The 57,234-nt window shown below is 42.7% G+C and overlaps 1 protein-coding gene across 4 annotated transcripts; it reads right to left on the minus strand.

The window, feature by feature from the left end:
• Window positions 1-366: 366 nt before the first annotated feature.
• On the minus strand, window positions 367-49,217 carry PRPSAP2 (phosphoribosyl pyrophosphate synthetase associated protein 2). Of its 4 annotated transcripts, none has more exons than XM_038537079.1 (12): window positions 49,076-49,211; window positions 43,915-44,010; window positions 43,518-43,666; window positions 42,473-42,525; window positions 38,753-38,819; window positions 34,717-34,889; window positions 31,953-32,068; window positions 22,880-22,935; window positions 15,346-15,494; window positions 8,063-8,133; window positions 4,319-4,465; window positions 367-880 (listed from the first exon to the last, which is right to left on the minus strand). In XM_038537079.1, the coding sequence occupies exons 3-12, from the start codon at window positions 43,634-43,636 to the stop codon at window positions 722-724; spliced, it is 1,110 nt and encodes a 369-aa protein (XP_038393007.1). In that variant the 5' UTR covers window positions 43,637-43,666; window positions 43,915-44,010; window positions 49,076-49,211; the 3' UTR covers window positions 367-721. The 4 variants fall into 4 exon arrangements, with proteins under 4 accessions (XP_038393007.1, XP_038393008.1, XP_038393006.1 ...); XM_038537078.1 differs by lacking the exon at window positions 49,076-49,211 and adding an exon at window positions 49,012-49,064 and having other exon boundaries at window positions 722-880; XM_038537080.1 differs by lacking the exons at window positions 43,915-44,010; window positions 49,076-49,211 and adding an exon at window positions 41,670-41,749 and having other exon boundaries at window positions 43,518-43,595.
• Between the last annotated feature and the right edge of the window lie 8,017 nt (window positions 49,218-57,234).

Here is a 57,234-nt window from a genome sequence, read left to right on the forward strand (position 1 = left end):
TGTGCATCAGAAATGTGCAGGTCCTGGACAAACAGAACAGGAAACGTTACGTTCCTGAGAGGCTACTGAGTCACCATGACAAGCTGCAGAGGAGAAGACTCAACAAGCAGACGAACATTTCAACATCCACAGCCACGTATATTCAGCTTTCATTTTATTTTAGTTATAAAACAATTGCCAAAACACAAAGTTTAAAAAAACACACACAACGTAAGTTTTTATTCCTTCTTTTGTTGCAGAAAATAAATAATGGTTGTGTAATAATCATTCACATATGCTTGTCTATAAAAGCATTTCTAAAAACATCATTTGCTGGGATTCAACACTATAATCTTTTTTGGCTTTTCAATCATAGGTATTACACAGTATAGACCACTTGATTTCATTAACTTTTTTTAAGCACTTGGGCGTCAGCAAGTTTGGAAAAAGGCAGGGTCTGTGAGCTTAAAAATGTTATTCCAGGTTATTGTTGAAATAAACTACAAACCAGGTTGTTAATTCATTTAGGAAGAGAATATAGTTTTTCTTTTATAAAAATCGCCCCCAAAACTCACAAACACTTAAACCGACATAAAAAATTGGTCTATCTTTGTAGGAATTAACAAAAAGGAAGGAACAAAGCACAAACGGCCCCTGGGAAGTACATCACGTCAGGCGTGACCCCTCACAGTACTCTCTGCTTCCAGTTTGGCCCTCAGGAGTTTTAAGAAAAGAAAGCTGTTCAGTCATCTAAACCTATGTTTCTGAAGAGGTAGGACATGGACTCCCCATTGTGAATCCGACGGATGGCTTCTGAAAGGATCATGCTAATATCCACGGTTTTAATTTTGGGGCACTGGAGCTTCTGGATTTCATGTGGAATCGTATTGGTAACCACCACCTGCAAGTCAAGAAGAAAAAACACCAAGAACATCAGGAAAGCAGGAAGTTCCCTGGCTGGATATGAAAATCCCACATGTTCTCAAATCTCTGCAGTTCTACCTGGCAGGACAGTAAGTCTACTATCATCCCTTCAACGATGTTTTCAATCAATGTGAACACTACCTGTGTTTCTTTCTTTTTTAAAGATTTACTTTATCTGAGAGAGAAAGAGAGAGCGTGCGCACAGAGGGAAGAGGCAGGGGGAGGGGGGAGAGAGTCTTAAGCAGACTCTGCTGACTGTGGAGCCCGATTTGGGCTCGACCTCAGGACCCAAGCTGAAAGGCAAGAGCCAGATGCTTAACCGACTACACCACCCAGGTGTCCCCATTACTTGTGTCTCTAAGGTCAAGATCTGATATCCTGAGACCCACAAAGCCAGCTACAGGCAAAAAAGACAAAGAGTCAGAACTACTGGTGAGGATGTGGGGAAACTGGAACCCTCATACGCTGCTGGTGGGGGTGTAACATGGTTTGGTTACTTTGGGGAGCAGTCTGGAAGTTCCTCAAAAGATTAGACAGAATTGCCATAGGATCCAAGAGAAACGAAAACACATCTCTGTTCAGAAACTTGTACGTAAATGTTTATGACACCATTATTTACAAGAGTCAAAACGTGGAAACCACTCAAATCTCCATAACCTTATGAATGAAAAGACAAAATGTGGTATCTCCATTGGATGAAATACTCAACAAACAGGAATGAAGTACTGATACCCTGCTCTGGCACGGATGAACTTGCAAACCACACGCTAAGTGAAAGAAGCCAGACCCGAAAGGTCACAACATCATGTGATTTCATTTATATGAATTGCCCAGGGGCACCTGGGTGGCTCCATCAGAAAAGTGTCTGCCTTTGGCTCAGGTCATGATCTCAGGGTCCTAGGATTAAGCTTGACATTGGGCTCTGTGCTCAGCAGGGAGTCTGATTCTGTCAATCCTGCTCTCTCTGCTCCTCCTCATGCTAATGTTCTCGCTCTCAAATAAATAACTAAAAATCTTTTTAAAAAAATGCCCAGATTCAGTAAATCTATAGAGACAGGAAGAAGGTTACTAGATGCCTAAAGCTGAGTAAATAGAGAAGAAATATGGGGGGTGGCTGCTAATGAGAATTGGGGTTTCTTTCTGGGGAGATGAGAATGGGGGCTGCACAGTTTTGTGACTACACTAAAAACCAGCAAATATACTTTAAATAGGTGAACTGCATGATATGTAAATTGTATCTCAATAAAGTTGTTTTTTTTTTAAATTAAGATTTGATAAAAAAATCAAAGACAAGCAAGCACTTTTTTCAACAGCTACAAATGGAAAAAAAAAACCCTCAGCCTTCTTTAAAAAAAACAGGAGATGGGATGATTTTTAAATTATATTTATAATCTATACTCCCTATTTCTGAAATAAGCCTCAAAACCGCTCATAATAAAGACGCACACACACAATGAGATTGTTGAAATAGAGACGGTCAGGGATAATTCAGAACCAGCACCAGGAGCATGAAAAGCTACCTCATCTGATTCTTGCTGACTCCTCATTTTGAATCTGATATTCCTGGCAACTGAGGCAAAAAATGGAAACACAAGTAGTCATAAAAGTACCATCACTGGAACCAAACACAGACCAGTCTGCACCTCTCACACGGTAGTGCTGCTGTGCCTGCACACCCTGCATGGCGCTCCCTCGTGGGCCTCGGCCCCTCACCAGTTATCACCCTCACTGGGGAATAGATCCTCCAAATTTATTTGAACCACTTTTCGCCAGTACCAGTTTTACTGAGATAATTCATGTACCATCCCATCAGCCCTGTGAAGTGTACATTCACTGGTTTTCGCGACACTCACAGTTGGGTTTCTTATGTCTCCCCGAAACAAACCCTGCACCCCCTCGCTGTCAGTCCTCACCTCACCGTTCCCCAAAGGCCTGGTGACCACTAATCTACTGTCTCTAGGGATGCCTATTCTGGACATTTCATTCAACTCTTTTAACTAAAACAAAGAAAACCACCTCAAATCTTGGTTTATCAACCCCGAGCAGAGTCTACTGGCTCCTGCTCCAAAAGATGAGGATGGCAGCCTCTCTCTCCAGCTCCTGACTTATGGATTCCGTCGTCACTCTTGCACTGTTTATAATCTACTGTACGACCATGCTTTGTCTGGAAGTTTACACGAAAAACCTGAATTTCCCACCCCGTTCCTAACCTCGGAACCTGACTGAGCCACTAGCTACTGGCCTGACTCCCCCTTTCCGGGCATGGGTGCCAGAGGCCCCTCTCAGGACACAAGGGCGCCCATCTGCAGAGGCAGCCTCTCCCTCAAGACTCCCACACCTGACTCAGGTGTAGTTGTGTCCACTTCTGCTGCTCTTATGCCTCCTCTCCAAAGTCTGGTCTGCTCTAGGAGGCCTGGCCCCCACACTCCTCTGGCTTGCTCTTTCAAATGTGCCACATGCAGCACCCGTGGGAACCACGTGGTTGGATCGTGGCAGCTGAGGCCTGCCAGAGGCCTGAAGTCTTCTCAGTCTATGTGATATGTGAAGTCCGTGTTGGATTTGTCCTTTCATGTATTCTTGAGCCCTAGGGTGTCTGTCCAGCTGAGTAAGGAGGCTGGATCTGATCCAAGCCACACCAGACTGACCTCTGACTGTGCGGAGGCACCTAGAACCCATCAACACAGAGCCAGGCTCAGGAAGGTGTACTGCCAAAGAGTAAAAGTGTGGGATTCAGACAAGTAAAAGGAGTTTGACCAATGTAAGATTCATTTCCCAGGAATCTAAAGGGCAAAACACCTCCATTTCTTAAAAGAATAAAAATGCAATTTATGCAGTGAAAGCAAACAAGGAGACAAGCCAGGGGACCTCGGGGCGGGGGTGGGGGATGAACAAAGCAGGGGCAGTAAGCCAGGACAGCCTCGCTTCAGCCTCGTAGGAGCCACAGGTAGCCTGGGACAACGGCCCTGTTTGCCCTCCTCCCCCAATTTCATACCACAGGCGTCCATACCAGCAAGACAGCCGGGCTTTGGCAGCATGCAAGTTAAGGTCTGATCATAAATGCTCAGCCTACTAACTGTGTGACCTTAAGAAGTTACTTAACCTTTCCGATGCACGACTTGTCTCTCTAACAGGGATACCGACAGGGACCATGCAGGGCTGTGATGGGAGTTCAGGGGACGGAGTGGGGGGACTGTACACAGCACCACACACTGCATATTCCACTTATGAGTCAGTAAACTTATTAACTACTACTGTGGGCAGAAGAGCAAGGCTTTGGATCCATGAAATGCAAACACAACCCACATTGTGAATTCATTCTTAACCAGAGAATATCACCCTCGTCACCAACTCTCTATAACCAGGACCCGGAGGTACACAGGTGCCAGGGCATGCTGCCCAGAGTGCTGGCAGTTACCTCGTCGATGGCAGATTCTTCAATCAGCCGGGGAGCATCTGAGGACAACAAGCCGTGAGTGGCCATCACAAAGATCTTATACGCGCCCCTTTCCTTCAGGGTCTCAGCTGCAGCGAGGAAGCTGTCCACATCATCGATTATGTCATCCTGTCAAGTCACAGAGGGAGCATAGGGTATGTGAACACGGGCGCAAAGGTGGGTTTACACAACCAGGAAAAATAAAGGGTGTGGACATGTCTGGGTGGCATGGTGACCTGGCCGCCGTGCCCCCACTGCATTCCCTGTACACTTCTGGACCACACCCGAGGCTCTACATCATCCCTAGTGGGTCGGGAACTGCGCCCTCAGCTTGCAGGGGCTCTAGCGATGTTTGCTGAAGGGTTTTTGTTTTTTTGAAATGCAGAATAAAACTGGAGGTGCTTCACTCTAGCTAGCCCTTTCTTCCTTTCCTGTTGGTTTTCCTTATTTTCCATATTTTCTCCACTGGGCACAAGGGAAGTATGCTTTCTACGTATGTTTTTATAATGGGACAGACAGTAATAGTGTTTTAACAAAATACGCAGTCCATGGTTTCCTACCTATGCACCACAGGCTCCCAGTGTGATGGGGTAGAAAATATATAGAGGGGTCTCTGCCCCCAGTTTCTGGCACAAAGTCCCAAAAACCCTTGGAAATTCCTAAGTGATGAGAGCACCAGAAGCATCTTCTATTCTAAAGAGGTGACCCTCAGCAGGCTCCCGAATGGGGGCTGGTCACCAGAGAGACCATGCCATGAGAAGCCTGGGATTCCCAGCCGTCCATTCTCCAGAGAGTGGAGAGGGGCTGGAAATGGAGTTAATCCATCATGCCTATGTGATGAAACCTCTATAGCAATCTCAAAAGTATAGGGTTTGGAGAGCTTCCAGATTGGTGACTACACCCACACACTAGGAGGGTGAAGTACCCCAACTCCACAGGGCCAGAGTATCCTGTGCTCTGAACCCTCCCAGGTCTTATCCTATGTATCCCTTCATCGGTATCCTTTATGACATCCTTTAATAAACTGGCCAATATTAATGTTTCCCTGAGTTCTGTGAGCCACTTTAGCAAATTAATCCAATCTGATAAGGGGTCGGTCATAGGAGCCTCTAATTTGTGGCCAGATTGTACAGAAGCTTGGGCAACCCAGGGCTGTACTTGCAATACTTGCAAACGGCATTTGAAGTAGGGTGGGGGCAGATTTGTGGGGCTGACCCTTCACCCGTGGGGCTCTGACGCTAGCTCTGGTAGAAACCATCAGAACGGAGTTAAACTGGGGTGCCCAGGTGGCTCAGTTGGTTAAACACCTGCCTTCATCTCAGGTCATAATCTTGGGGGGTCCTGGGACCAAGCCCCGTGTTGGGCTCCCTGCTCAGCAGGGAGCCTGCTTCTCCTTCTCCCTCTGCCTTTCCCCCTGCTCCAACTTGTGCACTCTCTCTGAAATTTTTTAAAAAATCAAATAAATGAATGAATAAATAAATCATAGCTTTTCTGCCTTAAAAAAAAAATCCTATATTTGCAATCACAATGCAACCCACCAATTGTACTTTCGGACATCTATCCCACAGTAGAACTCCGTTCACACAAAAACTCATATACAAATGTTCATGGCAATTTTATTTCTAATAGCAGAAAAATGGCAACAATCCACATGTTAATGGGTAAGCCGTTCAATTGTGCTACTAACCTGCATGGAAAACTGCTCAGCCTGAAAGTATGTATTTAACATACCTTAGAACTTGAGTGGCTCTCCAAAGAAGCACGCTAAGTGAAAAATATCAATCTTAAAGGCTGCCTGACTGTTTACTCCACTTATATGACTTTCTTGAAGTAACTATTATACAGAGGACCAATGAGTCACTGCCACAAGTTAGGGGTCAGGGGCACAGGAGAGGGGTGTGACGATAAAGGAGTAGCATGAAGGAGCTCTGTGGTGATGGAGTAGCTGACCGTGGTGGTGGTTATAGAAAGCTCCATGTGTGATAAGACTGCACACGTCTATATGCACACAGGTCACACTGGTGCTATCGGAAGCAGCTGTGTGGGTCGTAGTGATCTGAATTTCCAGATTATGTTACTGCATCACAGTTAAGCAAAGAGGAGGAAGCTGGATAAAGAGAACAAGAGACTTCCCTATATAACTTGGGGGGGGGGGGGAGCTACTTCCCACCAATCAATAATTATTTCAAAATAAAAAGATTGTCTTTTTTTTAAGATTTATTTATTTATGATAGACAGAGAGAGAGAGAGAGAGAGAGAGAGAGGCAGAGACACAGGCAGAGGGAGAAGCAGGCTCCATGCCGGGAGCCCGATGTGGGACTCGATCCCAGAACTCCAGGATCACACCCTGAGCCAAAGGAAGGCACTGAACCGCTGAGCCACCCACGGATCCCTAGATTGTTTTTTTTTAAATGCAGTTAGAAAGGGAGCAAAAGCATTACTGAATTCACAGCATCTTGCTACTACAGATTTTGTTAACTGAGGAATAAATTAATGAGTATTTATTAAAAGGGTGATATCAGAGATTCCTTAATTCAGAAAAAACTTTATAATTCAGAAATTCATAAACAAAATTACAAGCATGGGGGAGCATGTGGGGCCCCCACTATGGAGTCTTGGTTAACTAGTGTGGCCACTCTGAGAACAGTTTGGCACCAGCCAGTAAAGCTAGAAATGTGTGTGCCTTCAGACGTAATGACCACACTCCCAGGCACCAAGAAAATCTTACATATGCACCAGAAAATAGGCGCAAGATTGTTCAGAGCAGGGCACCTGGGTGGCTCAGTCTGTTAAATATCTGCCTTTGGCTTAGCTCATGATCTCAGGGTCCTGGAATGGAGCCCCATGTTGGGTGTCCTACTCAGCAGGGAGTCTACTTCCCCCTCTCTCTATTCATGCGCACATACATTTCTCTCTCACAAAAATAAATAAAATCTTTACAAAATTATAAAATAAAAGATTATTCAGAGCAGTATTATTTGGAAATAGAGAAACTATATGTTCAATGCATGGAGAACAGTACGTTGTATCATGGCTGTTCCATGGAACAGAGCAGAGCAATAAGGAAAAATAATGTACAACCATGTTACTACATGGAGAAATCTCAAAACAGCATTGAACAAAAGTCACAAAGTACACAAAGACGTCATTATACAAACATCAAAAACATGCTAGACAGAACCACCTAGTGTTTGGGGTACATGTACTTATGGCAGACTGTCACAGCTAGTAAGGGCATGAACGATGACTTTCAGGCTGCTGACAACCTCTGAGTGGAGCAGAGAGAAGAGACACCAGGGAGAAGCCGAGGCTGCTTCAAGGGGACAGGACAACATTCTGTTTCCAAGCAGCAGGGTACCCACGTGTTCATCTTATCCTTCCTCTAACTATACAAGCATTAAACGTACTCCTACGGTACACTGGTTTTGTGAAGTGCAAGAGGATGTGCGTTTTAAACAGTTTTCATCAATTTTGTACCTTACTTCTATCCATCATAAAACAATTTTCTATGTTATGACAAACAGCTGCATAATATTTAGTTAACTAAGCAGTTAGTTAAAATTTCTTAATAAACTAATGGTAACAATTTTCAGTTTTGTGACCAAAGTAAACATTTAGCACAAGGTATCAACTTAAATGAGATTCACGTGGCCACACTGCTATCCCCACACAATTCACAAATAACACAAGAGAATAACAATGAATAATAATAAAAGGTCTACCTACCACAATGATGGCGATCCTTCCTCCCACGTCACCTACAACTGTGATTGGAGGCTTCTCTTTGGGAATCAGCACTGGTCAGAATAAAAGACACACACACAAGTTTCTAGATTAGAGCCTTTAGAAAGGAATGTCTCATGACAAAAAGTTCCAAGAAACTCAAAACAGATGGGAACCTCCGCAACCTGCAAGAGGGCAACCATGGAAAACTCACAGCTGACTTCATATTTAATGAAAGACTGAAAACTTTCCCCTAAGACTTGGAACAAGACAAGGATGCCTACTCTCACCATTGCTACTCGAGGTACTGGATGTACTAGCCTGGGCAATTAGGCAAGAAAAAAAATAAAACATATCCAAATTGGACAGAAGGAAGTAAACTATCTTTATTAGCAAATGACATGATTCTACATATAAAAAAATACCAAAGAATCCACATAGAACTACTAAAGCTAATATACTAATTCACCAAAGTTGCAAGGTAACACACAAAAATCAGCTGTTTCTACATACCAGCAACAAGCAATCTGAAGAACAAATGAAGAAAATTCCACTTGTAAAAGTACTGAAAAGACTAAAATACCTAAAAATAAATTTAACCAATAAAGTGAAAGACGTGTACGCTCAAACTTACAAAACACAGCTGAAAGAAACTAAAAACACAAACGGAAAGACACCCCATGGTGTTCATGGATCACAGCATTTATACTGTATAGATGGGAATGTGCTCCCAGAGTAAGCTAGAGATTCAATACAATCTTTATCAGAATTCCAACTGCTTTTCTGGAAGAAATGACCTGATTCTAAAATCCTAAAATATGGAAATATAAGGGACCCCGAATAGCCAGAACAATCTCTAAAAAAGAAAGAATAAAGGTACAGAACTTGGGCAGCCCGGGTGGCTCAGCGGTTTAGCACTGCCTTCAGCCCAGGGCTTGATCCTGGAGACCCAGGATCGAGTCCCACATCAGGCTCCCTGCATGGAGCCTGCTTCACTCTCTGCCTGTGTCTCTGCCTCTTTCTCTCTCTCTCTTTCTCTCTCACTCTGTGTCTCTCGTGAATAAATAAAATCTTAAAAAAGAAAAAAAAAAGTGCAGAGCTCACATTTCCCTATTTGAGAACTTATTACAAAGCTGTATGACTCAAATGTGGTAGCAGCATAAGGATGGAGATACAAAGATCAATGGAACAGAAATGAGTGTCCACAAATAAACCCAAACATCCATAGTCAATTGATTTTCCACCAGCTTTTTTTGAGTTGTCACTGATATACAACATTGTGTAAGTTTAAGGTGTAAAACATAATGATTTGAAACATGTACATACTGCAAAATGATTAGCACAGTAAAATTAGTTAACACGACCATTACCTTTACATGATTACGATTTTTTTTTGTATGTGACAAGAATCTTTAATATCTACTCTCTTAGTAACTTTCAGGTACGTAATACAGCATTATTAATTATAGTCACCATGCTAGTAGATCACCAGAAGTTGTTCATCTTACAACTGGAAGTTTGTACCCTGACCAACATCTCATTTCCTCTGCACCCCCAGGCCCTGGCAACTACCATTCTATTTTCTGTTTCTGAGTTCGACTTTTTCTTTAGATTCCACATATAAGTGCCATCACACAGTATTTGTCTTTCTCTGTCTGACTTATTTCACTAAGCACAATATCCTCAAAGTGCATCCATGTTGCCATAAATGGCAGTATTTCCTTTTTATGGCTGAATAATAGTTTTTTCATCCATTTTTTTATCCATTCAACCACTGAAGGACAACACTTAGAATTGATTTCTGACAAGGATGTCAAGGCCACTCATAAAGAAAGAACAGACTTTTCAACAAGCGGTGCTGGGAAAACTCGATATCCACACGTGAAAGAATGAAGCTGTACTTTTACCTCACACTATATCAAAAAATGAACTTGAAATGTATCAAAGATCTAAAAAATAAGAGCTAAAGGTATAAAACACTAGATAGAAAACATGAGAATAAATCTTCATTACCTTGGATTTGGCAAAGGATTCTTAGCTATGACACCAAAAGATAAGCAATAAACTAAAAACTGGATGGATTTCATCAAAATTAAAACCTTCTGTGCATCAAAGGACACTATCAAGAAAGTGAAGATGACCTACACAATGAGAGAAAATATATGTATTTTCTATTAAGAGTCAACTGTCTAGAATACACAAAGAACTCTTACAACTCAACAATAAAAGAACAAACAACCCAATTTAAAAATAAGCAAAAAATTTCAATAGACGTTCTCCAAAGAAGACACACAAATGGACAAGCATATGAAAAGATACATCATTAGCCATTAGGGAAACTCAGGTCAAAACTACAACGATGCAGCACTTCAACCCAGTAGGAAGATGATACTCAAAAAATCAGAAAATAAATGCTGGTAAGGATGTGGAGAAATCAAAACCTTTAACCTTTGCTGGCAGGAATGTAAAATGGTACAACTGCTGTGGGAAACAGTTCGGTAGCTCCTCAAAAAGTTAAACATAAATTGCCATATGATCCAGCAATTGTAATCCTAGGGATAGACCCTGGAGAAATGAAATCCTATGTCTGGAAGAAACTTGCAAATGAACATAACAGCCTTATAGCCAAAGGTAGAAGCATCTCCAGTGTCCATCAGTGCACGAAGGGATAAACACACTGTGGCATATCCATACACAATGGAGTATTATTCAGCCATCAAAAGGAATGGAGTCCTGGTCCATACAAAGACATGAATGAACAGCAAAGACATCGTACTCAGTGAAAGAAACTAGACAGAAAAGGTCACAGACTGTAGGATTCCATGTATATGAAATGTCTAGAACAGGCAAATTCATAGGAACAGAAAGTAAATTAGTGGGGGGAGGGAGCGTGGGGAGTGATTATTTAATAGGTAAGGGTGTTTCTCTGGGGTGATGAAATGTTTGAAACTAGGAAGATACGGTGGTTGTACAGCACCGCACATGTACTCAATGCCTTTAAAACAGCTGATTCTGTGTTGTGTACAATTTTTAAAGAAAGATCAGTGTCACTAAAGAAAAAAAGTAGGAGTGCTTTAGATCAGGGATTCTCAACCTGGGCACCACTGACATTTTGGGTCAGATAATGCTTTGCGGTGGGAACTGTCCTATGTGTTATGGGATGTTTATAGCATCATTGGCCTCTTCCCACTAGGTGACAGTAACAGGCCCCTCAATTTCAACCACCAAAAATGTATGCAGACACGTCCAACTGTGCTCAAGGGACAAACTCCATGCCACCCTCTCCCTGCAGCGGATAACCAATGCTGTGGATTAAAAGAGGCTAAAGACAGGTCAAGAGAATGCAATGTGATCCTAGGTGGCAGAGGTGGGGGAGTGGGGACGGCAGAAATGTAAAACCAAACAAAGCAAGGTAAATCCCAAAACTGAAGTCGTTTTTTTAAATTTTCCACACTTGCTTTCCCAGGCACCTGACCAACACCAGCAAAAGATACAACGTGGTGTAGCCTTTAGGGAATCAACCTGACAAAAAGCCGTATGAACAGGCTTACCTCTGGACTCATAAGTCTCACTCTTAGAATCCTATCATGAATAAGCCCAGGTATAGACAAAGTGTTTACCCACATAGGTGCACTGCAACATTATATATAAAGACAAAGAACAGGCGAAAACATTGGGGTGCTTGGATGGCTCAGTTGAGTGAGCATCCAATTCTTGGTTTCAGCTCAGGTCATGATCTCAGAATTCTAAGATCAAGCCCTGTGTGGGGCTCTGTGCTCAACACAGAGTCTGCTGGAGATTCTCTCCCTCCTCCTCTGCTCCTCCCCCTCATCCCCACTCTCTCTAAAATAAAATCTTAAAAAAAGAAAAAAAAATAGGCAAAAACAAATACCTGCTAAACCCTCGTTGGGCTTAGGTTTAAGTCACATCCATAGGGATCCCTGGATGGCTCAGCGGTTTAGCGCCTGCCTTCGGCCCAAGGCATGAACCTGGAGACCCAGGATCGAGTCCCACATTGGGCTCCCTGCATGGAGTCTGCTTCTCCCTCTGCCTCTGTCTCTGCCTCTCTCTCTCTCTGTCTTTCATGAATAAATAAATAAAATCTTAAAAAAAAAAAAGTCACATCCCTAAGATGGGATATTCAACAGCCATTAAAAATGTTCTTTCTACAAGTTTCCAATCACCTGGGAGAAGGTGTGCTATGGAGCAACATATGCATTCTGTACCGTATGCACTGCAGCCCCATAACCCAAGGAAGGAAACCATGAAAAGAGGCTGACCAAAAGATGAAAGTGCTGTGTCTCTGGATTTCACACTGATGGCTTCCTTTATGCACTATGATGTTTTAAAAATTTATTTTTTCATATTCTGGAAGAGTATTTTCTTTTTTAGTTGGCATTTTTCGTGTCTAAAAAACACGAAAATACAAACTAATTTTTTTTCTTTTTTTTTATTTTTAATTTTTTAAATCTAATGCTAAATATCAAAATCTTTGGATGTCATCACAATCTCAAAACATAGGTGTGAGATGCCATAGGAATAATGCTTTCTTTTGCTTTCATGTATCTATTTGCTACTAACTTAAACAAGTATTATCCATAGAGCATCAGGCTATGGAATGTACAAAAATGTTCAACATATAGGATCTGTGAAATTACAATTCTGGCCAAGCCCCCCAAAATCCTCTATAGTGTCCACTACTTTACACTAGTTGAGTCAAAATGTAAACACAGAAATGTTATAATTAAAATCGTGAATGAAACTAACTGAAACAGGGTCACCTGGGTGGCTCAGTGGTTGAGCATCTGCCTTCAGCTCAGGTCGTGATCCCAGGGTCCTGAGTTCGAGTCCCACACTGGGCTCCCTGCAGGGAGCCTGCTTCTTCCTCTGCCTATGTCTCTGCCTCTCTCTTTGTGTCTCTCATGAACAAATAAATAAAGTTTTAAAAAAAATAAAATTAAATTAACTATCACAGTGGGAGAGGGCCATCTCCTAAGATGGAATGGGAGAACACAGGTTTTCCCATCCAATGAGCCCACTGCTAGATTCCCAGGGCAGTGATGTACATTAAGCCACAAATGGAAGCCACAGATGTAATTTTAAATTTTCTAGGAGCCACGTAACAAAAGTACAAAGAAATAGGTGAAGCTAATTTTAATAATACATTTTACTGAATCCAGTATCTCAAAAATACCATTTCAACATAGACTCAATAAAAAATTAATAAAGATCTTTCACATTATGGTTTTCACATTGAGAGTTCCTGAGAGTTTCACATTCCCGGCATGTCCCATCTCCCACTCACCCCATTCCAGGGAGTGGACGGCCACCGGGTTGGACAGTACTGCCAAGCCCAGCACAGCCCTACATCAAAGCCCTCCCACGGTGCATTTCTGTAATTTCAATAGCCTCCCAAATCTGTCCTCCACATCTCTTGCCTCTCTCTTCCCTATAATCGATCCTAACATTCGATGCAAGCCTAGACATCCACCCCTTACTACCTGCTCCCATCTTGAGAGAACTCTGCTTTTTGTAATGCAAGTATATTAACTGGCATTTCTCCAGCAGACTCCTGCTATCTAACCCCCATCTTTTCCCTGAAGGACCTTCTAGCAGTCAGCATGGTATCCTTCCTGGTCACACCACGGCCAGACACAGGCCTCCCAGCTGCCCCCCTGGCACCCTGATCTAACCAGCACCTCCCTCTACCTCCACCTGCCGAGATCCACAGGCTCAGCCCCAATCTCAGCTTCCTCATGGCCACTGCAATACAGCTTTCCTTCTCTCTTGGCAAATGAACAAACTCCTGGGCAAAGCAAGAACCCGAAGGGATCCAGAATATGCCACAATGGTGTAAAAATTATTCTGAGCTGAAGGCACTGGAACTCCTGAAATTCTGATTGTCTAGAAGCACAGACCCCAACAGAACTCAAAAGAATTCAAATGTCATAAATCCCCTGCTAGGAACAACCAGGGAAGATTACTAACCTCCCAGATAAGAAGTCAGCACCACACCTAAACAGACATAGTCACAAAACTATCCTACTCCCCTCTGTGCTAGGGGACCCTTCATCTCTCAAGTCACTTGTTTTCTGGTTTCCCCTGTTAAAATGTCATAGATTATCTTTTCTTGCACAAATCTATCCTGTGTGAGTTTTATTTGCATGACCCTGAACCTAAAGAGGGCAGGGGAAATTTTTGCCTCTCCAACAGACTAAAGGGTAGTATTTTTTTTAAGATGTTAATAAAGCACAAAGGAAGTTTCTTAAAAACAAAAGAAAAAACAAACAAACAAACAAAAAAAAAAACAAAAGCAAATTCACACATAACCGCCCCACCCTGTCATCAGTATTGGGATCTTTTGTATTCCCTCAGGGGCCTCACACGAGCAGAGGTACTCCCATATATTCCAGATTTTTCTCTAGTATGCAGACAGTCTTAATTACTTTCAATGGGCTGCATGATTAGTTGTGCTGATGCAAGATAATTTATCAAGGCCTACCCTCTGCTCAGCCATTCAGACTTTTCTAATATTCTGCATTCAAAATAACACTATTGGAATCCCCAGGTGGCTCAGCAGTTTAGCGCCTGCCTTTGGCCCAGGGTGTGATCCTGGAGTCCCGGGATTGAGTCCCACATCGGGCTCCCTCCATGGAGCCTGCTTCTCTCTCTGCCTGTGTCTCTGCATCTCTCTCTCTCTGTCTCTCATGAATAATAAATAAAATCTTTAAAAAAAAATAACACTATTAGTGAATAACTTACACAGAGTGTTTTGCTTGTGTTAAACTTTTCTCCAAGAAAAGTGAATGAATTCACTGAGTGAATGAATGGAATTCTCTCAAATGGAAGAACTGAGCCTTTTCAGAGTTCCTGCTATGATCACACAGACTGCTTCTAGAAGGCTCTACTGGGCAGCCTGGGTGGCTCAGTGGTTTAGTGCCACTTTCAGCCCAGGGCATGATCCTGGAGACCCAGGATTAAGTCCCACGTCGGGCTCCCTGCATGGAGCCTGCTTCTCCCTCTGCCTGTGTCTCTGCCTCTCTCTCTTTCTGGGTCTCTCATGAATAAATAAATAAATAATCTTAAAAAAATAATAATAGAAGGCTCTACTATCTACAGCACTACCAGAAATGCACTTGTTATGACAGGGCCAGAGAAGGTATTAGTCAATTTTTGGCAACTTAAAAAATCAAAGAGAGAAGAGGCAATTCTCAGTTGAAAAACAATACACGGAGTTAGCCCTAGAAGCAAAGAGGGAAGTGACAAAGAGGGGCCAGCCCACTTACTGGGGATCTCCAGGCTTGGGTGGATGGCAGCTACACTCCTGACCATGGGCGGGGAATGCCGTCCATCCACCAGGTCTGACTCGGCATCCTGCGCTTCTCCGTGAATCACCGCGATTCCCAGTCGCAGGCGCTCCGCGAAAGACTGTGCCCTGAGGGAGAGCATGAGACACAGTTCAGAAAGCACAGAGCCCGTCTCCTGATATTCACAGCAGAAACATTCCAGAACACAAATCCAGTGTGGTTTCCAAAAGGATTAATGAAAAAAGACAGGAAATAATCTTCACGTCTTCGGGTCCAGGACAAAGCATGGAGACCCCAGGTGATAAGCATGTCCCTCTGGCAATGGGCACCAGTGACCTGGTGGCAGCTGGCCCGGTCTGCATTCAGCCGGCCAGCTGAGCCTGCACTAGTTAACTCCACTAAGCCTAAACCACGGCTTCCTTGCTTGTAATCACTAAACCACCTCGCCACCTACCCAATAGTGACAACCAACCACGGGAGACAAAGCGCACTAAATACTCATCAAAGTCATAAGCATCAATGTTAATGTTTTACCAAGATATAAGTGAGACACAATAAATTGTACATATTTAAACTGTACAATCTCATAAGCTCTGATGGACGCATACATCCATGTCACCATTAGCACGATGAAGACCATCAAAATATTGATCACTGTCAGACGTGTCCTTGTAACCTCTCCTTCCAGCACCTGGCAACTCATAATCTGCTTTCTGTCACCAGAATTTGGCCTTTTCTAGAATTTAATTAGTGGCATCAGAGTATGTAGTCATTTCTTGTCTTACTTTGCTCACTAAGGATAACATTTTGGAGATTCATCCACATTATATGGCACATCAAGAGATTATCCCTCCACATTGCAACAGCCCACTACTTGGGGCCACCATAGTTTGTTCATTTATTCGATAAATTTCTGAGATGTTTCCAATATTGAACCATGACAAAACAGCTTTGAACACTTATGTGCAAATCTCCGCATGGACTCACACTTTCTTTTCTCTTGGGTAAACACTAAGGAGTAGAATGGCTGGATCACAGGGTAGGCATGTATTTAACTCTCTAAAAAAAAAACAAACTGTTTTTACAAAGTGGTTGTACCTTTTACATCCCCCTGAGCCGCACATGGGGTTCCACTATTTTCATGTTCTCATTGACATGTGGTGTGACCCATCATTTCAAATGCTATCCATTCTCATGGGGTGTAGCAGCACCTCACTGTGGTTTCCATTTGAATTTTCCTCTTAAAAAATGGTGCTGAACATTTTTCATGTGCTTATTTGCCATTCGAATACATACTTTGGTCAAGGGTCTGCTTATTTTTTGCCAATTTTTTAGTTGGGTTGTTAGTTCTCTGAGTTTTGTGGGCTCCTGGGTGGGTTAGTTGGTTAAGCATCTGACTTTGGCTCAGGTCATGATCTCACTCAGGATCCTGGGGTTGAGCCCCACGTTGGGCTCACCACTGAGTGGGGAATCTGCTTATCTCTCTCTGTCTGTTCCTCCCATCCACTCATGTACACATGCTCCCCTCTCTAATAAATAAATAAAATCTTTTTTTTTAAAAAAAAAAAACCTAGGTTTGGGGAATTCTTTATATATTCTGAATAGAAGTTCTCTTTTTTAAAGTTTATTTATTTATTTATTTATTTCAGATTTTTATTTACTTATTCATGAGAGACACAGAGAGAGAGAGGCAGAGACACAGGCAGAGGGAGAAGCAGGCTCCCCAGGGGACTTGATCCCAGGATCCCTGGATCATGATCTGAGCCAAAGGCAGATGCTCAACCATAGTTTGGGGCCACCACAGGTGTCCCTAAGTTTATTTAATTTTTAAAGTGATCTCTCCATCCAATGTGGGGCTGGAACTCACGACCCCAAGATTGAGTTGCATGCTCCTACAGCTGAACCAGCCAGGAGCCCCTGAATATAAGTTCTTTATCAGATATGTGCTTTATAAATATTTTCTCCCCATCTATGCCTTCTCCTGTCATCCTCTTAGTAATGTCTTCTGAAGAGGAGTTTTACTTTTGATGATGTCTAATTTAATAATTTTTTTTCCTTATAAAATGTACTTTTGGTGTCATATTTTAAAAATTTTTGTCCAACCAAAGTCACAAAGATTTTTCTCCCAAGTTTTCCTCTAGAAGTTTTAGTCTTAGGTTTTACATTTAGTTACAGGATTCATTTTTAGTTGATTTTTGTATATGATGTGAAATATGGCTCAAAAAATTATTTTGCACATGAACATCCAACCATTCCAATATCATTCATGAAAAGGATTATTCTTTCTCACTGAATTGCTTTTGTACCTTTACTGGAAACCAGTATTCTAGATATGCATAGATCTGTTTTTGGAATCTATTCTGTTCCACTGATCTATTTTTCTATCTTTACTCCAATACTATGTAATCATGATTACTTTAGCTTTACAGCTAGTCCTGACTTGAGTGTTAGAGGTCCAACTTTGTTATTCTTTCTCAAAGTCTAAATAGCACTTACATATATATTCAGTGGATGGACAAGTCCACCTCAATCATATTTGGCCAACACTCAAATCCCATAATCACTGGTATGGAAAACATCCTAAGAAGTGACCAGTGGTTCTACTACCTTCCAGCAAACAACATATAGCTGAATCACCGTGGATCGCTTTCTTCAACCCTTTCATCTGTGAGAGATAATAAATGTTGACTGCCAACCACAGAAGATCAAATGAGGTAACAAAGATGTTTTAGTTTCCAGCTGCTATAACAATACCACAGACTGGAGGTGCTTAAACAACAGAAATGTATTTCTCACAGTTCTGGAGGCTAGCAGCCCAGAAGAGGGCACAAGAGAGCTGGCGCCTGGTGAGGGCCTGCTTCCCGGTTTGCAGACACCCCTTGCCTCTCATGGTACCCTCACATGGCAGAGAGCAGAGAGACAGAGCACTATAGCACCAGACTTTCCTCATAAGGGCACTAATCCCAGACATGAGGGTTCCCACCTTCATTACCTAATCACCCCCAAGGCTTCATCTCTTAATACCATTGTATTGGGGGTTAGGATTTCAAGATGAATTTTGGAGGGGACACAAATACAGTCCACCATAGTGACACTACACATAAGCTTCCTGAGGGAATCTTCTCAGGCCTCATCAGACCCGGCACAACAGCTTATTAATAAACATCTAAATGAAAAAAAAAATTTTTAATAAAATAAGTAAAATTAAAAAAAAATATCTAAATGGAGAAATGACAAATGCTGTCATACAACTAACTGACTCTTAAACAACACAGGTTTGAACTGCATGGGTCCACTTATAGGTAGATATTTTTCTAACAGTAAGAATAAAGTATGTAATACATATGCCATTCAAAATATGTGTTAATCAGCTGTTTATGCTCTCAGTAAGGTTCCAGTCAACAGTAGCCCATTAGAAATAAGTTCTGGGGGATCAAAAGTTATGTGTGGATTTTTGAAGGATGGGAGATTGGCACCCCTAAGACCCATGTTGCTCAAGAGTCACAAATGCCAAAAAAACTGAGCCAAAGACTACCACAATGATAAAATCTCATCAGCAAATGATATTAAATACAAACTGAATATTACAGAGTTACTAGAAGACTATCCATCTGGGCGAGTCAAAAGAAAATTCATCATATTCTTTTGGTATTTGGTGGGGAAAAAATTTATCAAAATGCACTGCTGTTACTTCTGCTTCTGCTAAGATGGTGTACTCTTCCCACAAAGTAAAACTAAAACCGTGAATATTCTTTATGAAACAAACATAAAAAGACTAAAGGTGGAAAGGAGAAAACAGACTGACTGGGGATCTTGGGACTGCTGGAACAACAAAGTAGTTAGGTCCTTTGGTCTTTTTGTCTCATTATCACAGACTTGCAGCTGCAACCCAAAAATGCCAATAGGCACATACCCCGCCCCCCCCCCCCAAAAAGCCTGCTTTTTCTAACCAAAGGATTAAGAAAGGGGCAGTGTCTGAAGTCAGAAAACTTTAACATGGTAACTGCCCTACTCCAACCAACCGCCACAGAAAAAACTGCAGCTACCCACTCCCCAACATGAGCAAAGGTCAAGTACGGAGTTCACACCTCCTCCCTTGCTAAGCTATAATGACAAGCCCCAAGCCCTCCAATGGGGTGGTCTAAGAGAAAGCCAAGTAGGGAGCTGGGACTTTCATCCCTACCAAATGGTAATGATCTCCCAGTGCAGAGTGAACCCTGGACTTCCAACCCAACTCAACAGTAAAGAAGTGTCTTTCCCTCTCCCCTACTAGATGGTGTCAGGGGAGGCCTAGTGGAGTCAGGACTTTCCCCAACAGTGGTAACAAGGCCACTCCCCACTTGGTGTCAGTAGAGGATTCACAAGGAGTGTTATTCCCACTTCTGTGTACTTGTGAGCATTTTTATCTGATTCTTACTACAAAGCTACAGTAATCAAAAGTGTGGTACTGACATACAGACGACAGAAGATCGGAGAGTCCAGAAATAAACACAAATATCTATGGCCAAATGACTTTTGACAAGAATGCCAAAGCCGTTCAAGGAGGAAAGAATAGTCTTTTCAACAAATGGTGCTGGATGACCAGATAATTATAGGGAAAAGAAGCTGGACCCTGACACCTCCCTCCATATACAAAAATGAACTCAACATGAATCAACAACCCAAACATAAAAGCTAAAACTAAACCACTGGGCAAAAACACAGGGGTAAAACTTAATGACCTTGGATTTAGCAATGGCTTCCTATGTATGATGCCAGAAGCAAAAGCAGTAACAATATAGCTAAACCAGACTTCATAAAAATTAAAAACTTCTGTGTGTAGAAGGACATTATTAAGACAGGTAAAAGATAACCTACAGGATGGGGTAAAATATTTGCAAATCCCGTATCTGATAAGGATCTAGTATTCAGAATCCTGCAACTCAACCACAAAAAGATAACTCAATTAAAAAATGTGCAAAAGACCTGAACAGACATTTCTCTGAAGATATAACAATAGCCAATAAGCACATGAAAAGATGTTCAACATCCTTCATCATTAGAGAAGTGCAAATCAAAACCACATTTAAAGACCACTTCACACTCACCAGGATGGCCATAGTAACAATAACATATAAAATAAGCACTGATAAGGATGCAGAGAGCCTGGAATCCTTGTACATTCCTGGTGAGAATGTGAAATGATATAGCTGCTACAGTTTACTGGTCCCTCAAAAATGTAAACAATAGAATTATCACATAGCCAGCACTTTCAAACCTTGGTATACATCCACAAGAAATGAAAACATATACTGACACAGCAACTTGTACACCAATGTTCATAGCAGTACTACTCGTAACAGCCAACAATTGGTGGCAACAATTCAAATGTTCTTCAATATACTAATGGATAAACAGTGCGGTATATCCACACAGTAGATAATATTCTGCTGTAAAAAAGGAATGAATGACTGACACATGTTACAGTGTGGATGAACCTTGAAAACACAATGTTAAGTGAAAAAAAACAGACCCAAAAGGCCACATATTGTATGATTCCATTTATACACAATGTCTAGAATAGGCAGAGAGAGAAAGCCGGTTAACAGTTGCCAGGGCCTGGGGAGAGAAGGGAATGAAGGGTGATTTCTTAATGGGTACGGGGTGTTCTTCTAGAGCGATGACAAAGCTTTGAAACTAGAGAGAGGTGGTGGTTGCGCGACAATGTGAGGACACTAAATGCCAATGAATTGTATACTTTAAAGTGATTAATTAGGGGATCCCTGGGTGGCTCAGTGGTTTAGTGCCTGCCTTTGGCCCAGGGCGCGATCCTGGAGTCCCGGGATTGAGTCCTGCATCGGGGTCCCTCTGCCTGTGTCTCTGCCTAGCTCTCTATCATGAATGAATTAAAAAAAAAAAAAATTCTTTAAAGTGATTGTGTTAATCACATAGTGTTACGTGATTTTTGCCTTAACAACAACTAAAAGCATGTATACAAGAGAAAAACAAATTACTACATTAAAACTGATCCAGCACCAAAAGCGTTTGACATGTTTATACTCCAAAACCAATCACAGTTTACTACAGTTTAACCAAATGGACAATACAGGTCCCCGATGATAGAGGATGATAGAGCTTCTCGAAGGAAGGGTCGTGTGGGTGTAGCCCTGGCTGCACTGGACATGGCAACTTTGTGTTTTTACCACAAGTGCCAGCCTCATTTATTTAATATATTAAATGTCCTTCTTAACTTATAATGGATAACTACTTACTGTAATACCTTTTAAATCACCAGCTTAATGTCTGCAAGCTCTCCCTCATCCTTCAATATCAACAGCCTTCAGGGTCCAGGACGGAGGTACTGATGCTTTCTTATATTCTGCAAGAGCTTCACAGGGATCCAGGGAGCAAAGGCATTCAATGGTAGGACATAATTTTAAAAGAGCTTTTTTTTTTTTTTTTTTAAGATTTTGTTTGTTTATTCATGATAGAGAGGGAGAATGGCAGAGACACAGGCAGAGAGAGAAGCAGGCTCCATACAAAGAGCCCGATGTGGGACTCGATCCCAGGACTCCGGAATCACGCCCTGAACTGAAAGCAGACACTCAACCACTGAGCCACCCAGATGTCCCTTAAAAGAGCTTTTCTAGAGGCTCCTGGGTGGTTCACTTGGTTAAGCGTCTGACTCCTTTTTAATTTTTTTATTTTTAAGTGACTTGATTTTTGGCTCAGGTCATGATCACAGGGTCATGAGATGAAGCCCCACACCAGGCCCTGTGTTGGGTGTAGAACCCGCTTAAGATTCTCTCTCTCCCTCTGCCCCTTGCTTCCAATCCTCTTTCTTTTTCAAAAAAAAAAAAGCTTTTTCAGGAAAAAGCCTTTCTTCCTACATTTGCTTTTGTTCTCTCCCTTCCCAACAAAGTGGCTTCTCCACAAAACACTGGTATATGAAATCCTCTCAACCCCAAACCACTTTAAGTAACTGATTCATCAGTTACTCTAGGTTACATGGAACTCTCAGCAGCCCTATCTGTGTGCCTCAGGGTGTTTTTGTTCTAAAAAATGTCACTTTTTTAAAAAATAAAAAATAAAAATAAAATGTCATTTTTTAACACATACTAGTAAGTGGTCTCTCAGCTGGATACAATTCTGTTAATAAATTACTCAGTTCTTGTAATAAAAATAAACAACTACAAAGCATATCCACTGGTTATTTTAAACACCATGGATTTTAAACACCTTGGATTTGAAGATCCAGGAGAGGCTGCCAATCTAGAAGTGAGAGAAACACTAGGTCAGGTTTCTCTACACCTAAATGTCTTTAACTGGTGGTTACATACTGGGACTGAAAAAAAGAGGAAAATAAATCATCATTTTTTTAAATGGAGTCAGCAGACAATCTCTTAAACTATCGCCCATAGAATAAAAATAAGGGACACCAATGAGAAGCACTGAGAATCCAGAATGTCCAGGATCCGACTGGGGATGTGATTCTCCACGTGGACCCAAGGGGTAGTCAGGAGCTCCCACCTACCTCTTGGCTGAGGCTGGAGATTTGGCCACAATCACCGCATTCCTGTAATCTGGAATCTGTGACAGACAAGAGGTCAGGGATTACTCCCCTGTCTCCACAAGGCTACCAACACCCAACACTCACACCAACACCCAACAGTCAATAAAAAAGTTAACTGTCAAATTCCAAATCAGTGCAGTCCATAGAAATGACTACCCATGTCTCAGTCACAGCATATTGAAGACACCAATTTGTTAAAGGATGACCAGGATGGTGGGGTTAAATAAAGATATGAAGAACCCTTAAGAAAATAACAACAGTATCGGTCTCTACTTTGGAGTCTTCTACTGGTGGACATTTGAAGTGATCTGTGCTGGTGATGATCATTAATTGAAGATATACCCCTTATCAACTTCTAAGAGTTTAGAAGACAGAACTCTTTTTAAGCCGTGCAGTAATTTGTTTCTGACTTCATCCTGGCCATATTTCCAAATTATGTTCCAGACACACAAACACTAAATTACCTGATTTTATTCAATATATCCTTATTGCTTTTCTCACAATTACTCTAGATCACTGAATTTCTATGTAAGCATTAATAACCTTTAGCACCTCATACAATGCCTAGTATGTATTAAATGATACTTAGTGAGTGAACAAAAGATTAATTTGAAGACAGCTCTAATACAGATATATCCAGCATAACCACATGGATTGGATGTCTCCACAGGACAGCCTAATAATTTCATCCAATACTATCAGGGAGTAAACTGGCAAAAAATATTCTAATTTAGGTGCCTTCCATATTTTTGCTGGAAGTCTGTCTAAACGGTTTTATGTACTTGTCTTACCAAATATCATCAAACAGCACCAAACCCAGCCAAGAGAAGAAGTAACAACAAAGGAAACAGTTAATAAAACAAATTAAAAGGAGGCTTTAAAAGAAAGGACTCTGAAGTGCCTGGGTGGCACAGGTGGTTGAGCATCTGACTCTTGGTTTTGGCTCAGGTCATGATCTCAGGGTCATGAGATCAAGTCCCGCACTGCCTCCATACTGAGCATGAGGTCAGCTTGAGTGTCTCTCTCCCTCCCTCTCTGCCCCCTCCCTGACATGCTCCCTGCCTCTAAAATAAATAAATAAATCTTTTTTTTAAAGGACTTTTTAATAAAAACAAGTCCATTTGGGGGGCACCTGGCTGGTTCAGTTGGTAGAGTATATGACTCTTGATCTCAGGCTCTTGGGTTTGAGCCCCCTATCAGGTATAAACTTAAAAAAAAGAAAAAAAAAAAGGAAGGAAAAGAAAAGAAAACACATCTATTTTCTCATCAGGAGCTAAAAAGGGAAATCATACCCATAAAGAATGAACAACTTGTTAAGAAAAAGAACCAAAAAGAAATCTAGGAGGTTGGAATAATTACAGTCCAAATAAGAAAGTTAGCTGGCTGTCGGGGCCAGTAGAATGGACACAGGTGAACAAACTGAGATCAGGCCAAGAGATTTTCCCACAATGCTGTATAGAAGAATGCAAAACTTGAAAAAAAAAGTTAAACAACAGAAACTAGATCCAAAAATTTCAACATCTAATAGTTCCCAAAGGAAAGAATGAGAAAACAGAAGGGATAAGACACTCAAATCATAGAGGGAAAAAATGCCCAGCGAATGAAAGGGACCCAGTGAGTATCTACTGGAATGAATGGAAACATTCACCCCAGACACATCATGCTGAAATTTCAAAAACATAGCAGAATAATGAAACTCCACTAGATGGGGAAATTCCTGCCCACCCCCAAAAACATACACAAGATGCCTGATCACACTAGAAATCGAGAAAGGAAAAAATTCAAATTATACAATATTGTTTTGGTCATTCGGTTTGCAAAATGAAGAGCCCAGGGCAAGATACTAGTATATGTACTGTTAGCGGGAGTATAAATTAATACAGCCCCTTAGGACAACTGAAATTTCCTATAACATTAAATTTTCAGGAAATTGTCATTTTGCAATATCCATTAAAGTATTAAAGATAATAAATAAATAAATAAATAAATAAATAAATAAATAAATAAATAAATAAATAAAGTTTTAAAGATAGTTTTCAATCAAGCAATTCCACTTCCTAGTATTTTTTCAGAAAAACACCCACATAAGTAATCAGAAAGGTAAGTACAAGAATTTTCAATGCAGTATTATGATACTTCTTAAGTGTTCTCTACACCCATTGTGAGGATCAAACTCACAACCCCAAGATCAAGAGTTGCATGATCCTCTGACTGAGCTAGCCATGCATGCCTTATGATAATTTTCTTTAAATAAAATATTTCACTTAAAAGAGTAAAAAATTAGAACAATCAAGAGGAAAATAGTTGGGAAAAAAAAAAGCCTGTGGCTCATTTAAACTTGCACACTAAGCAGTTAAACATGTAGCTATTTAAACTTAAATAAACTTAGAGAAGATGATTTGGCTCTCTGGTCACACTAGCCACATGCAACGAGCAGCTACCATACTGGACAATAGCTAGAACGTTTTCATGATCACAGAAAGCTCTACTGGACATTGCTGATCTAAACTGAGTACTACTATGTAGCAATTATCATCAAAGCAATAAACCTACATATCTTAGCATGGAAAGACCTCTACATACCAGCAGAGCAAATGAAAGAATAAGCTGCAGAACAAGGCTATAGGTCAATTGTGTTTTTTAAAAAAGCATGCACAAATCGGGGGTGGGGGGTGGCTGACTCAGTGGGTAGAGCATGCGACTCTTGATCTTGGGGTCATGACTTAGAGGGAAAAAAAAAGCACCCCCAACTCAACATCTATAACTATGTGTGTAGATGAGGAGGCAAAAATAAAGAGAAAGGTCAGAGAGGACAGAGGACACAAAGCAAGCTGGTAACAAGGGTTATCCCTGCAGAGAAGCCCAGGATCAGGCTGGGGGGCTAGGGAAGCCCCAAGGCTTTACCAACATTGTCAGAATTACTATAGATACACATGCACATCCCTACACTGCGACTGTCAATGTAAAGTGTCATTTTTCATTTTTTAGAAGAGCACCCCTACTAACAAGTGGAGTGGGAAAAAAACGCCATGTAAGCCAGCTTCCAAACTCTAAAATTTTCCCCTGCGCCATTAAGGGAAAACATCACCAGGACCACTATGGAATCACAAAGAATCAAATGGCGCTACATACGCCCCACGCTCCTTTGCTATACAGGCCTATCCTTGTCCCCTGGTTTCTCATTCCCTTCCGTATCTTGTTTCTGTGATGATAGTGGCTTGATACAAAGACATCCAGAAGAACATGGAGGAAAAAACAACAGCAACTCAAGAATCAGAAACAAGATACTCTAGAAACTCCTACTTAAAAGATTAATGGGATGGGCTCTCTACACACACCATAGAAATATACTTGTAGCCCTCCTCTTCATCATTTCCTTAAAAACGCCTGGTGCAGATAGAGGCACCTGGGTGGCTCAGCTGGTTAAAGAGCAACTCAGTTTTGGCTCAGGTCAAGATCTCATGGGTCGTGGGATCAAGCCCTATGTCGGGCTCCATTCTTAGCAGAGTCTGCTTGCAGATTCTCTGCCTCTGCCCTATATCTCTGCATCCATGCACAAGTGAAGTGCTCTCTAAAATAAATAAATAAATCTTAACAAAATATATACTTGTGGTCTTCCTCTTCATCATTTCCTTAAAAACTCCTGGTGCAGACCAATGATTTCTAGGACTGTCACTGTCATGCTTAATCATTTCTTAAAAACATGCACTGTATTTAATCAATACCTGGAACAATTTTGGTCATTTTAGTATCTCTATGATTTGGATTTAAAAAAAAAAAAAAGATTTATTTGACAAAGAGAGAGCATGCACAATTAGGCAGAGTGGCAGGCAAACGGAAAGGGAGAAGGAGACTCTCTGCTGAGCAGGATCCCGGGATCATGACCAGAGCTGAAAGCAGATGGTTAACCGACTGAGCCACCTAGGTGCCCCGATTTAGATGTCTTGAACTCAGTAGTGTCTTATAGCTGCTGTCAGCCCCACAGCAGCTGTGATGTGCCTTTTTTATCTGGTATGGGTGAAGAAGGCCATGGCATTCTTATGGTTCTCATTTCAAATGAGCCACAGGCACTGCTGGTTCTATATGGGCTGGCTTTACCTGCCACTTAAAATGTCTCCAGCAAGAGTTCCCTATAATACAGCATTAAAATCAACAGTTACCATGCATGTCCACAGACCTGGCATATGGGCAGCAGGGTGTACATTTCACACTCATGAATCAGTCATCACTGGAGGAAATGGCCTCAAGTCCGTATCTTCCTGCAAGGTCTGTGGGACCTACCAAATGAGGATCCACACCAGCAGGTGGAGGTTGGAAAGGACTGAACCTCAGATGATGCCTAGCACACGCACTGCAGCGTAACTGAGGGCAGGAGAAATTACCAAGCTCTCAGGAGAGAGCAGCAAAGCTGCAAGGCAGTGAGCATCCAATTATCTGAACACTCCTTCCATGTGGCAGAAAGCACATAAATTCCAAGGATGACTTGAGAGAAACAGCGTGTGAGCTATCAAGTAGGAAGATGTCAGCATCAATCTTGCAGAACAGGATCACTAAATGACATGAAGGCACTGTGTTACACTATCATCCATAGTGTTTTCTTCTTTCCTGACAATCTAAATAACGTAAGCCTTAACTGGTGGCATCTTCAATTCTGTAAGACATGGTCTACTAAGACAAGTATGCAATAAAAGGCAAAACAAACAAAAATCCTTTCAAACAGTGAGCTCCCATATTGTATTTCATTTTCGACAGCCTATATTGATTTATATTTAATTTATATTTATAAAATTTATAATATATGAATGAAGGACAGAGAATTTTAAAACCACATTTGGTGTTATCACTGATAGCTTGCCATCAAAAACAGCCATTTCCTTTGTCTGCTGAATCGTGAAAGGTATAAGAGAGAGTTCAACCCTGAGAGTTCAATTCTTTTCAATAATGAAGCCTAAAAAGGGATTTTCCTAGGGGAAGGCAGTCTTATACAGAGGTAGAGGCCTACACTTAGGGGCCACAACTAGGGCGGCTCAAGGAGACTGAAGCCTGGCCTCTGGACCAGCATCAATGCCGCAGTGCAAACTCAGTAGGCCAAACGGGCACCTCCCAAAAGGCATTACTGCCATTTGTGCCTCAATATGTGAGCACACAACATGCCTGTACCTTGAGTGGACACATCCTAAAAATTCAGAAGATGTAAACATTAGTCTATAAAAGTCTACACCGACTGCTCTATTTCTCCCAAAGCTGTAGGATCCTTCACATGGACAGTTCTTAACTGGACCATGTTCTCCCACATACCTAAGTCTGTCTCATCCTCTGGGGCTTCTCTCTGGATGGACCCACTTCCCTGCCCTATCAACACACTTGCTGTTGCTCTCCTATCCTTTCTTTTTTTTTTTTTAGATTTTATTTATTTATTCATGAGAGACAGAGAGAGAGAGGCACAGAGCCACAGGCAGAGGGAGAAGCAGGCTCCATGGAGGGAGCCCAATGTGGGACTCGATCCCGGTACTCCAGGATCACACCCTGGGCCAAAGGCAGGCGCTAAACCGCTGTGCTACCCAGGGATCCCTCTCCTATCCTTTCTATCTCAACTGGGAATCATATTCAGGTAAATTCTATTCTGTATTGTTTCCTGGATTTTTTATAGTCTGTATGCTTCTTGTGTATAACTTTAAAGAAAATAGGCAAACTCTTTTATATTTCTCTCTTTCAAAAATACTTAAATTTATTTTCATTACTGAGAGCCAGGGTTAATTGTGGGAGGACAGATGCATAGACCAATGAAGGACTAGAAGGACTAGAAATAAACACAAACGTATATGGACGAATTTTTGGTTTTTTTTGACAAAGCCATTCAGTTGGGAAATAGCCTTTTCAACAAATGGTGTTAGAACCACTAGATACCATATCCAAAAAAACAAAGTTACACCCCTACTTCACACCATATACTAAAATTAACTCCAAATGGATCAACCTAAATATAAGATCTAAAAATTATAAGACTCTCAGAAGAAAACACAGAGGTAAATCTTAATGGCTCTGGATTTGATGCTTTCTTAGGGCAAAACCATGAATAACGAAAAAAAAAAAAGAGATAAACTGGACTTCATCAAAGTTAAAACATTTGGGCATCAAAAGACAGTATCAAGATAGTGAAGAGACAAACTACAGAATGGTGGGAAATATCTGTAAATCATATACCTGGTAAGAGGTTAGTGTCCAATATATAATAAGAACTAAATAAAATGGTAAACAGCCCAATTAAAAAATGGGCTCCTCAGTCCTTACAGCACGCAGCTCTTGATCTCAGGGTTGTGAGTTCAAGCCCCATGTTGGATGCAGAGGTTACTTAAATAAATAAACATTTTTTAAAAAGCATAAAGAAGATATGCAAATGGTCAATAAACACATGAAAAGATGCTCAACATCATTAGGGGAATACAAATCAAACTATAATGAGATGCCACTTTATAACCACAATAACCACTAGAATACCTATAATCAAAATGTAAGTCAGTATGTATGTGAAGAAATTGCAAATCTTATATACTCCTGATTAGAATGTAAACTGCTGCAGGCACCATTGAAAACAGTTTGGCAGTTCCTCAAAAAGTTAAATACAGAATTATCATATGACCATGTAATTCCAATCCTAAGTATTTATCTGAGAAATGAAATATATGGCCACGATAAATGCCTATGTCCACTTAAAAACTTATACAAGAGGGGCGCCTGGGTGGTTTAGTCGGTTAAGCATCTGACTCTTGATTTCAGCTCAGATCATAATCTTAAAGTCGTGAGATCGAGTCCTGTGACTCCCAGCGTGGAGCCTCCTTGAGATTCTCCCTATCTTTCTGCCTCTTTCCCCCTGCTCACACATGCATATACTTCTTGCTTGCTCAAGAAAGAAAGAAAGAAAGAAAAGAAAGAAAAGAAAGAAAAGAAAGAAAGAAGGAAAGAAGGAAGGAAGGAGCGAGCTTATACAAGAATGTTCACAGCAGCACTATTCACAATAGTCAAAAAGTGGCAACAATCCAAATGTTCATCAACACATGAATGGATAAACAAATAGTGGTATGTACATACGGTGGAATATTATTCAGTCTTCAAAAGGAATGAGGTCCTAATACACATTACTGCATTGATGAACCTCAAAAGCATTAAGCTAAGTGAATAAAGCCAAACACAAAAAGGTTGCATGCTGCATGATCCCAGGTACATGAAATGTCCAGTACAGGCAAATCCAGAGCCAAAGAGCACATGAGTAGCTGCCAGGGAATAGGGGGAGGGAGGAATGGTAAGTAGTTACTTAATGAGTACAGGGTGTTCTTCTGGAGTATGACAAAGTTTTGGAACTAGACAAAGGATACAGACAGTTATACAACACTGACTGTACTAAATCCCACCAAATTGTCTTAAACTGGTTAATTTTATGTTACATGGATTTCACCTCAATGAAAAAAAAAAACTGAATATGTCTACTCATCTAGACTACCTAATGAAACCAATACTAACAAATAGCTAGAATCTAGAATACAAAACAGCATGCCTGTAGCTCAGAAAACAACACACACATAAAACCAGTGAAGAACAAAGTACATTAGCGCCTTTTCATAAAAAAGGAAATTATACAAAGAGATGTTCAACTTCTTACATCATAAGAGATCTATCCATCAAAGTGATGCCAAGACACCACAGTGCATTCAACTAGCAAATACTGTAAATTCTGGTAACCTAAGTGTTGAAACAAGACGGATCCACAGAGCATCTGATTTACTGCTGGGGGGGGATGAAAGTTGGCGTAACTGCTTTGGGAAAAATCAAACACTCACATGCCATTTCACCTTGCAAAACTACACTAGGTATGTGACCGTGATATACTTCTGCTTGTGTGCCACAGGAGACACAGACAAGAGTGCTCACAGGAGCACAATCACAACGGCAACACCCTTACAAGTAAACTGTGGTAAAGCTGCACGGTGAGTAGTTCTCAATAGTTCAAATGAATGCACTGTGACCCTCAACCTGGAAGAAGCTTACTAATGCAACATAAAGTGAAATATTCCCCCAAAATCGCACAATTTGATTATTTTTCTAATAAAATTAAAAAATATCTATCTTACATGTTTTTGTCTTGGAATAGTCTCTCTATGTGTACAAAGATATAAGACCATATATAAAGGAAATTAATTTTTTTTTTTTTTTTTTTTTTTTTTTTTATGATGGTCACAGAGAGAGAGAGAGAGAGAGAGAGAGAGAGAGGCAGAGACACAGGCAGAGGGAGAAGCAGGCTCCATGCACCGGGAGCCCGTTGTGGGATTCGATCCCGGGTCTCCAGGATCGCGCCCTGGGCCAAAGGCAGGCGCCAAACCGCTGCGCACCCAGGGATCCCTATATAAAGGAAATTAAAAGAGGAAACAAGATTCAAGATGGTAGCTCCCTCAGTGGGAGGAGGTAGGGGGGATGTGACACAAAAGAACCACGCTAGTGGATATCAGTTATGATGCATCAAGTTTTCTTGCTGAGTGGTAAGATCCTGGATGCTGACCACTACAGACAGATGGACAGATAGCAAGGAAGAGCAATAGATATGAAATGAGGGCCAGGTCTATACATGGACCAATGATGAGAGTTATGTGCCATGATCACAACTAGTCCGGTCCTAGGTACCTGAGGCCCCAAAGAAAACACAGCAATTTTAAGAGCTTAGCAAAACAAAGAAACTATAGATTAGAAATTTTAAAATATACTGAATTACATTTATTAAAGTAAATAGTACTTCATTATTTTATTACTATATTTTAAACAGGCTCCATGCGAGGCTCAGTGGAGCCCAACACAGGGCTTGAATTCATGATCCTGAGATCAAGAGTCAGATAGATATTAATCAACTGAGCCACTCAGGCATCCCAGGAAATATTCAAGCAGAATACACTAAGTTTTAATCCTTTACAGACTGCCCAGGGAAATGGAAATGTATCTTTTCAACCTTAAACAGAATGTTAAAATGCAGAAGTTTGAGCCAGCTCACCTCTTCTTGAATATACTGTAGTAAGAAGGGAGAAGCTCTTAAATTATCAACAGGAATATTGAAGAAGCCTTGAATTTCCTTCTGGTGTAAATCCATAGTAATGAGATGGGTTAGACCTTTGGAAACAAAGCAGACAAAAACACGAGTGGTCAAATAACCAGTCGATATGTACGAACTAAGCATATATAAAACACAATACTATATATAATAGCTATTTAAAAATTGCTTTCTCATCAAAAAGACTTAGTGTCTTTATTTCTCAGATGTTTTAGTTCAATAAGACGATGAGAATAGAAAACCTATATAGTGGTCTCTACCTGTGTCCCTAACACAGGGCTCTTAGCTAAAACCCTTGTAAATTCCTAAGTGATAAGGGCACCAAAAGAACCTTTTGTTCTAATGAGGGGACTCTGGGTGGGCTCTTGGATGAGGAGACCAAGAAAGACCATGCTGTGATTAAAGGTTTAGCACCAAAAAAAAAAAAAAAAAAAAGGTTTAGCATCTTCAGCCCCCACCTCCCATTCTCCAGAGACTGAAGAGGGGCTGGGAATGGAGTCAATGATTGATTGCGCCTACGTGATGAGGCAGAGCCTTGGGAGAGAGGGGGGGCACCAGGTTGGTGAACAGGTGGAGGCTCTGGGCAAGTGGTGCATGCTGAGAGGTCAAGGGCTCTGCAGCCCTCCCCACATCCTGTGCCCTCGTATCTCTTCTATCACTTGTATTCTTTATCATATGCTTTTACAATAAAGTGGCAAACAGTGAGTGAGTAGTTCCCCGGAGTTCTGTGAGCTGCTCGAGCAAATTAATTGAATCCGACATGTGGGTCTTGGGAATCTGTGATTTACAGCAGATTGGCCAGATGCAGAGGTGACAATCTGGCCTTGCAGCTAGCATGGGTGAGTGGGGCAGGGGCAGGTTATGGGACTGAGCCCTTAACCTGTGGGATTTGACACTATCTCCAGAATTTAAGTGAATTGTAGGATACTCAGCCAGTGTCATGGAGAATTGCTAGGTGTAGGGAAAACCCCTACACCTTTGGTGACCAGAAGTGTCAGAAGCAATCCCCTTTGTGTGTGAGTAGAAGAGACAAACAGGAGGTGAACTGGGTTTTTCCTTACTCAGAAGGGAAAGAGAGGGATCCCTGGGTGGCGCAGCGGTTTGGCGCCTGCCTTTGGCCCAGGGCGTGATCCTGGAGACCGGGGATCGAATCCCACGTCGGGCTCCCGGTGCATGGAGCCTGCTTCTCCCTCTGCCTATGTCTCTGCCTCTCTCTCTCTCTCTCTGTGTGTGACTATCATAAATAAATAAAAAATTAAAAAAAAAAAAAAAAAAAAAGAAGGGAAAGAGAGGGTGGTTTTTCCACACAGATACATGATTTTCACATCAATTTATAGTCTGAAAATAACAAAGATAATAGTAATGAAGAAATGTCTCTGATAATTCTATTAAAGCAAGTTATATTTCCATGAAGTTTCCTTAATAGGCATAGCAAAGCCATATTAAGATAGATACTTAAGACAAATATTGATCTTAAGACAAACTGCATGGGCCTGTCTCTGGACAAAATGAAGAACCTTCATCCTCACTGGCTCCTTACAGGATACTTGAAATGATCACCAGAATAAGGAAAGTCTAACTGGAAAAGTTTTTTAAAAAGCAGAACTTGGGCAGCCCCGGTGGCTCAGTGGTTTAGCGCCGCCTTCAGCCCAGGGCCTGATCCTGGAGACCCAGGATCGAGTCCCACATCGGGCTCCCTGCATGGAGCCTGGTTCTCCCTCTGCCCCTCTCTCTCTCTCTGTGTCTCTCATGAATGAATAAATAAAACATTAAAAAAAAAAAAAAAAAAAAGCAAAACTTGCCCAGAAGAGAAAGAGAGTCAACCTGGCAGTCCAGCCAGGATCAAGGCCAAAAGAAAAGATGAGCAGAATCTTTCTGGAAGATCCAGTGAGCTAGCCTGCTCCCTTCAGCCAGCTTTTAAAACTCTGAAGACTGTTTAATACATTATACATTAAGGCAGCTGGGCTTCGGGTGTCATCAAATAATGACAAATTTGGGTGTGTGGGTTTTTGAGTGGGTTGTTTTTCTTTTGTTTTGTTTTGTTTTGTTTTTGCCTTCTTTGGAATGCAAAAAAAATAGACACAAACTCTATTTCACAGTAAGTGTCTGTGTTCAATGCAGTGATATGGGGCTGTTTTGTCCTTTCCCCTCTGTACCAGTGCTCTGGGATATGTGGCTTCTAGAGTTGCATACAAACACACACACACACACACACACACACACGCCCACATGGTTACACACACATGTAATAACTCTGAAGGTTATGAGAAGGTTATTTAGAAACAAGAGGGGATGCCTAGGATGTGACCTGAAAACGCACCACACAAAATAGTGCACATGGTTTGCAAAATATGCCAATCCACCCTGGGAAGAGACTAAAATAAAAGTTGCCATGTTAAGAGTGCTCGGTTCTAAAATGCCCTTTTCCCCTTCAAAAACAACTTAAATGTGATTGTAACTTGTTGTTTTAATATAATTCTTTAAACAAAGAACTTAGGGAAAAATAAGTCACTCTCCTTAACTTTGTTTTAGGTTGTGGGGAACAGAAGAGAATTCTCTGTGTTTTCTCATTGTAACTTAGCGGTCTTAAAAAATGGTCTTTTTTCTGTTCCACATTCTAATTTAGTTAAGAAAATGGTTTACACTTTCCAAGGTAAACATAAAATGCCCTGGCCCCCAATAAATGTCATGTATCTGCCATTCTCACCAGCTTTGCACATCATCGAAGCCAGCAATTTAGAAACAATGGAGCCTCTTTTTCTCATCTTGCACTGTTTGCTGTAAGGAAAGTAGGGAATCACGCCGATAATGCTTTTGGCACAAGAGGTCTTACACGCGTACACCATAATCAGGAGCTCCATGATGGTGGTGTTCACATCCCTGCATTTCAAGAAAGAAAATCCCAGCAAGGAACATAAGACATGTGTTTAACATCTCCCTGTTCCCACAAAGTAGCAGCAATGTGCTATGTGTGCCTCTACAGCCTTAAGGCTCGAGACACAGAAAAGGCACAAACGAATTCGAATTCCCACATTCCCCTCACAGCTACTGACCTACTTCCTTTTTCCCTGTAAAAACTACTCAGTCAGAAGAGAGCCTTCCATGAGCTCCCACCCTCCAAGTTGGCCAGCCCTTCACTATCAGGCAGAGAAAACTTTCTACACCAGTTACTCTGCAATTAGGCCTCACAATGACACCCTAAGCACCCCTCGCCCTCCTCTCCACTCCTGCCTACTGGAAGATAGGCTCCAGTAATTCTCCCTCTTGCCTCTGCCATCAATTCTGTACACTCCCTGGGCTTGTACCCATCGGACTATAAACTCTGTTGTTGCATTAGAAACGACTGGTGACCACTCTTCCCACTGGCCTATTTCTTCCCTCCCCTGTGTATACATCTCAAGAGAGTTGTCTACACTCAGATATCTCCGGTTCACCTCATCTTGCCTCTTTCAAACGCATTCCAATCTGGGTCCTCAATGACCTCCATGCACCTAGATCCAAGGACAGTTCTCCTCTCACCTGAGTGTCCACAGCTGCTTGCCCAGCTTCACCCACTGGGCTTCTAGGACTTCCTTGCTGTTCACCTGGCTTCTTCTGCAGCTTCCCCTCCTCCCCACCTTCCTAACACTCATTCATTTGCACCTCTCTTCGACCTCCCCTCATCCCTTGGGCTTCTCATCTAATTTCACAGCTTCTAGAAGTTGGAGACTCAAGGTCACAGTCTCAGTCCAAGCTTCTCAACTCCAGTCTAGCAAATCCAACCACTACCTGACAATGGTGCCACTCAAGTGTCTGTCAAGACCCCTCAAAACTGAACTGCTCTTTGCCTCCCAAAGCCTGCTTCATCATAAAACCTTTTCCATAGCAGTAGATGGCGACACTCCTCCTTCAGTTTACTCAGGACAAAAAAAGAGGTGCCCCCTTCACTGTTCTTGTCTCCAGAAGGTCACAGCATATCCCCACTGTACTGCTGCACAGGGGCCAGGCCAGGTGTGCTCTGTGTCAAGCCAGTGACAGGCGCAGTCTGCCACCACAGGCCTCCCTGTTCTTTAGCGGTCCCTCTGCTGCTTGTTCTCCTCAGGGTGGCTGGCTGGATCTTCAAGTGCAAGTCACATCACACACTCCTCTGCTCAAGATCCAGAAATGCTTTCCCATTTAGCCTACAGCCCCATGATGGCTCCCAAAGCCCTCTATGATTTGCCCGACACCCCACCTCTCTGCTCCCCCTCTCATGCCCTCCGCCCCCCAGTCTGGTCACACTAGACATCATGTCAGTCCTCACTCACACTGAGACCCCTTGGGGCTCTCCCCAACTGGAAAGTGCTCCTCCCTGGCTGGCCACCTGGCTTCTGCCCCTACCTTCTCCTGTCACCTCCTTGCTGAGGCCTGCCTGGCCTGCCCTCTCTCTACTCCCTCCCTACATCACTCCCAATCCCCTGCCACACTGTTGAGGTCTTTGTCAGCTTCTGACAAACTGGATGATCAGTAGATACTCAGTTACTAAGTCAATAAGTATATAGTTAACTAATTGCATGTCTCAGAAAATAGACTCCATGAAGCCAAGGGTCTTTATCTGTTTTGTTTTTAAGATTTTTATTTGTTTATTCATGAGAGACACAGAGAAAGAGACAAAGACAGGCAGAGAGAGAAGCAGGCACCCTGTGGGGAAGCCCGATGCAGGACTCAATCCTAGGACGCCTGGATCATGACATGAGCCAAAGGCTGATGCCCAACCACTGAGCCACCCAGGTGCATCGGTCTTTATCTGTTTTAATCATTCACGCATCTTGAACACCTGAAATAGTGACTGGCATGCAGCTGACGTTCAATCAGTGTTTGTTAATGAATGAATGAGTGAAAGGAAACCCAGAACATGTGGGTGACTGGGTTATATGTTAATATCTGACCTGGTCTCACAAGAGTGAAAAGCAGACTTTCAGGAAAGCACTGTCTGTGAAAGGGTAGAAGGAGAGGACCCAACAGTGGGCACAGAATTACACCAAGGGCCCCACGCCATACTACAAGGGCACCATTTTTCTGGAGCTGCTGACAGGCTTACCAGCACTAACCTCAAGTCATGAACTTGTCTGAATGACTGGATAAATGGAGCCAAGAGCAGCATTCTCTTCATTTAAAACTTTTCTGATACTTTTAGTGCCCACTGTTAATCTGTCCTAAAATGAAAGATAACACGTATCTGACAACATCAAATCTCAACATTAACTATTTCATAAACACCCGATGTCCAGGCTCTCTGGCAAGATGAAGTGAGTTCACACAAGGTCATGGTTCGGAACAATGAAAAATGAGACATGCAGGCAGTTTTAGCTAAGGGAATAAGAAACCAACAAAAGGCAAGGGCAGAATAGTAAGTGTTGAAATAAACCAAATAGAAATAAAAGGACAGGAATGGATGGACCTGGAAACAGGAAGGACTATATGAGTCATGCTGCTGAAGCCCTGAATTCTAAGTCCAATTTGGCCTATAAGGCTCACTTATCCCCTTGTGTAACATAAGCGACTTCTCTGCATTCATCCAAATGGATTCACACGTGTCTGTGAGGAGATAAAAGCACTGCAGACAGCCAGGAGCAACCTAAGTTATTTTGTGCTCTGCGCTATCCCCACCCCAATGTCAGGAGGGGTAGAGTAGCTGTGGGCACAGGGAGTCCTCCACTAGCACCCCAGCCCTTCAGCCATCTGGGTAAAGAAGGTGGTGGCAGGGGTTCTGAGAACTGGGAGCTTCCTAGCCCAGGTCTGCCAAGAATGCTAAGTGGCACAGAAGAAATGAAAACAAGGGAACTTCGGCAAAGGCAAGCCACCCCCTCCCTTCAAGGCACACACACTCCCGGGAGGGCATGGGATGCAATGACAAGTCCCCTTTAACTCCTCTTCCTGGAAGAGCCAGGTGGCTACAAGATCTCATCCCCATGAACCAAAGACCTGGACAGATGTTCAAAATGTAGATGAAAGTATGTGTGTCCCAAGTCTAAATTCTCCTGAAACTTGGCTCTTGTTCCCCTTCTTTGGTATTTATTATACATATAAACACGCAGCAAAATTAGAATCTCTAAGCTAAAAAATTATGCCCTACACAAACTGATCTCCAGACATTATTAAGAATCACTCTGAGTGAAGAACTTTCAAATACAGAGGCATTTGGGGATATGTATGGACAGAGTGGTCTTTTAAAAAATGACGCAGACCAACCTCATTGCACTGACTCCTCTGCACTCAGATTATACACTTGCAGCCTCAACAATTTCCAGGACACACGTATGTCAAACACCACACCAAAGAGGAATACATATTCCCTCAATACATTCTTTTACCTTCTCAGCTCATTTATCTAAACAACATAAGAAATGGTGATCATTTTTAAATTACCTGCAGCCAGAGCTTTAAAAACCTCAAGTAAATACACAGCTTTCCTCCTACCTTTTTGGGGGGGAACTAGAAGAGCTTCCCTGGGAGTTTTACAAAATTCTGGTTGAGAGGCAATATAATGGGTTCTGTTCTCATTAAGAACCTCTACTCCAATACTTGGTTACTTCCACCATTCAAAAACATGGAACAAACACGTAAAAGTCAGCAGTTAGGTCAGAAAAATTAGCAGAATACGACACACCAATTTCCAAATGATCATAATTCTTCCTGTCTAGTCAGCTGCTATTATTTTAAACGCTCATGCCTAGAAAGAAAAACCCAGAGAACAACATCGTATCTATTGGATAAGGACTCACTTTGAGACAGTCTGGATGATGAAAACATCTTTTCCCCTCACGGATTCTTGAATCTGCACTCTTGTTTCTGGCAGGAAAAGGAAAGAAGTGAGGGGGGTAAAAAAAAGACACAATTTACATTTTTGAAAATATGTACATCAAAAAATCTGCTTCATCCCTAATGTTATAAAATATGAAACTGGAACTGTTAAACTCATGAGGCTTTAGATGCTATAAAGGATAACGAGCACACTGGAGTTAATCACACTTTTTTTTTTTTTTTTAACTTTTTTTAGAGAAAGGGAGAAAGGGAGGGGAGAGGGAGACAGAGAATCTCAAGCAGGTTCCACGCCCAGTGCAGAGTCTAACCCTGGGCTCGATCTCACAACCCTGAGATCACAACCTGAGACAAAATCAAGAGTCAGATGCTTAACCAACTGAGTCACCCAGGCCCCCCAACCACACTTTTAAAACATGTCGGGTTACATTACGTGCTTCAGAAAGAATTCAATTTCTGACTTGGAACAAGTAAATCTACCCTTCTTACTTCTCTTATCCAGGCAGTGAGTGTTGTGCCACACTGAGCACAGTATCTCTATGGGAAATCACATATTCAGTCATAAAACCAGCAACAATTAAGAATTTATTAGACAATAAATGTTATAACAATGCTGTGAGAGTAAAGACAAATAAGGTCCAATAACCCTACTCTCAAAAAACTTGCGATCAGCCACAATTAGACAAATACAGAATGAGACATTCTTCAAAGTCAATGTCCTGGGAAGAAAAGAACAGTTCTAGATTAGAATAAAAAACATTATTACTTGAGCCAAGAATCCTGGTTTGGAAAAAAAAAAGACAAAACAGCTATAAAAGGCTCTTCAGGACAAGGGAAATTTGAATACAGATTACTAGATATTAGATAATTAGAGAATGGTTGTTAATTTCTTTGAGTATGAGAACAACACTGTATTCATGCAGGAGAAAATACTTATTCTTGAGACGCATGGTCAAGCATTTGGGGCTTAAGTGACCTGACACCTGCAACTCACTTTCAAAAGGTTCCACACAGGGGTGCCTGGGTGGCTCAGCGGTCTGGTGCCTGCCTTCGGCCCAGGGCATGATCCTGGAGTCCTGGGATACAGTCCCATATCGGGCTCCCTGCATGGAGCTTGCTTCTCCCTCTGCCTGTGTCTCTGCCTCTTTCTCTGGGTCTCTCATGAATAAATAAATAAAATCTTTAAGAAAAGAAAAAAGGTACCACACATATTCATATTGCAAAATGTTACCTGTTGAATCCAAGCAGCAGACATGCATATGGATATTCACTGCACTATTCTTTGAACTTTTTTATAGGTCTGAATATTTTCATTAAAAATGTTGGAAAAGGGATCGCTGGGTGGCGCAGCGGTTTAGCGCCTGCCTTTGGCCCAGGGCGCGATCCTGGAGACCCGGGAACGAATCCCACGTCAGGCTCCCGGTGCATGGAGCCTGCTTCTCCCTCTGCCTGTGTCTCTGCCTCTCCCTCTGCCTGTGTCTCTGCCTCTCTCTCTCTCTCTGTGTGACTATCATAAATAAATAAAAATTAAAAAAAAAAAAATGTTGGAAAAAACAGGGCAGCCCAGGTGGCTCAGCGGTTTAGCGCCGCCTTCGGCCCAGGGCGTGATCCTGAAGTCCTGGGATACAGTCCCGCATCGGGCTCCCTGCATGGGAGCCTGCTTCTCCCTCTGCCTGTGTCTCTGCCCCTCTCTCTCTCTCTCTGTCTCTCATGAATAAATAAATAAAATCTTTTTCAAAAAGTTGGAAAAAACAAAATACATGTTTACAAAGGAATATGGTACCAAGGAAAGAAAATGAGCTTTAGAATCAGGGAGACCTGGGCTTAAACCCTGACTCCCCTACTTTGGGACCTCATATGTAACATTATCCCTCAACGCAGCAGTTCCTTAGTATCTGGTAACAGTGAGGAATGCACAAATGTCAGTTCCTGCCTTCCTTCACAATAAACACCAACTACTTTCTCTGCCCTCATTCATGAACCTGGAGGGTGGGCCAACCTCCTCCTGGGCCTTCCACCACCAGCTCTCCCTACCCCCCCTTCCCAGACTACACAAAGGACATCACGCAATCCCCTTTGGCAGTAGACCCTTCTCCAAACTCTCCCTGCAGGTTTTTTTTAATTACACATTTTTCCTATGGAAGCCACATGGGAGATCTTGGGAGACAGGAAAGAGAAGGCAGTAATGGAGAAATAAATACTGGAAAAAGAGTTTTGTGCCTTTTCATCAAAGTGTCTTTAAGTTCTCTATTTAAGTAATTGACAAAATCCTAGAGGCACCAGGCTGGTTCAGTTGGTGGAGTGTGCCACTTCTGATTTGGGGACTATGAGTTTGAGCCTCATGTTGGGTGTAGAGATTGTTTAAAAATAAAATCTAAAGGGATGCCTAGGTGGCTCAGATGGTTAAGAGCCTGACTTCAGCTCAGGTCATGATTTCAGGGTCTTGGGATCGAGCCCGTCAGACTCCATGCTCAGCAGAGAGTCTGCTTGTCCCTCTCCCTCTGACCCTCCCCTTGCTTGTGCTCACTCTTTCTCTCTCAAATAAGTATTTTAAAAATTAAAAAATAAAAATAAAATCGAAAAATAAAATTAACCCGGAGTCCCAGGATCGAGTCCCACATCAGGCTCCCTGCATGGAACCTGCTTCTCTCTCTGCCTATGTCTCTGCCTCTCTCTCTGTGTGTGTCTCCCACAACTAAATAAATAAAATCTTTAAATAAATAAATAAATATCGACAAAATCCTACAGTGGAGAACGAGAGGGAACCAGCATTTACTGAGCACCTACTATGTGCTAAGGACTTTGTATTGGGCAAATTATCACATTTAATCTTCAAAATAGCCCTAATCATTTGTAGTTTAGAAAAGTTAAATAACTTGCCAAGAATAAGTGGTCTGACCCTCAAGTCCATGCAAGCTTTCCATCGCTTTTCCTAGGGTAATTTCAAATATCCACCATTTCTAGAGAAATCACAAAGATTAAGTAACATATGCTTTCACAACTTGAGACGCTTATGTAATAATATAAATCAATTAACAAAAGCATTTCCTAACAAGCATTTCATGAAGTCTTGTCCATGACAGCTTGAGGGAAATAAGAATCCAGCCAACTGAGGCACCTGGATGCTCAGTCAGGTTAGCGTTCAATTCTTGGTTTTGGCTCAGGTCATGATCTCAGGGTAGTGAGACTGAGCCCTGCATCAGGCTCCATGCTTAGCACAAGGTCTGCTTGAGATTCTCTCTCCCTCTCCCCCTTCCCCTTCCACTTGTACTCTCTCTCCCAAATAAGTAAATAAATCTTAAAAAAAAAAAAGAGAGAGAGAAGAATTAACAACCAATTAATACTGTGGCCACACAGGGTTTTCTCAGCCTGCCCAAAGTGACATAAACTCATATGACTTCTGAGCAGTGTTTCCATTCAGGGTACAGGTTTCATGCATCTCTGCAGTTTTTATTAGAGGTTTGAGAGCTGGAGTCCAAGCTCCCACATACTCTATATACAGCTGGTATCAGTAGGAGCTGGAGCACTACTCTCACCACCTTGCCCACCCAACTTCCTGCAGGCAGGACTAACCAGCCACTCGATCCAATTGTTTCAAGAGTGGAGGATGAAAGACAGAGCCAGCATGGCACATTCCACAAAAAAAAAAAAAATCAATGCAGTGCATGTCTAAGATAGCTCACCTCTGTTAGGTTCCTGGTAAACCTGCACTTTGCCCATCTCCACCCCCAGCCGCCTAGAGAAGAGAAAGGGGGAGAAAAGTTGGAAAGGTAACAGAGATAGTATCTATCCAACACCTTAACTATTTAAGGATGCTTAATAAATTCATTAAAAAGAAGATAAGGCAAAATGAAATAGAGGCACTCTTTTTATAAAATTAAAGCAGATATGCTACTACTAAGTCACTCTGTTATCTAATCCCCCACCCGCCATCCCAGGCCTAACCCAAGAAGGCCTCTGGAGTCCTGCTCAGCCTGCCTCACCGACCATTCCTTGCACCCTCTGCCCTCCTGCCATGCCCCTAGGCTATACCACCATGTCAGAGGTGCACACACCATGGCCTTTGAACATTCTGTCCCCTTGACCCACAGGACTTCTCAATTCACATACCATACCCTGAGTTTAAAAGGTACCCGAGCAACCTGCTCAAATCATTCCTTTCACAGTGTTTTCTTCACACTACCTACCACTGCCTGAAATTTTGTTTTGTTGACTTCCTTCTTGTCTGGTTGTCTACTAAATATAAGAAGGAAGGATCTTGACTGGTTTGTTCACCATGAGTCCCCAATATCTAGATCAAGACCTAGTACACAGAAGGATGTTCAATATTTATCTTTTATTTTTTAATTTAAATTTTGTTAGTTAACATACAGTGCAATGTTGGTTTCTGGAGAATATTTAATAAATAACTAAAACTATACTGAACTATAACCTAGATAAACTATTTTCATACAGAATACACTCCGTTGTTCTTTATACTCAAGTAATTCTGTATATGTGTGGCACCTAACACAATCCCTGGCACTCCTCAAGACTCCCTAAATGTCTGCTGAATGAACATGTAGGGAGTTACAACAGCTTACAAAAAGTTAGCCCTTAATATATAGATAATACACAGGCTAACCACAAAATATCTGCTCTCAAGTTTAACAATCAGTGCTATTCCGATCATCAAATTTAAAACATCACATAATAAATATGGATTGTAATAGTATAATTATAACTCACTCAGCAATCTTCTTTGAGAGCTCCATACATGATGAATTAGAATTTGCTGAAAACAACACCAGACCTCCTTTGGTTATGTTCATCTTGGTTTCTAATTCAGGTGGCGCCACACAAAACATCAAAACCTTCTTGGTTTTCCAATTCTGAGCCTAGGAGGATTTAAAAGTATATTAAGAACTGCCACAGAATATTAAATTCACCTGAATGAACTTTTTTTTTTAAATAGCAAATGACTTAAGCTGAAGGAGATAAGTGTTCACCATCATGGAGTCTTTTATATTACATATATGTATGGATAAAGAAAAAGTTCGTTTGGGCTTTATGGCTCCAAATTTATGGAAATACATTGTTATATGATTTAGTTTTCATGACCACTGGGAATAAATGATAAACTTACAAGAAAGGCGGAGCTGAAGAGCTCAGTGTTTTACTGTTTGCTGCTTAAAGTCAATTATGGACAACCTCCTTTTATTCTCTGACAACAAAATTCCTCCTGGATTAACACACAGAAAAATGGCAGAGCCATTAGCAAGGACATGGACTGATTGACCCTCAAAAATCATGAAGAAATAACCCACCTATGCCCAGCTTTTACTGTAGTCACTATTTATCCCAACACCTCCCCGGGGCCTGCCAGCTGACTCTCTGGGGCCCTGAGCCGGGTCTAAAAGAGACCTTGCCATCTGCATTTTCCTGAACTGAACATAAGGCAGACCAAACAATAACCCTAAGTGGAAGGGAGGTAAGCAGACCACCAATTGATGGGCAGCAGAGCACAAAGAGAAAAGCCCCTGGCCTCAAAATTGTCAGGGCTGAGGCCTTTCACGTGTCCTTCCACCTTCCGATCTCTGAGCTGTGTCCTTATCACCCAAGGACGGTGCAGGACTAGGTGTACCAGCAACAGTCTCGAGGACCATGAGGAACGGGGGCACCTTCCCAGCTAGCCCACTGCACTTCCTCGGTTGTAGCTTTACTTCGATGGCCCCCGCAAGGCCGGTGGAGACTAAGAATGAAGCTGTGTGGATCTTTTCTGCTGTTCTTCAATTTTAATTACACAAGTAATACACAAACACATTCTCCTTGGGAAAAAAAAAAACTGAAACGTGATAGTTTAGGTTAAAGTCACTAGCCCCAATCCCGGGCTCCTTCCCACCCACCCTCCCGGAATGGACAGTTTTTATTAGTTTGATATGGGCACCATCAGACCTTTACACATTCATACATGATCCATCCCTCATAAGAAAATATGATAAGGATATACTTCTAACATAGAAAAAGAATCATCATACAAATTTATCATCTTTTTTGTTAAATGATATATTTTGACAACCCAGGGTTACAAAATATAGGCCCATCGTGTCTTTTCTTAACTGATGCCAGTACTCCATGATGCAGAGATGCCACATTTAGCTGGTCAACATCCTAAACAGGCTTCCTAGTGCACATGTAGGTCTCTCTCTGCAGTAACTGCAAAAAGAGAACCACTGGGTCTTGGGGGTGGTGCAATTTACAGGTATGGACGCACCAGCAGGCTAGGAAAGCATGTTCCCCCACTGATTGCCTCTTATGGGGCATGCCACAAAGGGAAATATGGACTTCAATGAAATTTACCTACAGCCTAATAATTACAAATAAAAACACATACACACATGACCAAAGCTCTAAGGAGACCAAGGAGGACCAGAGATGCCTACCATGAAAAGCAGCTCAGGAGCAAGGATCAGCCAACTACAGCCCATGGGCCAAACCAGATCCCTCCAAATGCTATTTCTGTACATAAAATTGTATTGGAACACAGCCACGTTCACTGTCTACAGTCTACAGATACAATGATAAGAGCTGAGCATCGGCCATAAAGCCAAAACACTGATTATATCTGGCGCTCTACAGAAAGTCTGCTGACCCCTGCTTTATGGCATACTGTGGGGGCAGAGTGGCAGGTTACATGAAAAAAAAAATCCTCAATCCTCAAAGTTGGAAGAGATCTTAAGTACCTTCCAACGCCGTCTCTCAACCAATGTAGGTCTGTGTTTAAGAACACAGGGTACAGGTCTGGAAGATGAAATTCATTCTCCTGTAATTTTAAGTACAACCTTTACAGTCAAAATCGTGTCTGCATCTTGGCTACTTCCCCTTAGCTCACTGAGAGGCCCTGCAAAAATTAATCTCTCAGCCACTGTTCCCTCATCCATACAATATATAAACACAGCCCTTACAGGGTCACTGTAAAATTAATTCTGTACAGCACTTAAAGTGTCCCAAACAGAAGATCTGCTTGGTAAATGGAAGCTACTTAGGCATCAACTTTTAATATTTCAGTTTTCTACTGACCAAGCACAGTAATACACTTGGGGTAGACATCTTTTTACATCCTCCAAACTTCAAGTAAGAAGCTTCTTAAAGTACCATAGTGTCCCTGAGAGGGCTTGGAACACTCAGAATGAAAGCATCTGAGGGTAGAAAGAGCTCTTGCAGGTAAACCCGCCCATCTACAGGACTCCCGCCAAGAAGCCACAGCAGGCAGGTGCTTGAACAGCTCCAGAGCTAGATGCCCATACCCGGAGGGCCCCTCCATTCCAAACACTTCCGTAGAACATGCTAAACTTTCTCTCCCTGCAGTCGCCACCCCCAGATCCTTGTCTTTTCCTTGGTAATCTACAGGAAATGTCAAATTCCCTTGCCGCGTATCTCTAGATGGCTCTCTTACTCCTGGGTACTCTCTGCTCCAGGATACTTCCTGGAGCCTTTCCTTACTGGTCAGTTAATTATTTCTTTTTATTTTTTTTTTTCTGGTCAGTTTAAATGCCCTTCACCACTGACTGTGCTCTCTTTTGAGTCCGTCTTCAGATACCAGGTTTCTATAATTGAAACCTAACTTGAAACCACCCTCAGAATGGCACCAGAAGGGGAGTCCATTTGGAAATGGCTATCGATACAGTCAAGTCCTGTTCAAACCCAAGGGCTGTTGTTAGTTTGGGTTCTCCTTTTCCCTATTGGAAATGCAAGTTGTGCTCTTTATCAAGGTTCAAGAAAAGTGAGCTTTAAAGATCATCCTCAGAAACAGAATCACCAAGATGGAGCTAACAGAAGGCTCATTAGCATAAAGCTACAGGGTGAAGTGGAGCCTCTAAACTAGTTGTTTTTACGTTTATCCTAAATTTGTTCTAGAATGTGTGAGGATTATTTATAACGAGTATGAAAACACACCCTTTCCAGAGAATCTCAGCACCTTTCTAAAAGCAAATCCTACGCCTCTTTGAATGAGATCTGACAACCTGTTAAGTCTCATGAATGATTCCACACTGAAAGACCATTTGGTTTAGATGTGGCCAGCAGTCTTTTCAAAACCACTTCCCCAGGGGCACCTGGGTGGCTCAGTGGTTGAGCATCTGCCTTTGGCTCAGCTCGTGATCCAGGATCCTGGGTCCCTGGATCAAGTCCCGCATAGGGCTCCCTGCAGGGAGCCTGCCTCTCCCCCTGCCTGTGTCTCTGCCTCTCTGTGTCTCTCATGAATAAATAAAATCTTTACACAAATAAAATAAATAAAATAAAATAAAATAAAATAAAATAAACCCACTTCCCTGGATTTTGGACAAGGAAGGCTTGCATTAAAGTGTGATGCTTTCCCTCCAAAGGGTCCACTGTACAAACACCTTTTTATCTAAAGATGCTGGAGTAGGAGTGTGAAGTCTTGGGTCTGCCTTCCACGTTACTAGCTACTGGTCCTCGGGTAGGTCACTTGGCCTCACAGGGCCTGCGCGTCTTCCTTCCTGACAACAGAGATAGATGCTTGGTAAAATCAGCTTCCTCCAGCAGAATTTAGGGTCTGGGACAGCAGAGATTTTTTTTTTTCATTATGTCCTCCACTGTATAAACCAGTGCCTAGTACCTGGCACATGGAAGAAGCTCAGTATTTGTCAAACAACAAACATTTTTGAATAAAAGCCTGACCAGGTTGCAATGATTAATAAATGGAACTAAAAGGCATCATAAAGTACAAAGAATTACTATTTTTATTAGTGATGTACCTCACTTCAAAAACAATTGCTTTATATCTCACTGGTGAAGAGAATTAGTAGGGCAAAACCTAAAGCTGAATTAATCCTCCATGCCTCTGATCCCAGGCACTTTGCTCGTCTCTCTCCATCAGCATGTTTTCTTATGGGCTAACATCATTTTCTGAGTCCTCTGAATTTTGATGACAACTCAACAGAGCAGGGACCAGACAAGGATCCATTTTACACTCGGGGAAATGAGGCTCTGACACGGAAGAAACATGCTCAAGGCTGCATGGCCTCTAAGCTGCAGACATGAGCTCAGTTCCAGTCTGACTTGCAGCACACACAGTTGTGGGGACAGCTCATCTCCCAACAGCACAAAAAATGCCTGGACTCCCCTGCTGATTCTGCATCACAGTGAGCAGGATCCGACATCCACATTTTGAAAAACGTCTACCATAAACAGGCCTTGTTTGGAAAACAATTTATATCTGAGTGTTGAAGAAAGAACACAACACAGAACTTTGATTCAGTATTTCCCCTTTTGGGAATTTACACCAAGAGGAAGAAAGAAAAAGCCACGTTTGTTCAATGATGGTCAGTCACTGCAAGATTTTTTTTTTTAAGGGCAACACTGGGCATGAATGATCGATAATGGGGTAATTAAGTGAAATTCATAATATATTCAAGACAATAGGAACGGTAAACGTCTGGGACAATGCAGAAGTGCTTATGTTAAGTGAATAAGAGCAGAATTTCGTCTCCTCCGATCAAAACTGGGTGACAATGGTTTAGACTGGGTCAGGAAGAAGGGTATGATTTAGTGGAGTTCAATAATGTGGCTGAATTATTTTTATTTGCGCACTGAAATCTTTTAAACATTAGAAATCACACTTCCTCGTGCCCCAAATCCCCATTCTGCATTTCCTTATTTTTTACAAAAGCTACACAACCCAAACTGCGCCAGTATCAAAATAAGGGGGGGGGGGGGGGGATCCTCATCATCAGTGTTAAGATACTAGGGGAAAACATTTTCTAGTAAAAGAATATCTAAAAATCAACATCAAGGTCCTCACTCAACCTCCTCTAGGTGAGTTCTGGGTGGAATTAAAAAAAAAAAAAAAAAAAGACACCAGGTTACGGGGTAAGAGAAGCGCCTGCGAGCAGCGAGGCCAGTCGACTTAAAATCAGGGGCCGCAGATGGCGGGGTTGGAGGCTGGTTTTCTGAGCCGCCCCGGCCGCAGGTCCCGGAATTAGGGCTCGACTCCCCACGGCGCCCGGAGCGGGGGAACCCCGGGGACCGCGCGCCGGCCCGAGCCCCGCGGAGCCCGCGCGGGAGAGGAGGGACGAACGGAGGAGGAGGGGGGGAGGGGGAGGGGGAGGGGGCGGCGGCGGGCGCGAGGCCGGGGTCGCCCTGCTGTCCCCCCCCAGCTGCAGCCCCGGGACCGCGCGACCCGTCCGCCAGCCGGCGCCGGGGGGCTCCCCGCCCCTTGCACCTGCGCCCCGCACTGCCGGAGCCCGCCGGTCCGCGCCGCCGCTCGTCGCTGGCTCCCGCCCTACCTGGCCCCGACCCCAGCCCCGGCCCCGACGCAGCCTCGGCTGCCGAAGGAAGAAAACGCCGTCTCTCCAGGCGGCTTCTCTAGGAGCAAAATGGCGACTCCATGCGCAAGAGCGGCGTCCGCGGCGACTGCGAGGCCCGTGGGCGGGGCCGAGGGCGGGGCCGGGCGCTGGGATTGCGGAGGCACCTGGCTCGGGGTCGTGGGCGGGGCCCGCCCGAGGGGAGGGGCGGGGACGTGGGCGGGGCTGAGCCTCCTCGGGGCAGGGGGCGGCCCTTGCTCCGGGCTAGCCTTCAGGTGGCTGTGAAATTACAGATGTCTGGGCTCCAGTCCTTACCCGCCTGTAACCTTAGGCAAAGTCACTTCACCTCTGAGCCTCGATTTCCTCATCTGAAAAATGGAAATGATAGCAGCATCCACCTCACGGGGCTGTGAGGATTAAAGGACATAGCACCTGCAGGGCTTTTTTAGCTCAGTTCCCGGCATATAGTTAAATGCTCAGTTGTTCCTGTAATTATTTCCTTTCTTCTTTCATTATAAAGCAATCGGTGTTTTTGGTATCTATTGCCCGAATTCTTTATAATTTAAGTATGTTTACCCTTTATTTTATATATATAACATAATAATAGTGACCACGTATGTAGGTAGCATTTACCATGTGTCAGGCTGAGTCCTCTTAAGTGCTTACCATGTATTAACTGTAATTTATTTAATGCTCACAAGAGTATGAAGTAGGCATTTTGATAGCCGTGGTATCTGAAACACCGACGCTGAATGGCTTGACATATGACTAAGCGGACGAGAATTGCAATCCAGGAAGCCTGGCACCAAACCCTGCACTACGCTGAACCGACACCACACTGCATCTCCAACTCTGCTTTGGATTTTTCACAAGCGTGAAATCATTCACTGAAGGTTGGGCACCTCTTATTTTACAATTGAGGAATACAAGCATACAATTTATGAGTTATAAATTGTGTGATAGTTCATGAAATGGAGTCATTTAAGACATCTCCTTTGCCTGACAACTTTACAGGGATATACTTCTGCAAAGAGCGAGGCCTTTGAGCCCACAGTTACGTTTTGGAACAAAACGGAATCTTCTCCAAACAGACCTTTGCTAGATTTTCTTCACTTCTGCACTGTGATCGACCACCTGCCTGCTTGGGCCAGAAGCATGGGATCCACCCTTCACGCCACTTGTTACCCAAGAATGGATCTGACCAATCAGGACAGCTCATCTCTCTCAGCTCGCTGATTGGCTCCAAGGATAGGCCGCTGAGCCAATGGGAGCCCAGGAGACACGATCTGCAGCCGCGTGGGGAATTGTGGCTGGATGCCTTGCATCTTGCCACCTGTCAGGATACCTGCAGGGGAACCGCCAGAAGAGATGCTGAGAGTGGAAGAGAGGAGAGGGAATATAGAAGGGCCCCAACTATATGGGTTTAGGCTGCATGTGAAGTCAGTAGTTCCCTGGACATGTCAATACATGTCAATACAGCCAATAAATTTCTCCCCTCCACCCTCTTAAACCAGTGTGGATTGGGTTTCTATCATTCACAGGGGGCGTGTTCTCCTCTACTTGCTTATTGTTCTTTCTCACCAGCCTGCTTCTCCATCTCTGAACTACAGGGCCTTTGCACATGCTGTTCCTGCCTCCTTGAATGTACTTCCTTCTGCAGTCATCTCCCCCATCAACTCCTACTGAAACTGTATCTCAGCTCAGTTGTCACTTTCAAGCCTTCCCTAAACCCTCCCCCCAATTTGCTTCATGTTCTTTTCTTTCATTAAACTTATCATGATTGATAATTATGTATTTACTTGGGTGATTATTTCATAAACATCCCCATCCCAGGCCCCATAGATTGTAAGCCTGTGAAAGCAAGCCCTTTGTCTCTTTTGCTGACTTCTAGTTTCCAGTACCGAAAACAGTGTCTGGCACAAGTATGGTACTCAAGAAGTGTCTGTAAAATGGGTGACCTCAGATACACCCCCCCTTGGTGGAAAGGTGTGAAATAGCACAGAATTATATAAGATTTGCACCACACAGAGAAAACGTTCTGGAAATTTTACAGATTGCCTCTCCTGAGCCAGTATGGCTTGGTCCCATATAGCTCTGCTTCCAGGATTCCAGTGAAATAACTAGTTTCTAATCAGTTTCCCCTCACTGCAGGCACATGGCTTCTAGTTTCCTTTGCTATGTTGAATCAAATACCACTTGTCCGTTTGCCTTCCATTCTCCAAATACTCTTTCGAAATTCCTAGATCTAATGTCTCATCTCCCATTCTCATTATCCTCAGGGCTTAGGCCATGAGGATAAGCTGTGGTGGGCATCCAGCCCAGGTGACCCACCAGTGACCGCAGCCCCAGTGACCACCCAACTGCAACTGGATGAGAGACCCCCCAAGTGAGAATTGCGCAGCTGAGCCCCGTCAAACCACAGACCATTGAGAGATAATAAGTTTTCGGCTTAGATCACTGAGTTTGGAGATGTCTTGTTACACAGCTATGGGTAATGAGCAAGACAGGAGCAGAACGAGGATTTAAAGGCTGTGGTCAGTTCCACTTTAATGCAATTTTGGGTTAGTCTATTGCCAAGCTTGAGAATCCCTTGCATACTTGGAGGTTTACAGAGTCTTTATATATTCTGGAAATGATCAGCCTGCCTGCATCACATCACAGACCATATTCAAGAGCCAAACTTCTGCAAATAAAATATGAATCAAGACACCCAAGCCTAAGACATTCCCCTTCCACCTCTTTTTTTTTTTTTATGATAGTCACACAGAGAGAGACAGAGAGAGAGGCAGAGACACAGGCAGAGGGAGAAGCAGGCTCCATGCACCAGGAGCCCGACGTGGGATTCAATCCTGGGTCTCCAGGATCGTGCCCTGGGCCAAAGGCAGGTGCCAAACCCCTGCACCACCCAGGGATCCCTTTTTTTTTTTTTTAAGGAAGAGCCTCTTTGCTATAATTTTATAGAAGTTTTTCAGCAGGGTGGTATAGGAGAGACCACAGACTTCTCCTTCAAATAAACATTGAAATGAAAACTCAGGGACTTGACTGTCAATCACTAGGACCAGAGTCAGCATCCCGCCTCCTCATTGCAGAAATGACCTTAGACAGAGAGGTGAGGGCACCTCCCTGAGCTCCAGTCTCCTCACCTGAAAAATGGGTACTAAGATTAGCAGCTGTATGGGAATTCGGGGTAGAGAATGACCTTTTGTTGGAGTGCAGGAGGAAGCTGCTTTGCAGCTGCCTCTCCACCCTCACGTCTCTGGACATCAGGAATCAATGGCTTTAGGGATCCCTGGGTGGCTCAGCAGTTTGGCACCTGCCTTTGGCCTGGGGTGTGATCCTGGAGACCCAGAATTGAGTCCCACATCGGGCTCCCTGCGTGGAGCCTGTTTCTCCCTCTGCCTGTGTCTCTGTCTCTGTCTCTGTGTCTCTCATGAATAAATAAATAAAATCTTTTTTAAAAAAAGGAATCAGGGATCCCTGGGTAGCGCAGCGGTTTGGTGCCTGCCTTTGGCCCAGGGCGCGATCCTGGAGACCCAGGATCGAATCCCACGTCGGGCTCCCGGGGCATGGAGCCTGCTTCTCCCTCTGCCTGTGTCTCTGCCTCTCTCTCTCTCTCTCTGTGACTATCATAAATAAATAAATAATTAAAAATAAATAAATAAATAAATAAAATAAATAAATAAAAAAAGGAATCAATGGCTTTGTTTGTTCTCCAAGGAGAGGAGGATGGTAGCTGGTCTGGCCGTGGGAGGCAACCAGAGACCAGTGACCAGTCAAGGAGGGGACCTTGGAAGTTTCCACCATTGAGCCCTTTCCCTTATCCTCTGATTTTCTCCCTTTTCTATCCCCTCCCCCCACCAAAAAAAAAGCTGCTTCATAGTCTTTCATGATTATTAATATTTACATGTAAAAAAGTGCAAACACACAAGGAGAAAAAAGTAAAAAGGTACTTGCCATTATCTCACCATGGAGAGATGCTTTTTTAAGATTTATTTATTTGAGACAGAGAGAGAGTGAGCAGGGGGAGGAGCAGAGGGAGAAAATTTTTGAGCAGACTCCCTCCTAAGAATGGAGCCCAGCATGGGGCTTGATCCCATGACCCATGAGGTCACTACCTGAGCCAAAATCAAGAGTCAGATGCTTGGGTGGCCTGAACCACCCAGGCGCCCCACTCCTGATATTTTTTAACCTGCCAGGTGCCCTACTCCTAATATCTTTTTAACTTCCCTTCTCCACATCATAATTGATTACAGAGTTCACATTAATGAATTTAAGTCAAGGTCATCATCATGTGTATGGTGGACTAAACAGCACAGACCTTGGGAATCAGATGGCCTATGTCCAAATTCCTTCTGCCCTACTCACCGGCTGTATGACCTTTACGTTTCTGCAACTGCTTCCTCAGCTATAGGAGGGGAATGATCACAGTGTCTATGTCGGAGGGTCTCATGATGACTAAGTGAATTATTACCTAGCACACACTTGCCAACCATTTTCTATTAGCCACACTTCCTATGAACTATGGTAATATGGATGGACTGTGATTTTTTTGTTTAAGATTTTATTTTATTTTTTTATTTTTTTATTTTTTTAAGATTTTATTTATTCATGAAAGACACACAGAGAGAGGCAGAGACACAGGCAGAGGGAGAAGCAGGCTCCCTGCAGGGATCATGCCCTGAGCCAAAGGCAGACACTCAACACCTGAGCCACCCAGGTGCCCCAGGACTGTCATGTTTTTAACCCACCTCTAATTCTGAACACATTTTACTAATCTACACGTCTTTGCACTTTTACTGGAGTACTTTTTTCATATTAAGTCCCTCCAGGTAGGGATCCCTGGGTGGCTCAGTGGTTTAGCACTTGCCTTTGCCCCGGAGTGTGATCCTGGAGTCCTGGGATTGAGTCCCACATCAGGTTCCCTGTGTGGAGCCTGCTTCTGTCTCTGCCTTTCTCTCATGAATAAAAAAATAAAATAAAATAAAATAAAAAAACTCTCCAGGTAAACTGAAGAGTTTCAATTTTCCTCACCCCCACCCATCAAGCATAATCCTTTTTTTTTTTTTTTTAAATTTAGCCCACCAGATTGTCACTGTTTCCTGGGCTTGTTTTTTTGTTTGTTTGTTTGTGTTTGTTTCTTCTTTAATATTTTATTTATTTATTTATTCATGAGAGACACAGAGAGAGGCAGAGACACAGGCAGAGGGAGAAGCAGGCTCCATGCAAGGAGCCCAACATGGAACTGGATCCCGGGTCTCCAAGATCACGCCCTGGGCTGAAGGCGGCGCTAAACCGCTGAGCCACCACAGCGGCCCTCTGGGCTTGTTAAAATTACTCGTTTGCATCGAGCTGCCTCTAGCTCCCCATGCCACACTGCTAGCTGACCTTCAGATCTATTCATTCACTCAACAAATATTGATTATCTTTCATGTGCCAGGCCCAGTTAGAGAGCTGGGCAGAGAATGACAAAGCATCTACCTCATGAGATGACCAACAAGTGGGTGAGCTGCTACATGCTAAGTGGTTGGCAAGCACCAGCTTTAGCACCCAGGAAACAATACTATATAACTGAGACCTTCATAAATAAACATACATTTTGTATATGTAAATATTATAGCACTATATATAACATTTATTATCATTACATAATAAATTACATTACATACATAAAATGATAATATCAGGGAAGCCTGGGTGGCTCAGCAGTTGAGCATCTGCCTTTGGCTCAGGACCTGATTCTGGGTTCCCAGGATGGAGTCCCACATAGGGCTCCTTGCAGGGAGCCTGCTTCTCCCTCCCTCTGCCTGTGTCTCTGCCTCTCTTTCTGTGTCCCTCATGAATAAATAAAGTCTTTTTTTTAAAATGATAATATCAAATATTATCATCATTTTTGGCCATAAGACCTTATAAGTCACTTTTCTCAGGACACCTGGCTGGCTCAGTGGTTGAGTGTCTGCCTTCAGCTCAAGGTGTGATTCTGGGGTTCCAGGGTCGAGTCCTGCATTGGGCTCTTTGTGTGGAGCCTGCTTCTACCTCTCCCTGTGTCTCTGCCTCTTTCTGTGTCTCTCATGGATAAATAAATAAAATCTTAAAAAAAAAAAGAGGTCACTTCTCTCTGTCCCTCAATTTACTTATCTGTAAATGGGCTAATGCCCCCTACCACAGGGGACTCTGAGGAGGGGGGGAACTATGTATTTACTGTGCTTGGCAGTAGTGGAAGCCACAGTGAGGTTGAGACTGCCTCCTCCTGCTGACAGCATCCATCCAAGGGAATGTGAAATGGTGCAGCCACTCTGAAAAAACAGCTCGGCAGTTCCTCAAAAAGCTAGACACAGACTTCCTATATGACTCATCAGTTTTCCTCCCAGATGTCTGCCCAACAGAATTGAAAACAGGCTTTCAAACAAATACTTGCATACACATGTGCATAGCAGTGGTTCTTAAACTTGAGTGCATAACTTAATCAACTGGAGGGATTGTTAAAACAGAATGCTGGACCCAACCCCAGAGTTCCTGATTCAGAGAATCTGAGAATCTGAGAACCTGCATTTCTAACAAGTTCCCACGGGATGCCACTGCTGCTGTCCAGTGGCCATACTTTGAAAGCCACTCCCTGGGAGCTCTGAGGATGAAGGAGAAGAGTGGATGTTGATGAGCTACTGGCCATCTCCATCACAGACAAGGAGGGGTCCCAAGCCATGTCCCACAAAAAGACCACTAACAGAATTAAGACCTTCTACCAAGGGCTTTACCTTTGCATGCTCACCCCACATCCTCTATCAAATACATAAAAATGCACCCACCTAACAAAATATGAGACTCTTTGCCATAAAATAAAACTTGAAAGGATTTTTTATGATTCCATTTCTGAAATCATTTGGCCACAAGTGATTCACTCAACTTCTGACTGGCTGTGTTTTCTAAGTAATTAGTGCTCATCTTACTTTATGGGAAATTCTTACAAAGTGAGAAAACCTAAGCCACATGTTTTCCGCTGTCCTGAAAAAAGTGTATGAACATTAGATTCAGTGGTGAAGAAGTTGAGTATAATGTTACATTTTGTGGGTCTTTAATTAAATGCTTATTAATATTGGCTTTGCAAGGTTTTAAAAACTTGGGGATGTAATTTTAAAAAATTAGGTCTCAAAAATAAATGAAGGCCCTTGAAATAGTCCTAAGTCCTGGGTTTGGTGCCATAAAAGCTCGAAAAATAAAGTGGAAGCTCTTCCTGAAAACTCTGGACCTTGAAGAGGTTTCTCCACCTAAAATCACTGCAGGGCTGTCCCATGGGAGGGAGTGACTGGGCACTGTTCCTCATTGAGGCCCGAACTGGGGCCAGGGTAGAGGCTGCCAGGAAATAGCTTTCATCTTAGCTTCAGGAAGTTGGTCAGAGCTGCCAGCAGGAGGCCTGTCCTGTCCAGTGAATGGCAATAAAGATGCCCCTGTAAGTCAGGATGGGCTGGGTTCTGCTGCAGTAACAAATGAGCCCCAGATTGCTGTTGGTTTTACCAGTAAACAATTCTTTCTTTCTTTTTTTAAAAAAATATTTTATTATTTATTTGAGAGAGAACACCAGAAAGAGTAGGGGGAGGAGCAGAGGGAGAGGAGGAAACCAATTCCCAGCTGAACAGGAAGCCCAACACTGGACTCTATCCCGGGACCCGGAGATAGTGACCTGGCTGAAGGCAGATGCTTCACCGACTGAGCCACCCAGGTGCCCCCAAAGAGTTCTTTCTAACACTATGTGTTCACTGTGGGTCATCTGGTCACTCTAATCCATATCATCCACACACTCGATACCCCAGCATAGGAACAAGTCCTATGCGGGCCACTGTTTATCTCCCAGGAGACAGAAAAAAGACATCCATTGCTAATTATGCATCAATTGGAACAGCTTCTGCTGGGAAATGACATGTGTCACTTTTGCTTATATGGGACAAAGGAATCTCTCCTTGGCCAAACTCTACCCAGGTTCCTCTGAATTCTTTTTCAACTATACCTTGACTTTTGAACTTCTGTGCTCATTTTTGCATTATGTAGTTGAAGCAAGAACCTCATTAAGTCAGTTTAGCCAGAATCCCCCATCCTCCATAGAGGATCACCCTCCATACATAACAGATCACTCTCCATACCTTCCCCTC

This window comes from Canis lupus, chromosome 5, assembly GCF_011100685.1.
Source record: "Canis lupus familiaris isolate Mischka breed German Shepherd chromosome 5, alternate assembly UU_Cfam_GSD_1.0, whole genome shotgun sequence".
Classification (NCBI taxonomy): domain Eukaryota; kingdom Metazoa; phylum Chordata; class Mammalia; order Carnivora; family Canidae; genus Canis; species Canis lupus.

Coding starts and splice junctions, on each gene's coding strand:
- PRPSAP2 (XM_038537079.1), bottom strand. CDS start 43,636: ATGTTTTGTGTGGCGCCACCTGAATTAGAAACCAAGATGAACATAACC. Junction 22,936..31,952: donor TACAGTATATTCAAGAAGAG/GTGAGCTGGCTC, acceptor TGTCTGTCACAG/ATTCCAGATTACAGGAATGC. Junction 15,495..22,879: donor TCTCCAGCCTCAGCCAAGAG/GTAGGTGGGAGC, acceptor GCTCTCCCTCAG/GGCACAGTCTTTCGCGGAGC.